A 72,089-nucleotide genomic window follows, 5' to 3' on the forward strand; every position below is an offset into this window, starting at 1 on the left:
GAAGCACACTCGTGTGTGTGTGTGAGTGCAAATGTGCATATGTGTGTGCATGTCCATGCATTCTCATTCACATGTGCATGTACGTAATAAAGACCAGTTCTTATAAAATGCTCATTGTAAAAGGCAAATTACAAACACATTCATTTTAAGTTAAAATTGCTCTCAGGTGGATTTTGCTCAGGTAATTGTCAAAGCCATTCAGAGTTCAGTCACCAACTATCTAGGTCCCATTGTCGAGAAAGCCAAAACTTTCTAAGGGATGATTCAATTTTTCCTGTTTGTCAAATGAAAGGAATAGGTTTAGACATGGGAAATCAAATCCATGCAGTACATAGAGGATGCTTATATCTTTTATCCTTCTCAATCAAGATTTTAAAAGTTGAGTATTGGCCTCCCGGGTGGCGCAGTGTTTGAGCACTGGGTTGCGAGGCTGCCCACAGCCTCTGCAGCGCCGGTTCGATCCCCACCCGCTGGGCGAGGGTCCCACATGGTGTGCAGACCTCTCCTGCCGCCCGCTGCTTCCCTCAGCAGTGTACTTTGTCGGTCTGCCTGTTCTATTCCCCACTCTGGCTCTGGTGATTTCTCTCACACTCCTGTGCTTCTGACTGTACCCAGTGCTTGTATAAATAAACAAACAAACAAACAAACAAATAAATAAATAAAAAGAAGGTGACATTCCTACCTTTCTTTAAAAAAAAAAGTTGAGTATTAAAAAAATCATACATTTTCAAAATTTTAACTTTGCATATAAATGCACGTTAACTTGTTAGTCTTTTGATGTCTTGGGGAGGGCAAAGAGGCACAAGTCAAGTAATCTCAACTAATGTGAACCATCTGTCCTTTGATAAGTCATATCAGCAATGCCATTTCTGTAATTGGCAGTTTCGATTTCCTTAGAGTGTAGTGAAAGGCTTTTCGAAACATTTGGAACATTATCTCAACGCAGAAACCTTCGATATTTTTAACAGTTTTTCATCCAAACCTAATTCGGTAGTAATTACTTCAAGCAATGCTGGTTTTTATAGATCCATTGATTCCCTACTCCATACAGTCATTATGTTTTTATAATTTATGTATAATTTACTAAAGTAAGTAATCACAATAATACCTTTCAGAAATGGAATAAACGTCATAATTTTCTCAATTCCTCTTTATAAGAGCAAATGTCAACCTTTAAGTTATATATAAGACAAAGAATAAAGGACCTTGAAAGATAAAGAAGGCAGATGGGTTCAAACCTTGGGATCCAAGTAACAGCACAGTGGTGACTCACCCAGGGTTGTCCTTTTTTCTTTTTGTTTGAAGATTTATTTATTTATGCATACAAGAACTCGGGTACAGGCCAGAGGTGTGAGGAGTGAGAGGATTCACCGGAGACACAGTGGGGAGCAGAACAGGCAGATGTACTGAAATACACTGCTGAGGGGAGCAGCGGGTGAGACAGAAGAGGTCTACTGCGCCATGTGGGTAGCTCCCTGGCCTGCAGGGGATTGAACTCATGCTGTAGTGGCTGTGGATAGCTTCACAGTGCTGTGTTTAACCCCTTGCGCCACCAGGGAAGCTCCGGGTTGTCCTTTTGTGTCATAAATCTCAGGTATGTGTCTGAAGAAGTTGATCACCCAGAAATTCTATTAAGTTCACATAGATAAATAGATGTAGATATATAAAGCCTTCTCTCTTTAGCCAGAGAATAAGAAAACATCCAGCCTAGTACTACGGAAAACATTCTGACAAAAAGTGCTCTACTCCAAACAATGCAGAAAATACAATTGTATCCTCCCTTCTCATGCCAGCAAAGGTCAAGGGAGAGTTTAGATTTCTCCTGTTATCAGTTTGTAACAGGGTTCGCCAATACCCCCAGTATCATGCCAGGGTGGTGTCAGAAAAGACTGAGGATGGTACTGTTACAAGTCAGGGAGAGGTGCACCCCAGATCCCCCCAAAATCTGCCTGCTCTAAATGGGTTCTGCCATCCGCCGCATCAACACAAAACATATGAGACTTTAATGGGAAGGAACTTTAATACAATTAAGAAACAATACAGGAAAAGCCAAGAATATAGTTTCTAAATCAAGCACCCAATGTTACCCGTCCCTTCGTGGGTAAAACTCCATCCAAATGGGATTGGCCCAGAGCAAGGCCCCAAAGCCTGCCATAAGTCCAAAGCATCTTCCAGTGGGACCCACAGAAAAGGGCCAGAAACAACCAGACAAGCCCGGAAGGAAAAGAGCAAAATCAACATCAAGATAAAAGCTGCCATGGTCACCTCTCCACGGGTCTCACCCACATCTGTGTCACCCAGTCCACGACCAAAAGACAAGCGCAGTTTCTTCACGTGTCTCCTGGCTCCATGCGCCTCCTCCAGGTCTCCTTCTGGCTCCATCCTGCTTCCTCCTTCCTGAGTCTCCTCTGCAGCTTCTACTCTCCCTGCTCGGCTCCACCCTCCCTTGGGTGGGGCAGGAAACCTGGAGCCTCCCCCTTTCCTGGGGACCACCCTGTTACAGTACCACCTCAACTAGCCTGGTGCTAATAAGACTTCCCTCTCTAGAAGATGACACAAGGAACATGGACCTCCAATTCCATCAGCAGTAATGAAGCACCTTATCCTGATATCAAATACAATGATATATAAAGAGTAAAGGAATGGAAAAAGAGAACTCATGTAAATATTAAAAGAGGGCCTCCCCGGTGGCGCAGCGGTTGAGCACTGGGTTGCGAAGCTGCCCGCAGCCTCTCCAGTGCCGGTTCGATCCCCGGCTGCTCCCCGGCCACCAGAGGAGGGTCCCACATGGCGCGCAGACCTCTCCTGCCGCCCGCTGCTCCCCTCAGCAGTGTACCTCCGTCCTTCTGCCTGCTCTGCTCCCCGCTCTGGCTCTGGTGAATTCTCTCACCCTCCCGCGCTTCTGACTGTACCCAGTGCTTGTATAAACAAAACAAACAAACAAATAAATAAATCATAAATAAAAATACATTATAAATAAATAAAAAATACATCATAAATAAAAATACATAAATAAAAAAACATTAAAAGAAAGCAGAAGTGGCTATATTAATATCAGCTAAAACAGATGTCCAAGCAACAAAAATTATCACACATTGAGCAGTATATTCTATAATGATAAAAAGATCAATTCACCAAGAAAACATAGTAATCCTAAATGTGTATGCATCAAAAAACAAAACAAACAAATAAACAAACAAAACCAGAGCCTCAAAATTTGTGATGGGAAAAATGATAGAATTGAACAGAGAAAGACAAATTTGCAATTATAATTAGAAAGTTGAACACCTTACTCTCAACCATTAAGAAAACTAGATAGAGCACCTCCCTGGTGGCACAAGGGGTTAATACGCAGCACTGTGAAGATATCCACAGCCACCAAAGCGCAGCACCAGTTGGATTTCACTGCCTACTTAGGGTAAATGATTTTCAGGCTTTTCTGCCCTCCCACCACTAGGATTGCCCTGCCTGATGGGGCACCTGCATTTTGTTACACTGTTATAAGTTATGTTTTTTACTTCTGTGAGCCATGGCTCAGTATTGAGAGATTGCCAAGAGAAGTAGAGGCAGGAGAGAGCAGGGGAGAAAGAAGGCCAAGGAAGCCCAGAGTGAAGAGTGAATGTAACAGGGTGGTTCCCAGGAAAGGGGGAGGTTCCAGGTTCCCTGCCCCACCCAATCCTCTGCAGCTTCTTCTCTTCCTGCTCAGCTCCACCCTCCTTTTGGGTGGGGCAGGGAACCTGGAACCCCTCCTTTCCTGGGGACCACCCTGTTACATGAAGACTTGGCATGGGCTTGGAGGCCTCTTGGCCTCCTGCCCCCCCACCCCAACCTGGTTGTTTAACTACAAACAAAGCTCAATAAAAGCCTGAGAAAGCCACCAAGGTCTCCAGGACTCTCCTTTACCCACCGGTCTGCTGGAATTCATAGAATCCTACTCTGGCCTTCCTGCCACTACACGTTCCAGCCAGGGAGCTGACCCACATGGCACAGCAGACCTCTCCTGACTTGCCCGTTGCTCCCCTAAGCAGTGTGTTTCAGACAGTCTGCCTGTTTTGTTCCCCACTCTGTCTCTGGTGAATCGTCTCACACCCCACACTTCTGGCCTGTACTCCAGTTCTTGTATGCAGAAATAAATAAACCTTTAAAAAAAGAAAAAGAAAACTAGATAGAAAACAGAAAATATAGAACTCAACACCACCAACAGCCACAGAACATAATCAACATTTATAGGACAGTTTAACCACCAGCAGAAAACATTCTTTTCATGTGCACGTAAAACATATTTCTTGATGGAGCATATCACATGCCATAAAACAAATCTCACAAAAGTTAAAAGAAATCAAATCATAATGTGCTTTCTGCCCAAATGGAACCACACTAGAAATTGATAACAAAAAGGGAACAAAATCACCCTAAACATGTGGAAACTGAACAATATACTTTTAAATAATTGATGAATCAAAGGAACTTTCAAGGTAAATAAAATATATACTTAAACGAGTGACAGCTTTTAAAAACATATCAAAGTGTGTGCACTGTAGCTAAAACAGCGCTGAAAGAGAAATTTATAGTTCTATATGCTGACACTAGAAAAGAAATATCTAAATAATTACGAGAGTTTTTAAAACTACCTATTAATTTAGATTAATTTATGTATTCATATAAACTTACCAGTTGGTACTTCATTTTATTACTACTAATTAACAAATGTATGTGACTGAAACAAAAAACAACATTACTTGTTGCCCAACTGACAACAAATATTAAAAAAAAAAGAATACAGAAGTTCTTACACTTCAGTTATAGAAGAATAAAATAACAACTGACATTAAATTGCTATCCTGTGGACCTTGAGGCTATTATGCTAAGTGAGGTTTGTCAGATGGAGAAAGATAAATACCATATTTCACTCATGTGGGAGACAAAATTGTGGTTACCACAAGGAAAGGGGAAGGTAAATCAGGTAGAAGGGGGCAATTGTATGATGGAAAGTAGAATTTAACTGTTGCTCATAATGTAGTATATACAGATGTCAAATTATAATGTCATACACCTGACGCCTATACGATGTTATAAACCAATGTTACTTGAATAAAAATTTTTTTAATTGCCACTATGGTTTTTGCTTGGTGTAATATCCATCATTTCTAAATTGCTGTTATTTTTTTCGATTGACTCTTTTTAATTGTTAGGGAAAAAAACAGTACAATTATGTGTGTGTGCCAAAATAGGAGTGTATTTTTTCCAACTAAGTTTAATATATATATTTAATATATTGCTATGATCGTTTGATTTATTCTAACTTTCTGGTTTCATAAGTTTTATTTATCATTTAATTTTTCTAGTGACAGAAAAATAAAACATTTTAGATTTATGTACTTTGCATACCTCACAATGGTGGCTATATATGAAATTAGTTTATGATTAGGAGATATGTTTATAAATACTGGGGATGTGAAGAAATCCTCAGTGGCCTCTCTGGTGGCTCAGGGATTAAAGACACTGTGCTGTCAAGCTATCGCCAGCCACTGCAGCAAGAGATCGATCCATAACCAGCCAGGGAGCAAGCCACATGGCGCAGCAAACCTCTCCTGTCTTTTTTTTTTTAGACCTCTCCTATCTGGCCCGCTGTTCCCCTCAGCAGTGTATTTCAGTAGATCTGCTGTTCTGCTCCCCACTCTGTGTCTGGTGAATCCTCTCACCCCTGCACCTCTGGCCTACATCTCAGCTCTTACATGCATAAATAAATAAATATTTTTTAAAAAGAGAAAAAGAGAACTTGAACATCTCCCTGGCATCCGAGCAGTGAATTCTTAGGCATTTTGTCTTTCAACCTAAATGTATTTTCAATGCCACTACTAGCTACGGTTAACATTTATTATACACTTATTAGAGATTTTCATGGATACTTTCATTTTTCCCCACATGAACTTCTAAGGTAAGATCTTAAAACTATTCCTACTTTCCAGGGAGAGAAAAATGAGGCTTAGCAATTTGCCCAAGACCACAGAGGTACTGAGAGGATGCCCAAAATAGTTGGTATGAGGTTAAAGTCTTCATTTTTATATTTGATATATTTTTACACTTGATCACAGAATACTTTGCTTAACTTGACTTATAAATATTAGGAATATAAACATATGGCAAGAAAAAAATGATGTCATCAAGTAGAGAAATTCTTTGGAATTCACAATTGTATTTTGCAAAGAGGGTATATTGCTGTTTTATTTTCTAGGTAAATTAAGACAAAAATCTAATTTTTAAAAAGCTACTTGTAAAAAGTCCAGAAAATCAATATCTACCTAGACAACATATTTGAAGCAGAATTTCCCAAGTTTCAGACTACGTAAGAACTGGGCATGTCTCCAGGTCTCACTACCATAAATACTAATGAAATAGGTCTGGGGTTTGGATGTGGAATCTGTATTTTTAAAAACAGCCAGATGATTGATAAAGACCACTCTGAGTCCACACTTTGAGGACTATTTAAGTTTCTTTTCACCTCTGATGCTTGGAACCACCTGGCTTTTCAAAACAAACAAGGAAGTTACTTCCCACATTGCTTCATTAGAAACCTGACAAATTTGGTGTGGACAAATAACAGGTGCTCTATGCAAGAGTTGAGTCAGGAACAAAATCAAAATAGATCTGGGTTCTTGGCTAAGCATAATATATAGAAAGACCCACCACCCACTAAGTTCTCAGATCCACACAAATCTGGGTTGAACTTTGAATCTTTAAAATGTTACAAAGAAAATGTGATGGCAGAAAACATTACCATAATTCAGGAAAATGTAATTCCTTTGAAAAGCATCCCAGTGGCTTGCTTCCATCCTGAGTTATCCTGCCATCCTTGGAGAGCAGGATGTGACTAATGGCATGCATACAGTCACACTTCCTAGAAGCATTATTAGGCCCAAGAGCCGCAGGGTGGCCCTCAGAGGCCATTGAAATGGTAATTCTGTTAATTGGGTCCTGGAGTTTACACCTCAGTTGGATAAAGGTAGGAAGTCTCACATTACTGAATCTGCTCAGGTTTTTTTCTTTCAAGGATTTCCGTCACCTGTATTTGGAATCAGCCTTCTTACTGGAAACCTGGAATAGAAGTTGACTTTTCTTATTCTCCTAAAATTAAGTCTGTGTGCCTCAAGAAAGGGAAATGTGATGGAGTCTTGACAAATCTTTTTTTTTTTTTTTTACAATGTCCTATCCCTTTTGGATATCTTTTTCCAAAATGCCTATGATGGTCTTAATTTGAGTTTCCTCCTCCCATGAATTGATGCAGTAAAAATAATTAGTGTGAATCATTGGTAAAAAATAGTTTCATTTTTTTTCTCTGTCTTCTTTTTAAACTTTTAAGTATATGGTGTTTTCTGTTTAATAGGAAGGATTAAGGTTTCACTGACTTTCTAGACTGCACAAGTACCCTTTTTTGGACAAGGGAAGTTTTAATCTGTAATCAGTTTTGGGGGAAAGCAATATTTGAACTCCTTGATAGCTATGGAAAATTTTGAATGTATAGTCATGTTTCTAGGAACAAAGTCATTGTATTTTTCAAATTATTGAAGGGAAATTGTATTATCTAAAAATAAAAGTAAACTGGACAACTGTAATTGTAACAGGGTGGTCCCCAGGAAAGGGGGAGGTTCCAGGTTCTCTGCCCCACCCAAGGAAGGGTGGAGCTGAGCAGGAAGAGGAGAAGCTGCAGAAGAGACTAAGGAAGGAAGCAGGATGGAGGCAGGAGACCTGGAGGAGGCGCGTGGAGCCTAGAGACACGTGAAGAAACTGCGCTTGTCTTTTGGTCGTGGACTGGGTGACACAGATGTGGGTGAGACCCGTGGGGAGGTGACAATGGCAGCTTTTATCTTGATGTTGATTTTGCTCTTTTCCTTCCGGGCTTGTCCAGTTGTTTGTGACCCTTTTCTGTGGGTCCCCACTGGAAGATGCTTTAGACTTGTGGCGGGCTTTGGGGCCTTGTTCTGGGCCGATCCCATATGGATGGACTTTTACCCACGAGGGGACGGGTAACTTTGGGTGCTTCATTTAGAAACTAGACTCTTTGCCTTTCCTGTATTGTTTCCTAGTTTTATTAAAGTTCCTTCCCATTAAAGTCTCATATGTTTTGTGTTGATGCGGCGGATGGCAGAACCCATTTAGAATAGGCAGGTTTGCGGGGCTTGGGCTACCCCTCTCCCTGTCCTATAACATAACAACTACCTCCTTAATAAATAGATGAATTAGTTTTTTGAAAGTAAAAAAAAAATTCCTTTTTAAGGCTTTAGAAAGTTGGAAACCTTATTAAATTTTTCAGGAGTAAGAAGAAATGACACATAAACTCCAAGGACGATTATTTTAATAATGTAATTACTTAATCTATTTCCACAGTCAGGGCTATTAATAATTGTTGGTGAATAATTGTTGGTGAATAAAGTCAAAATGAAGACAAATCCAAAATCTTCTCCTTAGTCATTAGAATGAAGACTATTAAAAGAACAAAAGAAAAAAAAAAAGAAAAAAAGACACATAGATTCCTTAGGTAGCATGATTGTGGAACCAAGCTTAGCCGAGGTTTCGCCATTTTGTATATCCTCCACCTTGATGTTAGTCCTTCTACAGCCACATTCTGGAGATAGTTTCAATAGTCACAACCCTCACTCTACTGGTGACGAAAAAGCAGACCATCCCAGCCGCCAATGCGGGCAGTCTTATCCATAAATAGGACAGCATCTCTAACCGTCCAATCAGTTTGAAACTATAACCGTGCATGCCAAAATGCCAATGAGTAATTGCCAGCTTCTTTCAAAATTCGTCACACTTGTGACCCTATAATAGACCCCTGCTTCCTCTGTTTGGGGCTCTCGACCTCTGCCGTTGCATCGGGGCGTGTCGAGGGCCCGGACTCGAGCCTGTAACAAACTCCTTTACGTTCTTGCATCGGCTGTCTGTGTTCTTGGGGGCTGCACTGGTCGACGTTGGGCACAACAATGGTAAGCTTTTATTGATTTGTTGTGTAAGAAATTCTTTTTCTCTTCTTCTGTAATGTGGGTTAGAGAAACACAGTGATAAAAATCTCTTTAGGTTAAGTAAAATAACCCCTGCTCTCCCTCCCCCGCCCGCCTCCCACCGTCCCTAACTGAAACTCTCTGGAATCTGGAGATAATTTCTGAAATTTAAATAATCCAATACTATGAAATCATAGCTCCGGTCTATTCAGTGATTTTAGGTAAAGTTGCAAAGTATATGGTCTTAATATAATCACCGAGATGATTTTATTTGGAGGTTTTATGGTCAATGAAATCATAAACACGAACCTCACATATTTCTTGAATATTTACCTTTTACGGCTTATTTTCAGTCCTATAATATTTCAAAGTTTGTTTCCTCATTTGCCAAAAGAGTGATGATATTTAAAATTTTGTTGCTTTCCTTTCATTTACCTAATCTTTAAATATCTGATAGTTTTTCCAGTCTAATTTGTAATGATCAGTGATTGGTGAATGACTACTTGATCCTCCCCTATCTATATCAGTGAATCAACAAGTATTTTGATCTCTTCCAATGTGTTCACTCTAATTTCCAAGGTGCTTGATAGGTGCTTCAATATTTCCTTCTATCTACACTTTCAAAATTAGCGATAAACATAGCCACACCCTCTTCAAAATTTTGTCTCTATTAATCCTAGAGTCTCAAGAGTTCAACCCTAAAGTATATACTAAAAATAAGTAATCCAGCCTCTATATGGCATTGAAAATCTCTTTGCATCATGCAAACTGGGAACTAGAAAGAAAAATTCCAGATTCATCTTTTTCCATTTTGTACATCTCCTAACAATTCTATCATTTATTGTAGGGAGACGATCAGGGTGAGTCCAGAGGCATCAGGGGAGAAGAATTCGCCAGAGACACAGAGGAAAACAGAATAGGTAGAATACTTGACATGCATTACTAAGAGAAGCAGTAGGCCAGACGGGAGAAGTCTGCTAGTTATCTGTTAGGATGTCTGGTCTCAGGCACAGGCCTTTGACACAGAAACACGTCCGGCATTTGCTTCTGCATTCTTGGAGCTGGGTTGGTTCTTCTGGTCCTGGTGGTTGGTTTTATGGACTTGTCCCCAAGGCAGCCTTATCTATTCAGCCTTCCAAACCTGCCTGCTGGGTCAGGAGTGGGACTTAGTTTTTAACCTTACTCTAATTTTACCCCGACACCATTCATGGAGCTAAAATATGTTGTTTTAACCCTCACTGCAGTTTAGTTCAGGGCATGCTTCCTATGACATGGAATACTGCTGCTATTCCTCTTCCTATTGCCCCATCTCTTCTTCTGAGCTCAGACATGATCCGGCATGTTCAGGGAGGTATGGCTATAGACTTGACCTCTTTTAATGTTCAACAGTTTGACTATGCTCTTCTTAAAGTAAAACACCCATGATTATACAGTGCTACTGTAACAGATTCCGAAGGGTCTTTGTATGGTTTTGATCAATAAATCCCCCACAAATGTTGAAAGACCCTACAGAATTCCCACAAGGAATATTTATTGTGGATCACACAACTGTAGAAGTACAGAAAGTGCCCTGAGCCACACTCGAGAGGTGAGAGCAGTGGAAGTTTTATGGGGTTGGTTACCGGGTTACAGCAGCAGAAAGCAGCAGGATAGAGATTTAGGCTGGGACATGCACAGACAGGTCCTGTCCTTCTTCATATGTCATATGTAAATGAATCCTAGGTTACTTCTCTAAATGAATCCTCTAAATGAATCTCTAAATGAATCCTAGGTTACTTCTAGATCAGTTCTTCTGCTATCTGCATCTGCCCAGCCATCAGCTTCCAGCCTTCCAGAAGGCAGGCAGCCTCAAGACAGTGGAGGGTCTGTTTCCACTGCTATTGGACTGAGTTTCTGTTAACTCAGGGGCTCAATAACAGGAAAGTTAGGCAAGCAAGGTGTAGGTCCAGGGTCCTGTATGCTACATCTGACATGCACAAAACAAGCATCCAAAGTGTGGTCTGTAGACCTGTGAGTCCCCCGAAACCTTTCCCGGGATCAGCAAGATCAATGCCATTTTTATAATACTAAAAGATAGTTGTATCTTTTATTTTCACTGTTGTGCAATACTGTATTATCAGTCTTTGCCTTCTGTACCCCATGCATTTACAGGGAGATAAAGAGTAGATAAATTAGATACAAGTTTCATTTAAGTAGACCCTTGATAAAGAGCTGAACTCTATTAATTTTTAAATAACCTGTACAAAGAAATGGAAGGTACACTGCCTTGGGTGTCTGGAGGACAAGTGCTCATGGGATAGAATCATGAGCTGAGTAGGTCATTTTTATCATGCAATATCATTTTCACTTGAAAAAGCAGCTGAACATTACTAATATTCAGATATGGGATTTTGGAAGACATTTTGCTTTATCGAAAAGTGAATGAATTTGTTCCTTCCTGGTGGCACAGGGGTTAAAGTCTCAGTGCTATCAAGCTGTCACCAGCCACTTGGACATGAATTCTTTCCCCAGCTAGGGAGCTACCCACATGGCATAGCAGGCCTCTCCTGTCTCGCCCTCTGCTCCCCTCAGCAGTGTATTTCAGTAGATCTGCCTGTTCTGCTCCCCACTCTGTCTCTGATGAATCCTCTCACCACCCCCCCAACCCCTGCACCTCTGGCCTACACCCCAGCTCTTGTATGCATAAATAAATAAAATAAATCTTAAAAAAAAGAGATTTACAAAAATGGAGAGGAGTCATCACAGATAGAATGGAGAGCAGAGCAGGCAGAATGACTGAAATACACTGCTGAAGGGAGCAGTGGGCGAGACTAGAGAGGTCTGCTGTGCTATATGGGTCAGCTCCTTGGCTGGGGATCGAACTCAGAGGCAGTGGCTGTGAATAGCTTCATATTGCTGAGACTTTACCCCTTGCGCCCCCCAGGGAGGCCTCAGTCACTTTTATTTCTAATGTGATATTGGTAGATACATATATAACCCACATAAACAAGTTTTTTGAAGTCCTCAATAATTTTTAAGAGTGTAGACAGGAACTTTGCACTGAAAAGTCCAAGAACCATTTATACAGAAAATTATAAAGGTATAATCCTTGTCCTGGATACTTGGTCTCTCAGACATAAGAACCCTTGTTTATTGGTGTGGGAGGGAGAAGATCAGAAACAGCATACTCCAAATTCATGTTGACTCAGGTTAAGCTAGTAATTGGCTCTGCTGTTTTTACAGTTGAAAACATAGGTATAGGATGGATAAGGTATAATGTGGGAACCGGAAACATTTGTCATCCTCTGATCCAAACATCTCATGCTTAAAATAGAAATCTAAAATTTAAATTAATTACTTAATGTTATTCAATTATTTGGTGCCAGAGTTTATTCATGAAATTAGAACTTGATTTTTCTAATTTGTTGCTATGGATCAGTGCTAGGTGACTGGTGCTCATAACTTAGATCTGGGGCTCAGAAAGAATTTGGGTTAAATGTAAAGGTTTGGGGTGTATCCATGAGTACATAGATTCAATTTATGAGAGTCAGGGAGGGGACAGTAGATGGTTTAGAAGTCAAATAAGAGAGCATAGAAATAAAATACCATGAGAAGGATACTAATGTTTTTTGAGTAGCCACAAAAGTTATATTAGGAACCATGGGTTATATTAGGAAGTTCCAGCTAAGTTTAAGGTGGAGGCTTCAGGCTCATCCATTGCTGTGTAAAACCTTACCATCAAAGCTGTGGGAAGCAGGTATTTTTTCCACTTACCTATTAGGAGACAAAAGTCTAGAAATGTGAAACACTTGCAGTGTCACATCAGCAGCAAAGGTGGGGTTTGAATTTAAGGTACTTTTTCTGCATCCCCTCCCAAAGAAAATCTCCTCTGGACATGTAAATGGATTTAATTAATTGTGCTGTCTCTACCCTATTCTCCTGGGTGGGGAGTGACAGGAACCCCTTGCTGTGTACTTAGCTTTCATATTCATCCATAGTCATGGTTTTAGGCCATGACTTACAAGACAAGGGGAGAGAATAACAAATGTGTTTCTGCTTAATCAAGTTTTACTCAATGCTCTCATGGCTTGAACTATTAACACAGGATCTGTTAAATGCTACTGCGCTATACTCAGCAATCCTGTGCTACCTAGAAAATTCAGGGAGTTTCGTGCTAAGGATAAGTATTCCAGAGCTGTGGGGCCCCACAGACACTATCATTTCCATCTTATCCCTCAGTAAATTTAATCCATATTGTATATCAGAGCACATAAGTTAGGTTCCATATTTAAAATTACAATTTTGCATTTAGGACTACCCTAACACTCACGATGCAGGAGTGTGATTAAGTAGGATGAATTTGTACTCTGAAACCCACACCAGTTCCTCAACAGCAGAGCCACCTAACGCAGAGTTCAAACAAAGGCTGAAGCCTGGAAGGTTTGCGAGGGAAGCTGGTAAGCCGGCTTCCCCAGAGCGGCATGAAGTTATCAGGTCAAGGTAATGCTTCCCAGGGGTGTGACCGTCCGTTGTGAGCTCAGGGAAGGGCGGCCAGAAACCCCAGCAGGCTGGCCCCTGGAGGCCGACTACCTGGTATAGCAATAAAATGCTCGGCCTGGTCACACCCCCGACACTACACGCTGTGAGGAGTTGTAAGCTTCTCTCCTCCTTGACTCGATTTTTCTGTTTTGACATGTTCATGATAGTCCCAAATAAGTGATAAGGAACTAGAACCCAGTTCCAAAGTCTAGTCGAATTTGAAAGAAATCCACACCTCAGAAAAACCTCGAAAGGAAAAAAAAAAAAAGAAAAGAAAAGAAAAAGAAAGCTTTCTGATCCTATGATAATTTCAGGGAATCCCCAAAGGCCAGGTTAGTGCAGTTGTAAAAGCTCATTTTTTCCTAAACAGTGCCACCTACCGTCCCTTCTGGACGGAACCAGCGGGAGCCTGGCCGGCCCAGACCACAGCGCACAAAGCAGGGGAAAGGCATCGCGCCCAGGAACTACTCCCGGCCGTGGGGCATGGACAGAAAGACGGGGAAAGGTCGTTTCGAAGCAAAATAAGTAAAAAGAAAGCACAATAATAAGCATTTTGACTTACAATTTTCGCGAGAGGCTCGCAAGAAGCCAAGACCATTAAACCACCCCCTCTCGAAATAACTATATTTTAAGCGCGCTATTTTCGAGTCCTCCGGAGGACGATATTCCTTTTATGATATTTCATTTAAAATGCACGCTGTTTGCGTATTCTTCCATGCGGGTAAAGGAAAAAAAAAATCCTATTTTCCTTTTTTTTCCTTTTTTCGGCCCACCCAAGGCGGGCTCGTGTGTACGGGAGGCTTGGGCACTAGACACCAGCTCAGAAACTTTGGAGCAGGCGGGAAGAAAGGGTTAAAAAGACCAGCTGCGGACCTCGGCGAGGGGCAGCCAGCCTTCAGGGGGTCCAGGTGTGTGTATATATATGCACACACACACATGCGCGCGCGCGCGCGCGCGCGCACACCTCTCCAAACTCTCCCCCCCAGGTCGGTTCTGGGCACCCTCGGCCTTAAAACACTTAAACACTTCGGGGAGTCGATGGCGAAGAGGGCATCCTTTACTCGGGGGGGAGCTCAGGATGCCCACCGAGCGAGGTCTCCCGGCTGCACCCCTGCAGGGGAGCGGGGAGCCAGGTGGTCACCAGCCAGTGCGCGCGGCTGCGCGCACACAAGTTAATTGAATTCATTGGCGTTCTGAAGCGGCGCCCAGCTCAGAGAAGGCTTTGAATGGCCAATTTCTCTCTCGCTCGCTCCCTCCCCGCCTCCCGCCCGCCCGCGTTCCCCAGTCCGCACCTCCCTTCTCCACCCCCCTCACCCAACTCCCTCCTCCGCCCTATTAAAACACCCACCGGCTCACTTGTTAAGACCCCCTGAAGTTGGAGCAGGCAGAAAGGCAACGCAGCGAGGACCGAGAAGTCGCGACGTCTGGAAAGAATTACCCGCGGCTGGCTCCTGGCAGCCCAGTGAACCAGGGACTCGAACCAGCCCAGCCAAAGACTTTCCCCAATTCTGCGCGTCCTGGCTTCTGCTGAACGGTCACCCCGCTTTTTGTGACACGAGAAAAAGGAGAGAGCGCGCGCCATCCGGGGAGGGGGACCGGAACAAAAATATATATGCATCTATTGTAATATTAATAAAGCTAATTTATTTTGAAAGCACAGACAAAATTTTCTTTTAAGAATCAGAAGACAGAAGTCCACGGAAGATTAAAAAGAGCAGTCCCCTTGCCTCTGAAGAGGGCGAGAAGCAAGCATTGAAGACTCCCCCGTCCTTTTTTAAATGTTGTTTTTAAATTTTTTATTTTTTTTGGCCGGTCGTCTCAAATTCATCTGATCTCTTATTACCTCAAGTTTGGAAACTGCCCGCCACCGACCCTCCGGGACCACACAGACAGGCCGAGGACAACTTTATGAGCAAGAGCCGGACAAGGTACGTGACACCGCGCGGGGGTGGACGTGGAGGGTCCTCGAAGGCGCAGGGCACGGGGCGAAGGGACCTCAGCCAGTTTTCGACAGAAAAGTTTGCGGTCTGACAATTTCCACCCGACGGAAAGTCTGGGAATATTTTAGGGAACTGTCAGGCTTCGCCACCTACCCGGGTCTTTCCCCAGCTCTGCGCTCGCCAGAAACCCGCTGCCCGGCCGCGAGCACAGGACGCATCCGCCTGGCATGGACTGCGCGCCCCGGGGGTACTTTTCCACCCCGCATCTCGGGGAGCCCCAGAGGGCTCCCGAGTTAGGGCACAAGAATTTCCACTGTGTAAGGAAAATACACTCCGCGTGGCCACCCCGTCTCTCCTCTCCTCCGCCCTCACATTCCAGGTGGGGAGGAGCCTCCACTACGTTTTTCTTCTGGGTGGAAACCCCGCCACTTACTCGGAATGCAAAGGGTTAAACCGATCCCGGCTGCGGACCCCGGAGAAGGAGGGTCCTCCGCCACCTTCTCGCAGCTACCGGCCTCCGAGGGCCACTCCCCCTCTCTCCCAGGTTTCCCCTCCGTTTCACTCCCTGCACCCCATTAAAGCGTCTGGCTGGGTTGGCCCGGCTGAGCCGGGCTCGGGGCGCCTCCCACCAGCCCGGGGCCGAGGATGCCGCAGCGACGCTCGGGGACCCCGGGGAGGAGCGCGCATCCCAGCTCCGCGCCCGGCTCCCCGCTGCTCCCCGGGCAGGGCGCGCGCGCCGGGCCCCGCGCTGCGCGCTGGCAGCTGCCGCGTCCCGGGAGCCAGTTCCGACGTGGCACCGAGCTCGCTGGCGCTTCTTTCTGCAGCTGCGGCGTGGGGCACTGCCGGGGGGTGGTGGTGATGGGTACTGGGGGGCCGATCCGAGCTTCCAGGCGGGGAGGGGGCCCGGGGGACGCCCCCGAGCCCGGGCGACGGTGGGAGGCTGAGATGGGTAACACCTAGGGCGGGATTCGTCACGCCAGTTCCCGCCCTGCAAGAACCAGGGCTCCGAAAGCGTCGCGGGGACCTGGAGGGCGGGTCTGAAAGGAGGGTCTGTGTGCGCGCGGGCGAGGGGAGGCAGGAGACGCTGGTTCCTCTAAGGAAACGCCTCCGAGGGGAAGCGGCTCTGAAAGGATAATTAAGGCTGGAAAGAGGGGCTGGGAGTGGAGAGGCCGTGCCTAGGAGGAGGGTTTACAAGACCTGGGTCCTATTACACAGCCTGCGGTGCCAGCTCTCCCCAGTGCTGCTCCCTCCATCCCCCCAAACGCCCGCGCCGAGCGCTTGGACCGTGCGCCCCGCGCGCCTCCGGGGCCGGCCGGCTGCTCCAGCTGCGCTCCCCGAGGTGCCTGCGGGAGCCCTGTCGGCCCCGCCCTGCTCGGTTCTCCACCCCAGGGAACCGTTGTTGGCGGGCGTCTCCCGGAACAGCTGCCCAGAAATGCTGCACAACCCAACCCACGTGGCTGGGATTGCCTTTGACGTCACACCCGAGGGAGGTGTGACGTAATAGATCGGGAAGCCCTGACTGGCGCTACGGAAGGGCTTTCCCCGAATTGGAGGCCTGAGTATACCTTAGACTTTCAGCTCTGTGGCAGAGTAAAGCTAAGGGAGTGGATGGTTGGTCTCTGCTGACAAGTGAAACGATTGTGCAGAGTCCTTTGTAGATTTTAAATTTGCCTCCCCCCATCACCTCATCAGGCCAGTTTTCATTGCTGCTGTGGCTCATCATGTAATTTGAGAAGTCTATGATTCTTTTTTTGTTACTTTAACAAAAAAATTAAGTATCAATACGTTCAAACATGCCAATGATGTTTTAAAATTAAAATGTGTGTTCCTGTGGAAATAACTGGAACATGTTTATGCCTATCGAACTATTTGTAGACAAAATGTTTCATTTTACAGACTGGGGTTGAAAAGAATGCTTAAATCCTAAGCGTTTCATTCCAATCATTATATTAGTTTTCACTGCATTTTCTGAGAGGCTTAATGAGATTAGTTATACAGTCGAGGTACTATTTTATGAATACCCATTACACCGGGAGACGGTTTTCATAGTATTTTGACTATACTTTCACATTTTCAATGAAGAAATTTATCTAATTAAGTGCCTATTGCATTATGTATGCATTTGCATTTTTGGCACAAAATTCACAATTCTAGGTAGCCATTTCTGGCTTCTACCATTGTAATTAAGATCTCACCATTCTTTTTCTAATTACATATTATCTGAGATGAGTGAGAAGGAAAACACATTGCAGATGTATTGACAAGCTTGCATTATCTAGAACTGAAACATTCCTTTATCAGAGAAAGTTATGCAGCTTATAAAAATTCAAGGTTTTAAGTCATTAAATGACATCACATTTGAATGTGACTTTCTATAGAGCAATGATGATATTTAGCAAGCTACTTTCCTGAAAAACAGGAATTGTGCAAGAAATGAAAAAAAAAACTGTTACTAGAAAGTAAGTCAGGTAGAACTGATTTTTTTTTGGGGGGGGGCAGGTTCTATAGGATATAGCCCCATAATATTTAAATCCTTTTTTTTTTAACACATAGTTTCCTTACCAGCTAAACTTTCTTTTAAAATATTTTTCTTGAAATTCTAAGTACATAGCTTTTCCAGATCCATTTATTTTCTATTATCAGCACTGTGGGAAAACCCTTAGCTATAGATCCATGTGGAGAGTCCCTTTGGCAAAGTTATATACACAGTTAGATTTGTAATCTAAGAACATGTAGTTTGTTACATTATCAACTTCCTGGCTTTTGACTAGATTGGAGTGATGAGTTAACGTAATTGGAGAATGGAGCTGTCCTTTTACATCCATGCACTCACAGGTTGTAGCACTAAGTGACCACAAGGACAGTTAGCAACAGCTGGTATGACAGCTGAATGGGGAGAGCAGTATCATCTAAAAGATGATACTGCTAGTTGGGTCGAAATAAATATAACTAGGTCGCAATTAATATTTTACTATTTAAATAACAAAATATTTATGAATGGATACCTCTTACATGCATATATCTATACTAAAGATTATTTAAAAAATGAATAAGATTCAGTTCACATCTTATTGAAATTCATCACATGAAAACTACACTTAGAAACATCTTTAAGTAACCACAGTATAAGGCAACATATGATCCAGCCCATAAGAAAAGTATAATAATAGCTATTGTTTTTCACATAGCTGGTATGTCTCTGGCTCTGAGTTAGACCCTTTACATATATCTAACCTTTCCCTCCTATTTCTCCCTCCCCACTGCAAAGAAAACTTTATAAAGGAAACTTGCTGCAGAAAGATTAAGCAATTCAATCAGAGCCACAGTGTGAGTAATAAGGAATGGGAAGGAATTTAATCCAAGAATTATAGACCATAATGCCCTTGAACCAGACTATGCTACAATTGGATTAGTCAAGTTTTATAGGAGCACAAACTGGGAAGAAATCATGTCCAATTGACAGAAAGATCATGGGGAGAATGGGCATTTGTGACACCTACGACTGCATAGGATTTTCCCTTACAGTGCCCAAGAGTCGACGGAGACACATGCAGACGTGCGATTCCATGCCAACAATTTTTGTAATTTTCCCCTTTGCCACACTGAGCTAAGTTTAGGATGGTGAAGTTCAGGAACCAAGAGGGGAGTTGGAAGAATTGGCATCTTAGAGGTAATTGATCAATATTGATTGTGCAAATGAAGAGAAATCTGAAACTTAAATAAAGCTCTAGCTCCAGAAACAGCTGGGTGACTAGGACTTTGAAAGACTCTTGCCAAACCCTACAAGGCCCCAGGGTCTCTGTTAGGATAACTGCAATGGGCTGGAGGAAAAAAAGCCAACTTTGAAGCCAGAGAGGGAGAGGCGGTCAGAAGGTGGATAGGGGAAGGTCATATGCTCTAGTTATTCTAGAGGGTAATGGACACTCTTGGATATTTCTATCAAGGATTTCTGGTTGAGATTGCAACAGAGGCAATAGGCCTGAGGGATGTGTAATGATGCAAATGATATCATGAAAGTTTTCTTAGATTTTAACCCAATGATTGCCAAACATTGTTGCAATTACAATTGTTTAAGGAGATTTTAAAACTCTTGATGCTCTGGTTACATCCCATTCTAATTAAGTTAGAGCATCGTGGTACCTACCACACAACAACTGATTTTTACTGATCCCTGTGATTTGGATGTATAACAAAATTGGGGAACTTGGCTTTTTATCACCATGCTGTCCTAATGCACTATTTGCAGGCAGTGACTACAGCCAGACTATGTCTTTTTACAAAGAAGCAGGTTTCCATACTCTTTGCTAATGTCATCTGCCTACATTCATATTTTTAATTCTAAATATTCCACATATGGTTTGAGGTCTAGTCCTCCCTCTTCTCATGAAACATGAGTTTAGAGGTAAAGAAAACTTATGTTCCAGAAGCAGTTCTGCTATTTATATTATCTTTTTCCCCCCAAAGATTTATTTTATTTATGCATTCAAGAGCTGGGGTACAGGCCAGAGGTGTGGGGGGTTAGAGGATTCACCAGAGACAGAGTGGGGAACAGAATAGGCAGCGTGACTGAAGTACACTGCTGAGAGGAGCAGCAGGCAAGTCAAGAGAGGTCTGCTGCGCCATGTGGGTTGCTCTCTGGCTGGCTGGGGGATTGAACTCCTGCTGCAGAGGCTGCGGACAGCTTCAGAGGTTGCGTCTTAACCCCTTGCGCCACCAGAGAGGCCCTATTTATATTATCTTGAACAATGCATTAATTAAACATTCTTTTAAATGACTCCTATTTCTTTGTGCCTCTGTGTCTTTAAACATTACTTCAAGATAAAAAGATATCATATCCCCTGGTCTTCAGTGGATTTTAAATTTTATTGAGGCAATACTGCTTTACAACAATGTGTATGTTGCAGAGGTATAGGATCGCACCTCTTCAGATGTATGTTACCACGCCACACCAAGGCACTCATAGTCCTCTGCCCTAGTCAACTGGGCATTTTCCACACTTTGATCTCCACTTTCCCCTCTCCCTCTGGTAGCCTCAATTCTGAAGTTGAAGTTTTAGGGTTTGTTATTGGTTTGCTTTTCTGAACCACCGTTTTGATTCTCTATATTCCACGTATAAGTAAAACCATCTGGTATTTGTCTTTCTCCTTCTGACTTATTTCATTTGGCATTTTCCCCTCCAGTTCCATCCATGTTGTTGCAAATGGCAAGAGGTAGTATTCCCTTGTATGTATGTATACCACATCCTCTTTATCCACCCATCTGTCCTGGCTTCTATAACTTGGCTGTTGTAAATAGTGCTGCAATGAATACAGGAGTGCATGTGTCCTTCAAATCAGTGTTTACGCATTTTTCAGGTAGGTATCTAGGAGTGGAATTGCTAGATCATATGGCAGATCTATTTTTAATATTTGGAGAAAATATTAAACCTCCATACTGTTTTCCATAGGGGTTAGAAGGTCTATATTCCTACCATCTGTGTATGAGGGTTCCATTTTCTCCACACCCTCTCAATCACTTGTTTCTGATACAAGTGTTTGATACAAACTGTTCTCACACCTATATACAAACTGTTCTCACACCTATGATGTGGTAGGTATCTCACTGTAGTTGTAATTTGCATTTCCCTCAATATAAGTGACAATGAGCATTTTTTCTTGTGCCTATTGGTCATGTATGTCTGCCTTGAAGAAGAGATTATTAGTGTCTTCTGCCCATGTTTTTGAATGGGCTATTTGTTTTCTTTTTGTTGACTTGTATGAGTTTTCTGTCGATCTTGGATATCAGTCTGTCGTCAGATGTATGATTTGCAAATATTTTCTCCCATTCAGTAGGGTATCTTTTTGTTTTAATGATAGTTTCTTTTGCTGTGCAGAAACTAGTTTGCCATAGTCCCATTTGTTCTTATTCTCTTTTGTTTCTCTTGCTTTTGGAGATTTATATACAAAGACATCAAAGCCAATGTCATGAAGTGGTTGGTCTATGTTTTCTATGTATTTGATACTTTTAGCTTTTACGTCCAAGTCTTTAATTTTTGTATATGGTGTGAGATAGTGATCTGGTTTCCTTCTTTTGCAAGTTGCTGTCCAGTTTTCTGAGTACCATTTATAAAACACCTTTCTTTCTTCAGCGTATACTTTTGGCTCCTTTGTTGTAGATTAATTGTCCACATAAGTGTGAGTTTATTTCTGGTTCTCAATTCTATTCCATTGGTCTGTGTGCCTATAATTAGTCCAGTATCATATTGTTTTGATTACTATAGCTTTGTAGTACAGTTCGATATGTGGGGATGTGATATAATTGTTCCTTTCTAGTCAGGATTGCTTTGGCTATTCAGGATCTTTGTGATTCTGCATGAATTTCAGTAATGTTTATTCTATTTCTTTGTAGAATGTCACCAAAACTTTGATAGAAGACTGCATTGCATTTATATATTCTTTTGGCCTAGAGGCCATTTTGATAATGTTAATTTTTTGAATCCATGAGTAGGGAATGTCTTTCCATTTCTTTGTGTCTTCTATTTATTTTAATATCTTACAGTTTTCATTGTGCAGGTCCTTTACCTCCTTTGTTAAGTTTACTTGCAGGTATTTAATTCTCTTTGATACAATTATAAATGGGATTGTTTTCCTGATTTCTTTGTCTTCTAGCATGTTGTTTGCATATAGGACTACAACTGACTTTTGTCACTTATTTTTGTCACCTTTTCCTTTACTGATTTTTTGTTACAATTAGCTTTTCAGTGGTATATATTCAGTGAATTTTAGATTATAATGAGGAAGAGAGAAAAACTTAATCTTTACAACACCGAATACCTCGATAATACTAACAACAACAATAATGAAAATAACAAGCAATTATTAAGTGCATATCATAATTCAATTGCTGTGATGGGTGAATGGATGGATAAATGGATGGGTGGATGGATGGATGGATTTTCCTAGTTATTGTAACTGCAAAAAGAAAGTTATTGACATTTGCAGATGAGCAAATGAACCTTTTAGAGTGGATTCCAAAAGGAATTTTCTCTCTGCACTTATTCTTCTTCAGGTGACTGTTGAAGAACTTGCCCATATTGCAACCTGCCTTCAGATTTCTTACAAGTACTCAGCTAAGTATAGCAACAATATTAAAATTTGTAAAGCCTGAATCTCAACTTTTGATTTCTGGATAATCTCTCCAGATCTTCAAGAACCATGTTGTCCAGTAACACATGGTTCATTCTTGTTTGTCTAAAGTCAGACAACATATGAGGCAGAATTTGAGCTTAAATCCATTTCCTCTCAATTCAGTTATTCATCCACTATTCTACTGTTATCCCTGATAACTGATAAACTGACTTGAAAGGAAGGAGAGTCAGGCTTATTAGGGAGTTACTGGCAGGGTAGGAATTAGTGGTGAGCTAACATTACAGAGCTTGTTGATAATTTATTCTTAGGTATTATGTAAGTGAGGTCCCTCTTTGGATCTCATATGTTTTTTTTTTTTTTTATAGATCTTTTTTTTTTTTTTTTTTAAACCTTTATTTATTTATTTATGCAAGCGCTGGTACAGTCAGAAGCACAGGAGGGTGAGAGAATTCACCAGAGCCAGAGCGGGGAGCAGAGCAGGCAGAAGGACTGAAGTACACTGCTGAAGCGGCGGCAGGAGAGGTCTGCGCGCCATGTGGACCCTCACACGGATTGAACCGGAGCTGCAGAGGCTGCTGCAGCTTCGCACCCAGTGCTCAACTGCTGCGCCACTTCATATGAAGTCAATATGAGCCTCCTTAATAGCTAAGGAAACTGAAGATGGAAGATATTATGTAACTTGCTCAAAGTTACTCTACCATTAAAAGAAAAATCCAGGAGTCTATTCAAACTCAGTCTCATTTCAGAAGCCAATGAATATGTTGGTCATTAATCCACTATAGATTAATGGACAATGGATATTGTGGAAACACTAGACTTTAACTTGATAAAAGATGATCTCATTATCCCTCATGTCCCAAATTCTTTTTTTTATAAATATTTTATTTTATATAATTCTTGCAACATTTTTCATTTTTGCACAATGTATGCATTTTCATTTTGGTTATATTCCCCATACAATTGCACCCCCTCCCTTATTTTGACCCTAGTCCTTCCTCTCCCCACACTTCCCCCCTGGTAGTGTGTCTCTGGTTTATAGTTGCTTGTTGATTTTGATTTTTACTTTGTATTAATTAGTCTTTTTCCTGGTCCCTTATTTAGGTTTTCTAAATTCCTGCTATGAGTGAGACCATCCGGTGTTTTTCTTTTTCTTTCTGGCTTATTTCGCTGAGCATGATCCCTTCTAGCTCCATCCATGTTGCTGCAAACTGCATGCGTTTATCTATTTTGATTGCTGAGTAATATTCCATGGTGTATATGTACCACATCTTCTGCATCCAGTCATCTATTTTTGGGCATTTGGATTGTTTCCATAGCTTAGTTATTGTAAATAGCGCTGCTATAAACATAGGGGTGCAGGTGCCCTTTGGAATGTCCCAAATTCTTGACCCTGAACTCAAAAGACTGCTCAGATTGCAATTCACAATTTAAGGAACTACTGTTGTGGACAATTTTCCTTTTCAAATTTTGTTATCTGAAGGTTTTACTGAGCTTTTTTGGTGTACTCCTCATCACCTTTGTAATTAGATAGCTGGACAAGAAATTATGCAACTGGTTTATAAAGAAATAAAGAGACAACTGCTGGATAACGGGTACCCATAAGGGGCACTCAGCACATATTCACTGTCTCTGCAGCAGATATAGGGAGGGACCTGTGCTCTGTCAGTCTGCATTGGCTGCCTGAGTCAAAATGGACTTATGCATTTATTCAGCATGTATTTATTGAGTACCTCCTACATGATACACTGTCTTTTTTGGTACAGAAATACATAGTTGATTGAGACACAGAAGTCTCTGTGACCAAGAGTGTGCATAGCTCTACCTAGAAAAATCCATCAAAGCCAGGTAGAGAGAGTAATAGGAAGTAAATAGAGGACAGGGTGACTTTAGTCGGCAGTGGTGAACCTCATAAAAGGTTTCTTTTGGTCTTACCCAGTTAAGATGCTACTGGACAAATTTGAATTCACTTCAGCTTCTCTAAGATCCAAACTGGAAGGGCCGCTTTATGAAAGTTCTGGGAACTCACGTCTCACCTAAAAGCAAGACATTTATGTACTTTATATGTGGAGCCAATGGAAATAGGAGTGCCTTCCTTATGGTAAAATTTGGTTGCTGACACTAAGAGCAGCAGAGCTGCTGTATAGATGGAATCACCAGCTTCCTTTGGGACCTCTCATTCCAGTTGCTTTAGGCTGTACCCACATACTATATGAACCCAGGTATCTTGTCTGAGTATTGGCAGCTTTTTTCTCTTCCTGAACAAGTGTCAATTACTTTTTCCATTACAGCAGGAAGACAGTGATCAAACAGTAATCTATCCCTGAATTTCCTTACACAATGCATTTTATTAGTTAGAAACAAAATGAGATACTTCTTATTTTATCAAAAGGGTTCAAATCTATTCAGTTAATATCTTCAAATAATCCTATTACCTGACATGCTTCCAGGAAGACCCTGCTCTGGGTTTTGTGACTTTGGACAAGTTGCTGAAATGCTCGAGTCCTGGTGTCCTCATCATATTGTATATGTTAGACATGACATGAAATTAACATTATAATCGCCACTTAGAGTTATGATGAAATAAGATCATGCTACTCAACAAAATAAGACAAACTTATCCTACTGCCATACCTGAATAAATGATGAATATGTGAAGCTGACATTAACCAATGTTGTTGAAGATGAGGTTGATGAAGTCATATCCGTTCATTCAGCAGTGCCAACCATCACTATAAAAAAATATATCTATGACTTTTTGGAGCTTCCATTATGATACATCCTGTCATTCTTTTACACTTGGTTTGTTCTTGAATTCTATGAAAAATAGTACTTAAGGAATAATTGCTATCTAGTCCAATAGAATTTACTTGGTTGTTAAGCAAAAAGAAAAGCAAACCCACCAAAACCCTAGTTTTAAATATTTAAAAGAATTATTTTAAAATATTATATTTTAAATTTATTTAGTTTAAAATATTTAAAAATATTTTAAATATTTGTAGGCTATATTCTTTTTTAAATTTTTTTTTTATTTTTATAATCCCCATACAATTCCCCCCTTATTTGTAGACTATAGATTCTTAAGTCATCTTTCTCTCTATCAGTAAGCTCTCATGAGCTGGGATTGAACTTGCCTCTTTTCCAATTAAACAATAATGAGTGTCTGGCCAGAAGAGTTTGCTTATGAAACAGTATTTGAATTGGGGATTGTCTCAGAAAGTCTCACACATATGGTGCCCATATCTATGAAGCTGCCCAGGGGAAATTATGAGGAAACACATCCTGTGTGTCACTCTGTGAGATCAATGTATTCCTCCAGGCAGGCTCTCAACTCTCCCTTTTGCCCTTCAGCCTGTTCTGAGATGCTGTGTGTGTCATCCCAGGGAGCAACGCGGGACCTCCAGAAATATAAAGGGTCAATTCTAGCCACGTTGCTGCAGTTAGCTCACAACTTTTCCCAGGCTTCAAAAGGACATGCTGTAGACGCCTATGATGTAAGAGGGTGTTCCCGCTTCAGCTGTGGCCAGCAGATGCTATGCGAACACTTGATGTCCACGTGTGCTGATAAAAGCTAGGAAAATATGAATAATGGAAAAGAATGGCAGGCAGTGCTTTTGCTGGCTATGGTGATTTTAAACACAAGAGAAACATACACTTAAGCTTCTCCCTGGCAGAGTATTTTAGTCCCCTTGAAATTTTTCACTCTTGTGAGAATGACTCACATCTTGGAAGTGACAAGTTCCAAGTCTGGTGTTCCCAGCACCTTTTTGGCGGTGGGTTGGGGTTCACTCCCTTTGGGAGTGTCAGCATCCCATCATCTATTTTAACTGAACAGAGATGCTGTGCTCCTTGCCTTTCTGTGGAAGCTCAGCTTTTCCCCTTCCCCCAGCAGTGGGATCTTTCTCCCTTTCAATGCTGATTTCCTTCATCAGGCTCACAGGTTACAGTACCTGTAATTGCGTCCCAGCTCAGTTGTAGAACTGGAACACACATTTGTATTTTGTTTTCCTGGTTAGTCATTTTTTTTAAGTTGCATTTTGTTTCTGTTTATGTAAAACACTTTCACATACACTTTGATTTTGCCCCTGACCACGACCCTGTGAAAAGTCTTTGACAGATAACAGTCATCTTCATTTAACAAAGGAATGGCCACAGGCTAGCATCCGGGCCCCAGGAGGCTTTGCATTACCCAGGCTGTGTTATTAGCTAGTGTGAAGGAAACCAAAATTCACTCAGCAATTATTTCATGCTCACAGAAGATCACAAGGCAGGTATTCGTGGTGGGTGTCTGCCTCCCTCCATATGGCAGTTCAAGGACAAGCTCCCTTTGTTTTGAGATTCTGCAACCCCCCCTAGGATTTTGTGGACATGTGCATCGAGCCTGTGGAAGGAAAGGACAGATGGCAGGAGGCCCACCTTCCTGTTTAAAGCCCCTATTAGAAGTGACCCATCTCAGTTTTCCAGAGACAAACACGTGATCACATCATACAGTCGATACTCAAAAAGGAGAAGAAAAATTTGGTGAGCAGCCACACTAAAGTCTCCCAAAAGGATAATGTATATCTACTCAGGACCCTCAGTGAGTGACAGCAAGGGGTGGGATGTAAGTGGACCCTCTCTTGAGTTGAACGATGCTATAGCCACCCAACTAGTAACAGTCAAGGTAATAGTAGTTGCTACAGGATATTCATTTTTTGAGTCTTAGTGTGCAATAGAAATACATAGATAGTATAGTAAGCAAGAGAATTTGCAGTTGATTGCTTAGCCCAACTTATTTAACTTTTAAGAAATTAGTTGAATTAAAGAAATGATTGAATTAAGAACATTTTACATGTAAATATGACCAATTACCTGAAGTTGGTGTGAATGATTGAAGATGGGGACACAACATTTGTATCAATTATGCCTCTTAGTGTAGTTAATTCTTGGAAATGAAGAAAATTAAAAGCAAAATAAAATGGCCTACCAGGCACCTCTTTTATGCTTAGCATTGGCGGTGTTTTGGGGTATACAGAAACGTGGTGCTTCTTTACCCTGTTTATTCAAGGACTTATTCAGGAGAGATACAGAGCTTGGGGGGCGGGGAACAAAATTGGCAATTATTAAGGTGTGACATGTCTTATGGGTCTAATGTATTATAGTCTTGAAGATGATAAACATTAAGCATGATACTATTTCCTCTTTATTTTCTTACATATTTTTTTACAAACATTTGTTGTGTGCTTACTGTGTTCTAGTGAGTTTGCTTATCCCCACAATCCAACCATTTGGTGTTAGTGAAGGTGGATATATGAGACAGCCATTCGACCAGAGCAATACAAGGAAATTTGATAGGTATCTGTGCCTGATTTCTAGACAAAATAAATTTTTAATGGCAATAATGATGTTGGAAATAATTGACTCTAAACTCCCTCATTTAACAAATAAAAAAAAATTGAGGTCCAGAGAGATAATGTGACTCACCCAAGGTCACACAGCTAGCTGGTGGAAGAGTTTGTTGTAGTAGAATCCAGGCATCCTGAGTTCCTACTTCTGCCAGCTGGAGGGGAAGGGTGTTAACTGAGGGCTCTGCATTAGAAATGAGATGACATTACACATGAGAAACTTGGCAAAATCTCCTGTTGTTTTTCCCCAGTCAGTTAATGGGTGAGGGGCAACATGGTAGAGGAAGAAAGACTGATGTAGTCTTAGGGAATTTAGGTTCTCTGCCCAGCTGTGACCATATACATCAAGTTCATCCGTAGGCAAATGTTCTAACTTCCTGAAGGTAATGCATCCGTGTATTTGTTGAACACATTATGGTTTCAGTAGTACCATGCACTGTCCTCTTATTTGATTCTCGAAACAGCCCTCTGAAGTGTGCCAGAAGGGTTCCCTTATTCCTGTTTTGCAGATGACCAAACTGAGGCTCAGAAAGTTGCATAGCTAGTAAAGTAAGAAACTCAGGGTTAGAAGTTTTGAATGCTGCTTGTCCAGTGCTCTGCCCATGATACCCTGTATATGACAAGTAGGGGACAAGAGTGGTTAACTGAGAGTATCATTTTATTATATTACAGATGCATTGTGAGAGATTTCTATGCATCCTGAGAATAATTGGAACCACACTTTTTGGAGTCTCTCTTCTCCTTGGAATCACAGCTGCTTATATTGTTGGCTACCAATTTATCCAAACAGATAATTACTATTTCTCTTTTGGACTGTATGGTGCCTTTTTAGCATCACATCTCATCATCCAAAGCCTGTTTGCCTTTCTGGAGCACCGGAAAATGAAAAAATCCTTAGAAACCCCCATTAAGTTGAATAAAACAGTTGCTCTTTGTATCGCTGCATATCAAGAGGATCCAGACTACTTAAGAAAATGCTTGCAATCTGTGAAGAGACTAAGCTACCCTGGAATTAAGGTGGTCATGGTCATAGACGGGAACTCAGAAGATGACCTTTACATGATGGACATCTTCAGTGAAGTGATGGGCAGGGACAAATCAGCCACTTACATCTGGAAGAACAACTTCCACGAAAAGGGGCCTGGCGAGACAGACGAGTCACATAAAGAAAGCTCACAGCATGTCACCCAATTGGTCTTGTCCAACAAAAGTATTTGCATCATGCAAAAATGGGGTGGAAAAAGAGAAGTCATGTACACGGCCTTCAGAGCCCTGGGACGAAGTGTGGATTATGTACAGGTAGGTTTCCGAATTCCTGCCAGGGCAAACATACATTGAAATAAAGCAGCTTTTGTATCTCTCCAGTCCTATGCTATGCCCATCCTTGTCCCTTCTGAACACAGGAGTCCTTTCAGTTCATTTGAAAACAGCCTGCCTGCTGAAAGCACATTTTGAACGAGAGAGAAAAAAAAATCTTGTAAAACTGTTAAGACTATCTATGAAAATGCTTAACTTGTGCAGCGTAATTAGTGGGAAATCAAGATTATTTTCAACAGGAGACCCTTCCTTCCCTTCCCGCCCCCTCCCTTACCTTTTCTGCCCCCTTGGTTCTGCCAAGTCAAATCCAACGTCATTTTCCACACTCTTAAAATCTGCAGCCTTGTAAGAAAATAGTGTCTGCCTGAGCAGAAGGGTCCTGAGAAAAATCTGGAGACCCAAGGGAAGGCTGTAAATGTTTTTCACAGAGACCTGGTGAAATGGGGATGGTGGGAACAATTTTAATTTAAAAGGGTAAGGAATTCAAAATTGAGGCCCAGAAAGAAAAAGAAAAAGAAAGAAAAGAGAACCTTCTCAGGGCAAAACCAAAGTAATGTTTGTTTCACTCCCCAAACAGCATTACCTCACTCACTGCAACTTGACCTTTGAAAGCATTTGTGATGGTGTTTGCCTGCCTGATAGTTAGACCGACTGTGTCTGTCATTAATTTCTTGACTGCTCACTCTCCTAATTTTCATGGAAGCTTTCTTTAAAAACATTTGTAGAATCCCTGTGATTTTTCTAGTTGGAGTTTTCAACAGATGCTTTAGGTAGGTTTTGGTCATGATGACATCACGAAGTGGGGAATATTCCTGATTTAAAAAATCCACTTGGACATTTTCTGCTTCTCTCAAAATTGAAATCCTACTGTTCCGAAGAGCTACCGTACTCTTTAGGGAACTTCATTTCTGCAAAGTCTCACACAGGGGGCTTTCGATGTAATAGAATAGAAATGGACACTGATTTCACAGTCAAATGACAGGTATTACCAGTTAGATGACCTTGAGCAAGACCAAGCTTTTCTGGAAAGAATAAGCCAATCAAATAAAGGATTTGAAATCATGATTTCAAATAATATATCCAACAGGGCTTAGCAAGTTATTAATGATGGCATTGTTAATAATTATTACTATTTTGTATCATCTTCCTGGAAAATTACAGTACCTGCCAATTGCCACCACAGGGTTAATTTGGGTTGATAAATGAAGAGTTTTGAGGCATTTCTTCAGCTAATACCAATATGCATGTTAATCTCTTTTCTACCCCCAGATAGAGTTCTACCCCCAAGTTTCTTTTACTTTCTAGAACCTTTGCAAGGTAGTTTTATTAATTGGCATGTTTTAGAGTCAATTTAATGTCCAGATGAGAACTGAACAGAAGGTATGGCTGGGAAAACTACAGAGGATTTGAAGAATAAAACTCCACTTAGCGAGAAAACATCTGTTTTGACATTTTGCCTCTAATTCTAGTGAAAACAATTGTTATGTTTGTCATTTTTAATCAAGACGTCATTGTGTGGGTTTTCTTTTTCTTTTTTTTAACCTACTCCTCCCAAACCTCCTTCTCCCATCATTCTTGTTTTGAATTTTGCTTGTATCCTTGGCAACTTGATAACTGTGCTTGTTCAGGAAAAATAATACAAAATAAGAAATGTTAGAGTAGGTTTCCTGCTAGCAGCCTACTCCAGTTTAAGAATATCTGATGTTAGCTGACCCTGCATCTCTCTGGACACCCAGCCCCTTCAAAACACTCAAACAAGGGTAAAAAGAGACAATTGAGTATTATAAAACCTGTTAATTTCATCCTGCCATCCCTCATTAAATCCCCCAATATTCAGCTCTCCATTCCCTCTGAAAATGGAAAATTTTTCTCCCATTCTGATTGACTTCAGGACAGAGAGGTGCAAAGCAAAAGTCACAGAAAGACAAAGAGAAAGAGGGTAGATTTTGGCTACTACGCATTACCTGTGATTGAACCAGTGTAGGTTGTTTAGAGGAGGAAGGAAGCAAAGTTTTGATGCTGACAACAAAGAAGGAGGGCTGGAGTGAAGAAATTGACCATCTGTTCGTATGCTTGCTAACCTGGCTGAAGAACATGGTTTAACTGTGCAGAAAGGTAGCCAAAATGATTCCTTTCCAGCGGCAGCTGGTCCTCGGCACTGGTCGGCACACTTTACACTTGCTCTTGAGTAGATGTTTTACTTATTGTTCTCATGACCTCTTATTTCATACCTTCACCAATCTCCCACGGCTCTACCCAAACCCCTCCCAGTTTAACTACTACCAGATGACCTTGCCTCCTGCGAAAGAGAAAATCAAAGTATTGGTTCTGAGTCCTGTCAAGTTCTTTACACTCTCCTGCATACAGTTGCAAGGGCACCCAGCCTTACTTCCTATCTTAAGGTTAACCTTTCTACCTATATTCCTCCACTCTCTGGATGACTTCCTTTGGTCTCTTCCAGAAGAGGGCTTTTTTCCCTCTCTCTCTCTCTCTCAGTTTTTATCTCTGATCTTCTCTGACAACTACTGTCTCAGCCTTACAGCTATTCAAATAGTGACGACAGATTTGAAACATGGAAGGGAGCTTTATCTAGGGAAAAGCCATGTGGTAGAAATGTAGAGACTGCTTTCAAAGATAGCAAGAAGATAGAAAAACAGAATAAAAATAGCAAAGTGAGTGAAGAAGAAATAAAAGAGAATAAGAAAGGTTTTCTTAATTTTGAAGTATTTTCTGGAGAACCATTTTTCCTCCCAAAGAAGTACAGATTTTCACCTGTCTGGATAGGACTTCCGGTAGGGCAAAAGTCTTCTTTAAGTAGCATTTATAGTCTTTTCTTCAGTTACTAGAACAATGAACGTTTATGACAATGTACTTAAAAATATAGAAAAGCAGCACTATGAGCAAAATTAAAATTATTTTCAGCAAATACATGATTGACAAATGTAATACTTTCCAGCACACACAGTTCTATTTTTCCCTAATTTTAAAAACGATTTTGAGATTATTTTATATTTACTTTTTGCATCTGTTCTTAACTGTATCAGTAGATTTAAATATTCATCAATAACTAGATTACATCGTTCATTCATTATATTTTTACCAAACATGGGTATTATAATGTCAGTGGTTACTGGTCTATGTAAAGGGTTTCCCAGGTAGAAAATACATTCCCAGGTAGAAAAGTATATACAATTCCTAAAAGGAAAGATGGTAGGAGGCAATTTTATATTTCATTTAATGTGGTAGCATCTAAGGTATGCAAGATCTTTATGTAGGGAAAAGAATCACTCAAAATAGTATAGTTGACCCTCATTATTGGTAGATTCTATACTTGTAAATTACTCTACTCAACTGAAAGTATTTCCCACAAGTATTTTGCAGTCCCACGGTGCTTTGGTGATCAGTTGCAGACATGTATAGCCTGGCAAGAAATTTGAATCAACTTTCCTGTATGTTTTCCAAGAGTTGGAACAAGATTAAGTTTTGCTTTGTTTCAACTTCTATTCTCTAAAAAAGTAACTCAAAATATTTTTTTTTTCAGTTAATTTGAAATGATTCTTCACAGTAAATTCAAGCTTGGCCAATTTGAAAAAATGTCAAAGTGTGTCTCTTTCAGTTGTGAATGCTTTATGCAAAAAGTTAGTGCCCACACCCACAGAGCCTAATACTATCTCCCAAAAGGTCATAAAGTCCATGTACACAGATTTATTTTTCCCAGGTGATTAAACACTGAAAGTCTTGTTGTTTTCATGGCTTATAGTACATAAATGTTATATAAATTTATGTTATAAAAATAAATTTATGTTTATGTTAAAAAAAACAAGTAACATAGTCTACTTAGTTTCACAGCTTTTGCTTTTGTGTTTTTTGTTGGTGGTATAGCTTTTTCAAATGACCCCCCAAGTGTAGTGTGGAAATGCTGTCTAGCATTTCTAAGAAGAAAGCTGTGATTGCCTTATGGAGAAAATATATTTGTTAGATGGGCTTCCTTCAAGCATGAGTTAGAGTGCTGCTGGACATCAATTCAATGTTAACCAGTCAACTGTAATATTTAGTAAACAAAAGTTTATGTAGTTTATGATCGGTATTTTAAAATGTTCTAACCAGAAGCTAAGAGAAACTTGCACCTGTATATCTGCTAGGAGCAGTTTTGTGGGACTCGCCCATTCAGTGTTCACAGAAACTTTTGTAGGACTTAACTACCATGACTAGTGAGAATCACTTCTGTGCCATTTGGTTGATTCCTGTTCTGTATAGGAAACCTAAACAACTGAAATAAGTGTCAGTGTTGAGAACGTTCTGTGTTTCTTTATGTCCTTTATTTTAAAGCATCAACTTAAAAGAAAATCCAAGGAAATCCGAATGCTAGACTCAACTGCATTTTTTATTTCAATGTCATTCCAAACCTCAATGAATAAATGATTTCTGAGATCTCTCCAAGATCAAGACCCTAACTCAGTATCATTTTAATTTCTCTGATTTTTAAATTTATTTACACCAACATATCTAGGTGGCAAGAGTGGAGCCAAAATTTTGCCTCCGGAAAGAGTATGTGTGTGGGGAGGGTATCAGAACTTTCTTTTGATTTATCAGTTACTATCATGTTTCTTACTTTCATTTTTTAATCTGCCTTTTTCCTTAATATTGTTTTCTTGAATATAAACCCTGAGTTAAGAGGCACCATATGGGATTTCCTGATTACATTACATTTCTTAGAAATGGTCATTCCAACCATTTGGAATAAGGGTGTTTCGTGACTAACCTCTTAGAGGTGACAACATTTGGTTTCCCACTTTCCAGCTGGCTTGTCACCCTTCTACTACTTCACTCATGTTTATGTGTTTCTGCAAAAGAAAGGAGAATAAGTAAATGACTCCTTAATGTTTCGAAAAGATTCTGTATTGACCAAAGGCAAAAATTATTTTATTACAATGTGGGTAATTAATTCATCCTATTAACAAAGACGTGCGTCTTCTGAATTCCTTTTTTAGAAGAGTAGGAAAGAAGTGCCAGGTTAGGTATTGGTTTTCCTGTGCGCCAACTGAGTGAAACAGTACTTATTTACAGCAGTGATGAGGGCCCTACGCATTGGATTAGTGTCCTGGGTTTTTACCTCTGGTTTTAATTCATCTTTCTTAGTAGATATGACTTCCAGTTACTGACTTTTTACTATGAACTAACCATCATTAAGTGCTTTACATACACTACTTAATCAGCATTAAAACCAACTTGTAAGGTAGACATGATTGTCCATATTTTTCACCTTGGGGATGAATGCTTAGGAAGGTAAGGTTAGGATCCAAAGGTCAAGAAGGGGGATCCAAGTTTATACAACTGGTAAATGTTGAGTTGGGAGCCAGAACTGCTTGAGGCAAGAAGATCCAAGTTTATATAACTGGTAAATGGTGAGTTGGGAGACAGAACTGCTTATGCAAGAATGCTTAGAGTTTCATTTCCTTGGAGTGTTTATTCCAGTCTTGTGCTATTAGGAGTTCAAAGAGCCAGGCCATCTGTGTTTGATAGTAAATAACTAATGTGAAGATTTTTTAATATCATTTCTCCCTTTACACTGGAGTAAGACCCCAGGGGAGGGCAGAGTGAGGGAGACCTTCACATTTACTTCATGACTAAGTTGTAGCCAGGAAGCTTGGTAGCAGAGGCATGACCAATAGTAAATTGCACACACTGGAGCAACAAATAGTCTCATTGGGTCAAGGTTAAGATGAAGGGTCAAGGTTAAGAAAGGGTTGCGTCTCAGAAACAGGAAAAGGGTGAAGGCAGTAGCAACAGAAAAAGTCTTGATTTATTTTAACCTGTTTCTTCATCAAAGGCAACCAGAGTAATTACGATTTCCTCTTGCTGTGTAGCTCTCAGTGCCCTTTGAAGTCAGTCTGGAAGGAAACACCTTTAAGAAAAGTGAAAAATGGAGACTTGGCACTTTAGATTTGGATCTTAGAATTTGAACGGCTTTTGGTAGAATGTGTAGTAAAATTCCTAAAGGACATTTTAATTTAAATGTTGTGAGGCAGATGAAAATCAGTGAGATGAGCTGAACTAAACTTGTAGTCAAACAGTTTATATACTAGGCCTTTAGCAGCCTATAAGGACCATAGTATCAGCAGACAGAATGAGGGGCACTCAGGACCCCCAAGTCTTCCTGCTCTAAAAGGGTTCTGCCATCTGCCACATAGAGATGACATACAAGTACATAAGTTGCTTAATGGAAAAGAACTTTGAAACAATTAGTGTGTAATAGAGAGACAAGAGGAGAAAGAATATAGTTAAAATAGTTTACAATTAAACACCGAGTATTATCCATCCCCTCATGGGTAGCCAAACAGGGCCATTAAGGCCCAAAATCCTGCCACGAATCTAACACACCTTCTGGTGGGGGCCCTAGAAAAGGGACAAAATATGCCAGGCAAGTCTGTAAGCAAAACAGCAAAATCAAAATGCAAGTCAAGATAAAGGTTGTTATCGTCAGCCTCCCCACCCGGGCTCTCATCCACATCTGTTTCAAGTGTCTCCTTCCATGTCCCTTGTGACAGGGGGTGCAAGTCCGAGACTAAGAAGCAAACACAGCTGCTTTTTCACATGTTTCTGTCCCACCTGCCTCCTCCAAGTCTTCTCCCAGTCCTCTTCTTTCCTGCCTTTCCTTCCTTCCAAGTCCTTTCCCCAGTCTTTTCCAGCTTCTTCTTACTCTCAGCTCCACCCTTGGGTGGGGCAGGGAACCTGGAACCTCCCCTCACTATGGTTGTCACCACTGTTATGTTCTCCTTGGTCACTTTAGACATATTTGAATTTGTTGAGATCAGGCATCTCAATATTTACTCAATTCCTGGATTCCTTTTAGTGACCCTCACCCCGAGCCAACCTATTTGTAGTAGTAATTGTCATGATCATTTAGGTATGGGTTTGCTTATGGAGTATAGAATTTAAAAATTATCACCTTATCTTAATGGCATCTGGTTCGTTGTAGCTCTATGTACCACGAAGTGCTTTCATATGTAATATCTTGCCATGGTGTTGGGTTCAGAGAACAGGGTCCTTGGGTTACCTTGAGAAAAGTTTCACCAGAGCTCCCAAAGAGGCAGAGACTTAGTTATATCTAAAGAGGCAGGTTTGTTGTAATATAATCTTTCCGTGGGGAGGGGGTTCATTTCTTTGTGGAATTGTTAACTATTAGATTAATTACTTCTTTTTTTATTTTTTAATTTATTTTTTAAAGATTTATTTATTTATTTATATGAGCACTGGATACAGTCAGAAGCGCGGGAGGGTGAGAGAATCCACCAGAGCCAGAGCGGGGAGCAGAGCAGGTAGAAGGACCAAAGTACACTGCTGAAGGGAGCAGCGGGCGGCAGGAGAGGTCTGCGCACCATGTGGGACCCTCCTCCAGTGGCCGGGAAGCAGCCGGGAATCGAACTGGTGCTGCAGAGGCTACGGGCAGCTTCGCAACCCAGCGCTCAACCACTGTGCCACCGGGAAGGCCCTTCTTTTTTTTTTCAAAAAGATTTATTTATGCATACAAGAGCTGGGGTACAGGCCAGAGATGCGGGGGGTGAGAGGATCCACCAGAGACAGAGTGGGGAACAGAACAGGCAGACTGACTGAAATACACTGCTGAGGGGAGCAGTGGGTGAGACAGGAGAGGCCTGCCTCGCCATGTGGGTTTCTCCCTGGCCGGATGGGGATCGAACTTGCGCTGCAGAGGCTGTGGATTGCGTCATAATGCAATGCCTTAACACCCTGAACCACCAGGGAGGCCCAGATTAATTACTTCTAAAGTGTGACCAGGTAGATTTGAAAGGGCCAGTTATTTTCTATAATGACCCTCAATTTACATTTCCCCATCTCTGGTTCATGCTTATGAGTGTTTTTTCTATAGCAGGTTTTTGTAGTGGCTACACGCTCCATATGCAGTTTTCATCTCTATAGTTATTTCTATGCTGATGTTAATCATCTTTACCCACCCTCCTCTAGTTTCTGGTCTTGAGACACCAGTTTCTGGTTTTGTGATGCCTCCTTCCCAGATTTTCTACTCTAATCCTCCATCTGTATGGTGATGATTATAAGTGACTTCTTCAAGGTCACAGAAGATAGAGGATTCATTATGTAATTGAGGCTTGATTCTGAGAGTACTCGTTCGTAAAATAGGCAAATCATAACTAAAGAAAAAAAATCTAGTTTATAAAATTTTATACTTTTTACACAGCAACTTATTTATAACACACAGACATGGAGGTAACCTTTAAAAACTTTCTAGAATTAAAATTGGGGTTTAAAATATATTCAATCACAACTTTTTCTTTTAATTTAATGAAAGAGACCCCTCTCCCTTACAACCAATTAATTTAGATCCATTTGGCAAAATTACCAAACTGCTCATTTAAAAGGGTTGGCAGGGAATAACCATTAGGATTTGTGGGCCATATGGCCTCTGATTTTGTCTGTTCAGTTTTGCTGTGTCAGTGTGAAAGCAGCCATAGGTAATGGGAAAGTGAATGAGCACTGCAGGATTTTTGGACACTGAACTTTGAATTTCCGATCATTTCCATGTGACACAAAATCTTTTCTTTTTTTTTTTTTATTTCTTCAACTATTAAAAAACATTAAAATCACCTTTAGCACACCAAGACAAATCAGGTGGCAGGCAGGGCTTGCCCACTGCACAGTCGTTGCCAGCCTCCCTGTTTGACAGGAAGGAAAGCGGGAGGTCAGTAACTCTTGACTGGACGGTGAAAGGAGAAGAGTTACAGTCATAGACATTCTAGTTGATTCTGTGGTTAAGGCTGAGGTTGCTGATTCCTCCCAATCAGGCCCTTTTCTCTCCATTTCCATTCATTGTAATTGAAAGTTGGTGACTTTCATTATTTCCATGTCTCCTAGTGAGCAATTGAATCTAGTGGTCATGTAGTTTAAACAAATCACAGTGGTACCTTCTGTGTGGCCAAAAAGACATTTGGATTTGTTCCCTAATTGTTTCCTGTGTACAAATCATGCCCTGTAGTTTTTTTCTCCAGCTGAGGTTAAGCTCTGTGTGAACTGGCATATGTGCCCTGCAAATTCTAACCCAGAGCTGACTAAATAGCCAGTATAGATGTACTTGATCTTTTTTTTAAAATAAAGATTGATTTATTTATGCATACAAGAACTGGGATGTAGGACAGAGGTATGGGGGGGTGGGAGTGAGAGGATTCACCAGAGACAGAGTGGGGAACAGAACAGGCAGATCTACTGAAATACACTGCTGAGGGGAGCAGCAGGTGAGATGAGAGGTCTGCTGTGCCGTGTGGGTAGCTCCCTGGCCAGGGATTGAACTTGTGCTACAGTGGCTGTGGATGGCTTCATAGTGCTAATGATTAACCCCTTGGGCCACCATGGAGGCCCCTAGATGTACTTGTTCTTTTTTTTTTTTTTTTAAAGATTTGTTTGTTTGTTTATACAAGCACTGGGTACAGTCAGAAGTGCCGGAGGGTGAGAGAATCCACCAGAGCCAGAGCGGGGAGCAGAACAGGCAGAAGGACCGAAGTACACTGCTGAGGGGAGCAGCGGGCAGCAGGATAGGTCTGCGTGCCATATGGGACCCTTGCCAGCAGTAGGGGGATTGAGGCTGTGGGCAGCTTCAAAACCCAGCACTCAACCGCTGCTCCACCAGGGAGGCCCTAGATGTACTTGTTCTTAATGGATGAAAAGTCACCTAAAAATCCTGTTGCTATTATGTCAATTTTAAAGAAGGGGTAATTTACAGTCTTTACATTCTAAGGAATAATAATTCTATTAACTCCCAAATACACATGCTTTCACAGACTGTCCTGCGGGCCTTCCTGGTTGGCATTCTATCACCAGACAACTTCCGGAATTTCAATTCCTTTAAAGCTTCTTATTCCCACTATAACAAACCCCTACCAGGAGGCTTCTGAGCACTTTCCCCTTCTGACACAGTTAAACTCACCAGGCGAACAAGCTCTCTCAGAGAACTTCTGGCACAAGACTGCTGGAACTGGGAGGGGCAGAGACCAATTTAAATATGCACAACCTCAGAAGTTTGGTTCAAATTTAGTCATTTCAAAGGGGCAGCTTCCCTGGCCTGCTTATGCTCACAAGCTGACGGAGTTATTTGAACATGGATTCTGGATCACCCCCTTCCTGTTGTTTTTATTCTTATTTTAGCTTCCTGGTTTTACCTTCTCCTTGTTGAGTCATTAGAGGTGGCTGTGGTCATAAACTCTGAAGAGGCTACATTCTAAAGGTGGTTGAACTTCTTCAACCTTCTTTACCCTCTGTCCAAGGGCCCTGCCTTCTGTGAGACATAAACTCTGGCAGACAAGGGTTGGGAGACCCAAAACATTGCTTTTGGAGGAGTCTTTTCTCTTTTTTTTCTTGGAGTTCAATATTTTTCAATAATTTCCGATATGGCTATACTTACTTTACTGTAAGTTTTGCCTGGGCCAGAGGTAACTGTTTAAATCTACAGAAATGGCAAAGCAATTGCCTTTCTTAAAACATTAGTACCAGTACCCCATATCTTGTATGCATAAATAAATAAATCTTTTTTTAAAAAAAAACCATTGGTACCAGATCTCTGAATTGGTATTTTCTCTTGTTACCCATTTTATTTGTTGACTGGATGTATAAAGATGTTTACAGACTTCAGTTGGCTTTTGGGGTAATTTGCATGACTTTTTAAATGGCTGGGGTTCCATTTGACTGTTTGCTTTGAGGTTGTGATGTGTGCAGGTTTTTTTTTTTTTTTTTTTTGTGGCATCTTGTTGACATCAAATCTGACTTTGATAATAAATACCAATTCCCCAATAAAAAAAGGAGATTTGACTGGGAAGCCTTGTATGATTCTAGGTAGCAGCTGTGTTACTGGCCCTTGCGCTGGCTTGGGGCAGACCACAATGACCGAACTGAACACGCTGGCCAGGCTGCAGTCCACCTGTGTCCCTCCCATGGGGGCCAGGGCAGGTTTGGGGCTGTTCCCTCTGCCTCACCCCACTCTGCCCCATGCCAGGATTGTGCAGGGGCCCTGTGGTTGAGGTTGAGTGGGATGGTGGAAGGAAGCAGCATGGGTTTGAAAGATGATGTAGTTCATGCTGTGACGAGTATTTTCTGGCTTCTGAGGCTGGGGAGTCTGGGGTACAGCACAGACATTAGTCAAATCCTATTTGGTATAATGAACAACTATTTTCTCTTTTCTGCCTAAATTTTTTCCCACTAAAATAAGTGAGATTGTATTGGATGAAAATAGACTGCCCCAAAAAGTAAATAAATAGCTTTTTTTTTTAGAAAATGGAGGTTTCTAAATAAGCAAAATAAAATAAAAAAATAATTCAAAAGGTAACCCTCAAATTACTATAGTTAGTTAAATCCAAAATTCACATATTTTAATACATGCCTTATGGACTCATCAAGCTGTAAGTTCCCCTAATGCCCTTAAATTCTTTTAAATTGCTAGCATTCTTCATGAATATATAATCTTTCCCAAATAGATAATAAGCTATTTGTAGAATTATAATAGATAACTTTTTTAAAATATACTGTTTATTATATATTTTACATCATTATTCATTTTTGTACAATGTTTGCTTTTTCCTCTCAGCTAGTCCCCATAGAATTGATACTTTTTTTTGGATTATAGCTTTGTTTTTTTTTTTTTTTTAAGATTTATTTATTTATTTATACAAGCACTGGGTACAGTCAGAAGCGCGGGAGGGCGAAAGAATTCACCAGAGTCAGAGCGGAGAGCAGAGCAGACACACTGAGGAAGTACACTGCTGAGGGGAGCAGCGGGCGGCAGGAGAGGTCTGCGCCCCCCAGCAACCGGGGATTGGACCCTCGCCCAGCAACCGGGGATTGAACCGGCGCTGCAGAGGCTGTGAGCAGCTTCGCAACCCAGCACTCAACCGCTGAGCCATCGAGGAGGCCCAGTACCTTTTTTTTTAATGTTAGGATTCCTTAGCTAATTACATGACAGGCTCATACTACGTTTATCTAAATTCCCCTTCAACTCTGAAGGTTTATGCATCTACACATTGCTTTCTTAGTTTCTGCTTTTGTTTTCATTCAAAACTGCAATATAAAATCTATTCTGTTTTTATAGTTATAAAGTAGTTTGGAGAACTGTTACGATAATTACTTCTGATAGAAACAAATCGGTCAAATCTTGAGTAAGAGCGGTGAACCAGAATTATTGGCAAAATAAAGAGAGTTGCATATAACACCCCAGTATCTGCCAATCATGCCATATTTTTGGGTGGGTGGTGAAACTTAATTCATCCCATGTCAACTCTGGTCAACTTATATCTGCTACAACCTTGCTGCATTCTCTAGAAAAGAATACCAGGTTTTATTAGCATTAATGTGTTAGCATTAATTTATTAGTGTTAATTAATTGGGGAGACAGAGGTGGCAGCACTTTTCTCACTGTTGGTTTCTTGTGCCCCTGTGGAAGGTGGCCAGGTCGAAGCCACCTTTGACAAAGCTAGAGCCTTTCCCAGCTGTCTCGAGAAAAGTGACTAAATTGGATTGGTGAGGAAGGAAGGAGGAAGAAGTGGGTAGTCTGGCTCCTCTTCCCCTATTCTTTCAGGAGTGTACTTCTAGCAAAGAGCTGGGACTTGTCTTATCTTCCTTTTTTTTTAATATTTTATTTTATATAATTCTTACATCATTTTTCATCCTTGCACAATGTATGCATTTTCATTTTGGTTATATTCCCCATACAATTGCACCCCCCCCCCTTATTTTGACTCTAGTTCTTCCTCTCCCCACCCTTCCCCAGTGTGTCTCTGGTTTATAGTTGCTTGTTGATTTTGATTATTACTTTGTATTGATTAGTCTTTTTCCTGGTCTCTTATTTAGATTTTCTAAATTCCTGCTCTGAGTGAGACCATCTTGTCAAAGGGCTTTGCACTGTATTTGTTGGAGGAGGCTGATTGGAACTCACTGTGTACTACTGGGGAACATAATTATGAAGCCCACTATTCCATAGATATACCTTTATTTCCCACAACAGTTTATGAGGATAGGAAGTGAAATTTTGGTGTCTCATCTGCCTTATTCTCCTGTTTCATTTTCCAATTGGTTCAGAAATCAGACTGGAAATGAATGTGCTATTTATATTTATGATTCTGTCCCTCAGGCATCCAAGAGAAATACATGTTGGGTTCACAGGTATAGACTAAGCCCAATTAATTTCTTAAAGTAGTAGTTGTTCTGATTTCTGAATTGCTTTTTTTATTTTACACATTAAAGAGTGTTTAAGAATAATAGCATTTCTAGAATGGCATAAGATAATCTACCACTGCTTTTATAGCCATGAAGGCAGAGCAATACTTAATCCTCTAAAGTCATATGGACATCTTTCTTCAGAATTATACAACCTGCCACAGGGAACTTGCTTTCTTGTGTTTTATATGTCATATTAAAATGGGGAAAATTACTCTTAAACTGCCTGCATCTCAATACTATCATAGAATTGTCATCATTCAGACCAGAGGAACAGGTTTCCTAAAAGTCTTCTTCAAGGCAACCGGAGGAAAAAAAAGCCAGGGTGACCAAAGTTAGATCCTGGGTTCCTGGGAAACTAGGATGTTGCCTGGAACATTATTTATTATTTTTTTAAATATTTTATTTTATATAATTCTTATATCATTTTTCATTTTTGCACAATGTATGCATTTTCATTTTGGTTATATTCCCCATACAATCGCACCCCCCCCTTATTTTGACCCTAATCCTGCCTCTTCTGCCTCCACCCACCACCCACCCCCACCCCCACCCCGCCGCTTGGAACATTATTAGCATTAATCGGAAACATACATGGAAAACCAGGACAGGCTAACTACCCTCCAGGACATAACCTAGCACCTCGTCAATGCACGTCAGCTCTTCTCTCCAGTAATATTATCAAGGAAAATATTGAGTTTGCTGAAAAACAAGCTCTTTGTATTGGCCATGATATAACAAGCTCTGTAATCCCTATGATATTTGCTTATTGAAAGCCTTGTGATAATAAGGCTGAAGTTAAAATGCATATGCCCTATTAGACTGTATGGAGTACATACATAGTTCTCAATTTTCTTTAACTCATTTTCTACTTTCTTTGCAGGTTTGTGATTCTGATACCATGCTTGATCCTGCCTCATCTGTGGAGATGGTAAAAGTTTTAGAAGAAGACCCCATGGTTGGAGGTGTCGGGGGAGATGTCCAGGTGTGTATGGCTTCACTTTTTGGCATGGGTCACTTTTTTTTAAGATTTATTTATTTATGCATACAAGAGCTGGGATACAGGCCAGAGGTGAGAAGATTCACCAGAGACAGAGTAGGGAGCAGAACAGGCAGACTGACTGAAATACACTGCTGAGGGGAATAGCGGGCGAGACAGGAGAGGCCTCCTATGCCATGTGGGTAGCTCCCTGGCTGGCTGGAGATTGAACTCATGCTGCAGTGGCTGAGGATAGCTTCATAGTGCTGAGACTTAACCCCCTGTGCCACCAGGGAGGCCCCTTGTCATGGGTCACTTTTAGCAGGATGAGTTGTCAATTAGCCAGAAGATGAGAGAAAAATACTACAAAACCTTCAAACCTCAAATGGTTGAGAAGGATGTCTGCAAGAAGAATGTAGGGACTGAGAAGTAAAGGGTCTGCAAAAAAAGTCAGTATTATAACACAACAAGAATTAAAACAAAGACAAAGTAGAAAGAGTACAGGGAGTGATGAAGTAGAAAAGGAATTTTAATCAAAGAATTAAAACAAAGGCACTCAACTTATTTAATGGATCCAGTTATATAGAATCCGTGAAAACGAAATATCCTGTCAAAAAGAGGAAGGAAGCAAAAAAGGGAGATATTAACAAGCCTCACTCTAAACAGTAGCCTCAGGGTGGTGTAAACTCTGTTGGCATTTTCAGCTAAGGCTTACCTTTTATTTATGCATCTCTTCCTCCTCACAGATTTTAAACAAATATGACTCCTGGATCTCCTTCCTCAGCAGTGTGAGATACTGGATGGCGTTTAACATAGAAAGGGCCTGCCAGTCTTATTTTGGGTGTGTCCAGTGTATTAGTGGACCTCTGGGAATGTACAGAAACTCTTTGCTGCATGAATTTGTGGAAGACTGGTACAATCAGGAATTTATGGGCAGCCAGTGTAGTTTTGGCGATGATCGGCATCTCACAAACCGGGTGCTCAGTCTGGGCTATGCAACAAAATACACAGCTCGCTCCAAGTGCCTCACAGAGACCCCTATAGAATATCTCAGATGGTTAAACCAGCAGACTCGTTGGAGCAAGTCCTACTTCCGAGAGTGGCTGTACAATGCAATGTGGTTTCATAAACACCATTTGTGGATGACCTACGAAGCCGTTATCACTGGATTCTTCCCTTTCTTTCTCATTGCCACCGTCATTCAACTCTTCTACAGGGGTAAGATTTGGAACATCCTCCTCTTCCTGTTGACTGTGCAGTTAGTAGGTCTCATAAAATCATCTTTTGCCAGCTGCCTAAGAGGGAATATCGTTATGGTCTTTATGTCCCTCTACTCGGTGTTATATATGTCAAGTTTACTTCCAGCCAAGATGTTTGCAATTGCCACAATCAACAAAGCTGGGTGGGGCACATCTGGAAGGAAAACCATTGTAGTTAATTTCATAGGACTCATTCCTGTGTCGGTTTGGTTTACAATCCTCCTGGGAGGTGTGATTTTCACCATTTACAAGGAATCTAAAAAGCCATTTTCAGAATCCAAACAGACAGTGCTGATCGTCGGAACATTGCTCTATGCATGCTATTGGGTCATGCTCTTGACGCTGTATATGGTTCTCATCAACAAATGTGGCAGGCGGAAGAAGGGACAACAGTATGACATGGTGCTTGATGTATGATCTTACGTTGTTGGACGATTGCAGTCACACATGCAGACACACACAAAACCTTAGTTCCTCTAGGGACTGTACAATGTTGTGGCATCACAGGCCACCAAAGGAGACATATCAGTGCTGCTGGGACTTGAACAAAGACATTTCTATGGGTTTATTTTGATTCTGCCAAAGTAAAATGATACATCAACAAGAAGAAACTCAGATTTAACCTGTTATTTCTATGAAAATGGGAAGAATTCTTTGTTTATGCACTTTTTCCTTACTGTACATCCGCCTAACAGTGTTTTGCCCTATATACCTCACTAGTCATGCTTTATGTGGGTTATCATGGAAGAAAAGGATTTCGGAAACTCAAGGAAAAGTTCGTTCAACGTATACAACCTAACTTATGGACTGTGTTGATAGCTAATTTTTTTTTTTTTAGAAAGGATTTTCTGTTTAACTCTACCAAATGAAATGCCAAAGGAAATTTTAAAGACCGTTGGCTGTGCTGTATTTTTATATAATTGTACTGTGTTTTAAAATTTTGTATGCCAATTTTTAAAACAGATTTTGCATATTTTATATTTTACTTCTCTGCCAAAATACACCTGTTCTTCCCTTTTTTAAAAAAATAAAATAGGTTCTGAAAAAAATTCCTACTTAAAGAAACCTACCCAAAATGTGAAGCTTGGTTGACTGATGTTGTTCATGATAGAAAGAATAAAATGTTGCTCTCTCTCTCGACCTTTTAAAATTGAATAGATTATTTCTGTGAAAAAGCATTTCAACTTTCAATATTTTCACTTTTTTCCCATTTCTTTTAGAAAAGGCCCATATGCCTGTCAAGAAAGTCATTGAAAATCAAGGCCAAAGGGGTAGAAAAGTGCAATTTTTTTTCATAAAATTAAAAAAAGGAATGCTAACCCTGGTAAGAAAACCCTAGGCATCCAGCACTGGACAAAACATGAGCATCACAGATAAATTCATCTTTGAAGATTCTGGCACTGTTTTCCCAGGCTAAGTAAAGTGGAAAGTGGAAAAAAATCATCTTGTGTAATTCTGGCAAATACAATGCAGTTCATTTTGTTCTGTGCCTGAATTCTCCAGATTCCGGTTTTTTTTTTTTTTTTTTTTTGTAGCTTACATAGTAGTATGAGGTTTATAGAGATGATTAGATAAATTACAATCAATATAAATCATATAACTCAAAATTGACAAATTCAAACTTTCTAGAATGCAATGTTCCTGAATTATACAGATGCTTGCCACACCTCTCCCATTCTTGGCCTCCATAAATATGTTTACATAGTAGAAATGATATCAAGGTTTAATAAACATGTCAAGATTTGGCATATAAAAACTTGAAGCAGGTACTCTAAGCCAGCTATTTTAGCTACTCCAGGGCTTTGACTATCTAGATTGACTTTTGACAGACCCATCTGGCCTTGTAGCTGGTGCTGTGTAGACCTGTGTCAAAAAGACAACCGAATGAACACATGAACAGTTGTATAGAAAGTATAGTGAGGCAGCAGCTGTGTGGGGAAGTGTCCTGCTTTTCCGCTTCCTTCACATCTATGTTCCATCCACCCTGGCTAAGAAAAAGCTTCACATTCTGCCTTTGGAGTACAAAGTGGTACATTACATTCTGCAATCAGACTCACAGATTGGAGGGCCCATAGGAAACTGACACACCCTGCCGATAAATGGGATAAAAACTTGAGTTTTCCTTTGTGACTATTTATGTTCTAAGTTAAGCTTTGATAACATTCAAGTGTCAAATTCTCTCATTCTTATAAAAGATTGAATTAATTGCCTGTATTTATTTTAGCAATTATTCAATGTATTTCCAGTATAGGATGTATAGTATAATTGATTTCTTTGTAAATAAAATATTTTTGATAAGATTATTGCCTTTTTTTCTAAGGGAAAGGGGAATTTAAAATGGCAAAACATCATTTTCCTGATTGTAATGGTATGGCTTTAAGAATGGAGTAACTAGAAAAATAAACAAGCATGGTTGATTAGAAGTCACTTAATGATGCAAATCATAAGTAGAAGTTCCCAAAACTAGTGTAGTTTGAAAATCTGGAAAACAGAGACACACAGAGAGAGAGAGAGAGAGAGAGAGAGAGAGAGAGCGCCAATATAATTCTCATCTCTAATCTTCTAATTTCCTTGAAAGTAACACAACTTAGAGAAAAGCTATTACGAGAATTTTTCACAGTAAGAAAAAACAGATTTTCTGCAAGTTTGGTACTTACAAATAATAAAACCTTGACAATAGCATAATGTAATGAGGACAGTAATTAAATGAAAACTATGGCATCTCCAAACAATGGAATACATTAGCCATTGAGCAGAATGTTCTCAGAGAATACGAAGATGTTGGGGAAATGTTACATTAGAAAGATATATAACCATTTTGTACAGGTAACATCCCAATTTTGTAAAACAAAAATGTTTAAACATTACCTCTATTACTGAGAATATAACCAATTTATATTCTGTATACATTTTTGTATTTTCCAAATTATAATCATGTATTGCTTTTATAATCAGAAAAAAGGACAATAAATATTGCTTTTTTAAAAAAAGTGGGTTGGGGCATCTAATAGCATTTCCTGGTTTGAAAAGCTCTGATAATTATTCCATTTTATAACACCTTCCTCAAATTCACCTTATTCCCCAATTCTTTATTACTCAGCTCCTTTGTTACCTTGGTACAGCTACAGTTATATTATAAAAAGGAATAGTCACTGAATATTCCCACCTTAGACGCCAGACATAGTAATAGTTCTAGTCTAACAATTCACTGTTGACATCGTTTGGTGCTCCTCTAACAGAAAGAGAGGACCCTACGTGTCCCAGGCTGGCCATAGGGTCTTCATACGACAGTTCAGCTCTGCTGTTGTAGTGCAAAAGCATTCAATGGCAACATGTAAATGAATGTGCATGGCTATGCTCCAATAGCAGTTTGTTTATAGACCTTGAAATTGGAATGTTGTGTATTTTTCACATGTTACAAATCTTTTGATAGTTTTTAATCACTTAAAAAATTAAAAACTAATTTTAGTTCACCAGCATTAGCAAAACAGGTGATGGGTCAGATTGAACCTGACTATGCCTTAATGACACCTGTCCTTTAGTAGACATATTGTACCCTTTGATTCTCATGGTGACATCTAATATCTTAGTCTGTGCTCTGGGTAAGGTGCTAACAGCACCACATTTTATACATCAGTATCTAGCTCTCATATTAGTCCTGAGGGGTTCCATTATCACCATTTCACAGGTGAGAGATCTGAAGAGATTTGGCACCTTGAGATCACACAGCTAGTCAGTTGTGGGGATGGAACTTAAGGGCAGACATTCTGTGTCAACTGACCCTTGAAACTACCACTATTTAGAGCAGTGTCCAGTGTTCAGAAGCATCAATATTACCTGGGAATTTGCTGTATATGCAAGTTCATGGCTCGTTCCAGACATTCAGAATCAAAATCTCTGGGACAAGACCACAGAATCTGTGTTAAATAAGACCCTACCCGGCTTATACATGTATTAGAGTTTGAGAAGCATTGTCCTAATCTGCTTTCCTTCTGACACTTCCTATGATATTGGCAAATTCAAATTCAATACAAATATTTGTATTTTCTATTGAACTTTTCTATTTATTAATCATACGAGGATGTTAGGAGCAAACAATCAAAAGGTGTATATTTTCTCTGTTCAAAGAAGTATGTAAGTACATGGCATTTTGATGCAAAATGAATAATAAGGGTATACAGAGTGGCATAGGGCTAGCAAAAGAAGGAATTAACAAATATGATAACTGTAAACACCCTTCAAGATAGCGTGGTGACGTTTCCTACACACACTTTACACGAGTGTGGTGTTACCTTCTCATGGCTGTCATTTGCCATATAAAACTCTCCTCAGATATCGCCCTCTACAGAAGTCCCTAACACCCAGGTCACCCGAACCCCACAGCACCTCTCACCCACCCTCTGTTACCGCTATTCCACATTGTGTTACTATCCTCTTTCTCTAGATTCTGAAGACACAGTGTGAAACACAGATGGGGTCTCCAGCACAGCAGGTGCTCAGCAAGCATGGGGAGGGGTATGTTAAATGCGTTCAATGAGAAAAAGTGATTTATAGTGTGTCTGCATGGAAATATATATACTCTCACTTTGTGTAATTTTATTTATCCATGAGCTTATTTGATTTTCAGCAAGTAGTTAGGTGTCTCCTATATACCAGGCTTTGTGCTCAGAAGGAAAAACTGTTAATATGGTAAGTGCTTGTGCTTTCTGAGCCCTGAGATGTTGAAAGATCACCCATGAAATAGAAATCTTGGATTCTCAGGTGTATTCAGGAAAGAGTGAGTAATTAGTTTTTTTCCACAGCAGCAGAAATTCGCACAAACCCTTAATGTGAGCTTTATGAATCTGCAAAAGAGGCCCACCCCATATAGAAATTCTTACACTTAGATGACGATGCTGTCCTTCCCACGGAGATGTCAGCATCTGGATTAACAGGAGGACCCTGCACTGCGTAGTGTAGGCAAGGCTGCTGTATAATTCCTGACACCATGAGTTGTATTTGTTTTCACTCAAGATCTATAACAACATTCAGAGCTTAACCTCCTTATTACTTGAGTAATCAGCTCCAGGTGTGGAGACCACAGGGCTCAGAGGGAGGAGCCTTTGGGCTCACTTGGCTCATTCCTCAAGCTACAGAAACCGGCTCTTTAAAAGACTTCAGTAACACACTTGCTGGTAGAAAGCTCTACATACCATAATTTAGTTAAACTTAAATGACTTGCAGCTCTGCTCTTCAGGGCAAAGACTTACCCTGCTGTATTGGCAGAATGTACAATGAGTGGGTTAGCACCATCTCTAACACAACTTTGGCAATACATGATTCTCTATTTTGGAATGAGTTGATGGTTGGGTCACAAAATCAACTGTGATCATTTTTTAACCAGGTCAGGAAAGAATCACAGTACACAGGTTCACAATCAAGGTGAGCATAAGTACATATCCCACCTCTCCCACAACACGTGATAAACCCTTTCAATTAAAAACCAACATATGCAGATGAATGTTTTAAGGAATTAAGAGTCCTGGAAGAAGGAACTTTGGGAATCACAGTTGAATGGCTGTTTTCATGAAGTTATTAGAATCACTGTAGAAAGGAAAACTTAAGGAATTTTCGTTCAAACCAACACAGCTGCCTCAAGTGTTTATTGGAATGAGGCAAGGGATAAGAGAAGAAAATCCAGGCTCCCTATCTCAAGTGCAGGCCAGGTGGTTTTAGTGCCTTGCTCAAGGCTTCACAGCTGACAACAAACCCTGGGGCTAACTAACATCTAAGTCTCTTGTACCCAGATGTTTTGGGCCTGTTTTATAATTCAGAAAACCTCAAATTTGCAGTTCCAGGGCAGCTACTTTACTTTTAAATTGGACATATTGAGACTCTGCTTACCTCCATTCCCCTGGCAAGGAGCTGTAAATAAACTCTCAGGCTTATGGGTCTTTGATATTCGGATTTTAAGCAGAAAGCTACCCCAGGTAGTCCACCAGTTCATGAAACTGTCAGCCCCATTGAGACATGTCAAAATAGGTCAACAAAGGGGATGCTGGGTCTCCTCTGGTGGTGCAGGTGGTTGAACACAGCCCTGTGAAGCTGTCCACAGCCTCTGAAGCGCCAGTTTGATTCCGGCCGGCCAGCGAGATAGCCACATGGCTCAGCAGACCTCTCCTGACTCGCCCGCTGCTCCCCTCAGCAGTGTATTTCGTCAGTTTGCTTGTTCTGTTCCCCGCTCTGTCTCTGGTGAATCCTCTCACCCTCCTGCACATCTCACCTGTACCCCAGTTCTTGCATGATGAATAAATAAATCTTTAAAAAAAAAAAAACAACAATGGGGATGCTGAAGTCCTTGCCTCTCCCTAAAATTGTTACCATCTACCCACTGAAAAGGGGGTCAGGCCAGAGCAAATTGGCCCGCCCATCACTGCGTATATGGACTTTGGTTGCAGGGCTGACTTGTATTCAAATGAGGCTCTGCTACTTGTTATCTGTGCAAACTAGAGAAAATTACTCCACTTGTTTGAGCCTTATTTTCCTTATTTAAGTAACAATGATAATTGAATGACACTCCCCTTTCAGAGTTATTGTATCATCAAGTCAGCACTTAAAAAGTGCCTGGGAAGAATACAAAATAGGAGCATAATAAGGATTTCTTCCTCCCTGCTTCACAATTAAGTTCATTAGTGTTCCTTCTTTTGTTCCTTAATTCTTTCTCCCCCGCCCCCATTTATTTCTATCTCCAAAGTCTATTCAGAAAACCACTGGACTAAAAGGCTGGGATATTTTATTCAAATAATAAGACATTTTATTCTCAAAAATGAATTTTAATTCACCCATTTGTTAGCCTCTGCACAGCCTTGCGATTTTCTCTGGAAATATATGGAGTCCCTCTCCTATTAGACAGGGAACAGTAAAGCTGTCATAATTTGCCTGCTATGTCCTGACTTCTAGAAGAACACTTAACACAGGCAGTTTTGTGTCTGATAAAATAAATGCTTTGGAATATCTGGAATGTGGTCGATGGGCCAGTGGGCAGAGCAGGCCATTGACATCTGATCAATTTGTGTCCTGGCTCTACTATTCTAGTTAATCTTTAGTGGAAACTTCATTTTCTTTATTTGTAATAGATTAAGAAGGATTTATTGGGATCAACTAAAATAATTTGAGGGAAAGGTGATAGGAAATTCAGATTTGAGTTCCTGTTATTAGTTCTGAGCATCAGAGGAAGAAAGATTTTTACCATAGCTCAGGTTGTATCTGCTCTAAGAACCAATGGAGACTTCTCTTCCTCCTATTGCTACCACTCTAGCCCACAGGCCATCTTCTTGGACCCCTGTGGAGGATCCCTGTCTACTACTCCCTTTTTTATGTACTTCTTGAACAGGGTGACCTCCTGTCACTTGCCTGCTTAGAAGCCTTCAGATGTTTTCTCTTAGGTAACCAAGTTCCACAAAGGCACATAGAATCCTCCTCGTGTCTCTTTCCACAACTACTCATTGAATTTCTTTCTTCCTTGTTACACTACATGCCAGCATTCCTTCTGTTCTCCAGCCAAAACAAGCTTGTTCCCACATCAAGCTCATTACCTATTACTATTTATTTTGCCTAAGGCACACTGCTCCAACAATTCAGCATGGCTGTTTCCTTCTTGTCATGTAGGTCACTTCCTCTGAGACCCATTTCTGGTCACACTATTTTTTTTAAAGAGTTATTTATTTATACATACAAGAACTGGGGTACAGGCCAGAGTTGTGGGGGGGTGAGAGGATTCACCAGAGACAGAGTGGGGAACAGAACAAGCAAATCGACAGAAATACACTGCTGAGGAAAGCAGCGGGCGAGTCAGGAGAGGTCTGCTGCGCCATGTGGGTTGCTCCCTGGCCAGCCGGGGGATTGAACTTGTGCTGCAGTGGCTGCGGTGAGCTTCATAGGTTGCGTTTTAACCCCTTACGCCACCAGGGAGGCCCCTAGTCACACTATCTAAAGGGACATCTGTAGTGTGGTAATATTCACTCGAATGCTGTGATCCTATACCTTTAGATCATATACAGAGTTGTAAACCAATGTTATATCAATAAAAAGAAACTTTAAAAAGTTACATTACATCCCTGTCCCCTAGACACTTTTAATCACACTATCCTTCAATTTTTTCTTAGAGTGTGTATCATTAGTGGAAATTAGTTAGTGGACCAATTAATTAGTGAACTATGTTTACTTTGATTGTGGTCTCCCTCAGCACCTAGAATTTAGACATCTAAAGAGCAGGACATACTCTGTATCTCAGTCCAGCCTAGTGATTGGCATGAATACACACATGTGTATGGTGTTAAAGGATCAATTTCTATCAATCTTATGCCTGCTTACCCCAAATTAAAGCATAGGACAGGCAACAGAGGACCTCAAGAGTTTACATAATGGCTTATTTGTATCCCCCCGCTTCTGCTATGCTTTTCCACAAATCAAGAAGTTACTCCTCTAAGTTAGACCCAAGCAAATACTTTAAAATGGATGGATTTGTTATATAGAGAGAGTGTAGAACTAGAATTGTTTTTTGCTTTTATCAGTGTTCCATAAATGTGTATCTAAACATAAAAAGGTTTTTAAGTTTTTACTTTCTTTGCTATTTGATATTTTTTAAAATCTCTGAATATCAGGAAAGGTCAATAGACTAATTCTGTATGTACTGATGATCAGGGCAATTGTTTGTCCAATTTTCAGCTGTAATCAGGAGACATTCCACCCAGTAAAGCTAAGAATCTAGGCACTGGATGGTGATTTGGGGCCAGTAATATCTTTCCCAAGTCGATTTTTGGCAGAAGCATAGCTAGAGATTAGAGGGTGAAAGAGGGGCTGACGGCTTCCAGAGACCTTCCAGGACCTTGAGGCAGCTTATGTTGCTGTGACCCCATTAGATGGCCACCTTCCAATTTTTTAGAACATTACTTCTGGGTATATAGAACTGATATCTTACTGCATGATGGAAGCCCAGCCTGGACAAAGTCCAATTTAGAAAGCATCTCCATGGGGATGATTTTATCTGGCAAGAGACAAATCCAATGATGCCATAGGTGTAATCTTCATTTTCCATGCTTGAGTTTCTTTATAGACCAGATAATAGGCCATCTACAGAACAATGACTGGGGGGAGATTCTGTGTCTAACATTAAAATATTTCTTCAGAGTTGGTCCAATTCAGCTGAACTTCTGGAACTGGAAAAACAGAGACCCTCGAGACAAAAGTCTCATCTCCTCTTCTCTTCTACCATTGTGAATAAGAACATATGAATCAATTTTTAACCAAAACTTGCTATTTTTTTTCCTGTTTAAACTAACTTGACATATTTGAATGGTACTTTCAATAGAGGATTAGATTTAGAGTAAAAATTAGTAGATAATCATTCTAGTTCCTCTTTGTTTGCTTGGTTAGTTACTTTATTTGCTTGGTTAGTTACTTATTCAGCTTGTGGCATCATCCTACAATGTGCAGGTGAAATAACATCCTCCTTGGAGAAGCTTTTTGGTAGTCATTAAATAAATAACTCCATCTTTTACTTCCAAATGGCACTTGCGTTTTCCAGTAATAATGCACTTGATACATTATATCTACCTACTTTAAAATTTCTCTCTCCCTCTCTCTTATAGACTAGGATCTACACAAGGAAGAGAACTATATCTTATCTTTGTATGAACATGTATATGTAACAACATGAATTGTTTGTTGACTGAGAACTGAGCTGATTAAATCAGTGAAAATTTGATCTTATTTTTTACTATAATTTAGTAAAACATACAAAACCTTTAAGTCAGTTATAAGTAAATATTGGTTGGGTACCTACCAAATGACAAGGATTTTTGCATAAATTATTCCATTTAATACCAAATGAGCTTATACTTTCAGTACTAATAACCCAATTTTATCAATGAGGGGTTTGGGATTCAGAAGTATGAAAAATATTTTTCTGAAGTTCATTAACACATAAAGGCAGAATTCAAACAGAAAAGAATTTAAAATTCTTTTCAAATGTGATGCTTTTTCCAACCTCTCATAATAGCTTTACAATAGTTTTCTAATGGCATTAAATTAAATCATATCTCTATAAACATATTTTCCTAGGGTGTTAAGATAATGGGGTCCACTTATGTAACTCTGAGTACAAACAACATAGATATCTGTGTATCTAGCACTCTGTAGAAAATCTTAAAGATGATTGTATCTAGGATTAGTGTGGTTAAAACCATAGGTTTTGGGCTAAAGACGTGAATTAGAATGCCAATTCTGCCATTCTAAGATGGGTGACCTTGGAGAGGTTACATAGAATCAGTGAAACTAAGTCTCCTCATTTTAAAATAATCCTTTCTTGACTGTAACAGAACAAGACTGGTTAATTAAAGCAAAGAAGGAATGTATTAGGGTTACTCACGAGATAAAATAAGAGAATTAGACAAAGGAAAAAACAAGGACATAGTAAACTCTGGATAATTAAAGAATTGTGCTTAAGATCTGCTCACACACTCGAGTGACTATTAGATTGAGACTCAATGTTGACTTCATTAGGATCTAAAAATATATTTCAAATCTGAAAAAATCTGAAGAATTAGTGTTTACAATCACTCATTTGGATCATAAAAGAACTTCAGTAATGACGCTTGTTGAAAGTTTGAGTTGCATTCTACTGAATGAGAATGACAAATCTGGAAAATATACACCCCTTAGTAAACAAATAAAGTTGGTCTGGCTGGGATCATTTAGTAAAGTCCATTTATCATATTTTCCAATTATGATTATTTTCAGTGTTAGAGATCTTGCCATTCTGATGGACTATAATTAGCTCATAAATTTAGTCTTGTTTGAATGCCTGGCATACAACATGACTATGAACATTATGTTCCTTTTAGATCCCTAACCCAATATATTATCAGAACTCCTTGGGTTTTGTGTTAAAGGAAACAAAGTAGAACTAATTTAGCTAATAAAGAAAATTTAAAGACATTGAAAAAGAAATTGTGGTTAGCTCATCTCAGCTCAATAATTCCCTTCATCGAAGTAGATGAAGCCGTGTTACCCTCTTGCTCTGGTGATCATGGAGAGCAGAATCCAGAAGATGAAAGAGGATGAGCAGACAATTTCATATGTCAGTCAGACACTGTCCCAAAATCTGCGGGAAACAGTCGATTGTAGCCAAGAGCTTCTTGGTAAATCCTTGTGAATGTAAGTGCTGGAATACTACCTCCCTCTCTCTTCACTAACTCTATTCTAACAGTCCTCATCATCCTTGCAGTGCCTGCCACACTCCTTCCTTCCAGGAGATGGGATGCATCTGTGAATGCTGGACCCTCGCCTTGGACATCCTCTAAGACTGTACTCTTGCTCTGTCGCAGCTGCCATCTTAACATCACTTTAGCGGCTTTGCTCTGGCAAATGCCCCTATCATCACCATTTCCACGGTCACTTGCACAGTGAGCATGCTCCTTATAGGGGCCCTTTCTACTTGATCTTCTCCTGCTCCCTTTCAATGACCTACAAGTGTAGCTAACAAACCAAGAAGATCAAAGTAAATTTTATGTCACACTCCAGGACTGAATTCTTTTGTATTTGACTTTTTCTAAAGTTTAGAGCAAAACACCTTGAACAACACTCAGTATTTATAGTGGGCCTTACACCTAGATCCCAGGAAGAAGATCTTGAAATTAATAGTTTTTTTTTTTTTTTCAGATGATTTATTGGTGGATGCTTACTAGGGGAATGCCTGAAGATAGTGAAGGAAGCAGGAATAGACAAAGGAAAAAGTCAAACTAAGATGCAGCTTCAACTATCCCTCAGGGATTCTAGAAATGGACTATCTTTCCAGAGTTGTCCACAATGTAGACAAGGAGGCCATGTTTCTCTTTTCCTCTCTTCTAACACACCCCCACGCCCTCCCCCATATCAAGCAGAAACAGAATGAAGTCTATCCTGGACTAAGCGGCAGAGAAAAAGATTCAGCCTTGGGCACGGCAGCCCACTTCAGCCCGGGCAGTGACTCCACCACCATCATTCAACACTACTGAAGACTGTAGCTGGGGAAATGGGTATCTCTGCCCTAAAGCAGGGACATAATCCCTAATGCTGCCATATTGTACTTATGGAAAGTACAGATTCCCAGGTATTTAGAGATTCTTAATCAACAGATTCCAGGTGCGCACCTTACATTAGCCCAAGTGATTCTCATATAGTTTACATATTTGTCTCTGTTTTGGTAAAAATTACTCCAATAATGAAATAAAGTTTTCTCCTGAAAGAGCACTTCTTTTACTCATCCTCTTGCTCATTCTTAGTCAGAATTTTCCTCTGTTCATTAACAGACCTTCTTCGTATAAGATTCCCCAGATGGCTTTATAGATTTAGGACTTCTCTTACAATTGAAAGTTCATGAGTACAAGGTCCATTCAATTTTTCCTTAAATTGATTCTCAACCATCATTTTCTCTACTTTTTTTTTCTCGAGAGCTTGTATTATGATACCAATGTCCGCAAAAGGCAATAAGCTGGGCTCTGCCAAGACTGCAGTGAAATATCACATTTTATAGCCAGGACTTGGATCAAAATCTCAGGGCCTCCTGGAGTTAATTCATTAGTCCTCTAGGATATTCCTTAATGGAAAGAATGTCCCCAACCCTGCTTTGTAAAAATGTGCACCATTACTCAAAAATAAAGTACCATGTCCCTAGCTTTTTTGGCAAGCCAAAATGTGGAGGAGCATATGTGCAGATAAAGAACACTTGTCCAGGAGTGGAATCCAGAGTTACAGCCTTTAGATGGAGGTGAGATCAGAAAGCTTGTTTAGTTATTGCCAACCTTTATTCCACATTGTTTTGTATTTCAGAAGTATAGATTAAAGATCCTAAGGATTATTGATTTTCATAAGCATGCAAAAAGCAAGTTAGTGCCAGGGCCTGCATCCAAATTCAAGGTTCTTGAATAGAAACCCAAGAACCCTTTGCACCAACAGTGACAGGCATAAACAAAGATAACTCAGCAGTGCAACAGTCCAAACCTGGGTGACATCCCTCCTTAAGGGGCAGGAAAATCCTTTGTGGGGCAAGACAGCTTAATCAATTCCCATTGCTTCAGAAAAAAGACATCCCTTTACCAGATAAGAAAAATCCTTTTTCTAAAGAGGAGTTGATAAAAAGTCAATAAAATTCTGACTAAAATGACCACTACCTGTTACAAAACATTTCTTTTCTTTTCTTTTCTTTTCTTTTCTTTTCTTTTCTTTTCTTTTCTTTTCTTTTCTTTTCTTTTCTTTTCTTTTCTTTTCTTTTCTTTTCTTTTCTTTTCTTTTCTTTTCTTTTCTTTTCTTTTCAAGATTTATTTATTTATGCATACAAGAGCTGGTATACAGGCCAGAGATGCGGGGGGTGAGAGGATTCACCAGAGACAGAGTGGGGAGCAGAACAGGCAGACTGACTGAAATATACTGCTGAGGGGAGCAGCGGGTGAGACAGGAGAGGTCTGCTGTGCCATGTGGGTTGCTCTCTGGCCGGGAATCGAACTTGTGCTGCAGAGGCTTCGGATTGCTTCATAGTGTGGTGCTTGACCCCTTGTGCCACCAGGGAGGCCCCGTTATAAAGCATTTCTTTCAGGAAACAATATTTTTTAACATGAAACTTTCAATTGAAAGATAATTCTAGATTCTCATGTTATGGTAGGGGAACGCAAAGAGAGGCACTGTACACTTTACCCCCGATTTCCTCATTGCTCTAATGTTACAAACTGCTACACAATAGTATGATATCAAAATCAGAAAATTGACATTGGTACAATTCATGAACCTTATTCAGATCTCCCCAGTTTTGCCTCTACTTGTGTGTGTGTTTCTGTGTGTAGTTATTTCCATGGGATGTTGTCGCGTATGTGAGTTCATGTGTCCACACCCTAGCCAAGACACTGAACAGTCCTATCATCACAAGGATCCCTTGTGTCACCCTTTCATAACCACATTCATTTACTTCCCACACGCATCACTTTCCAGAATCCTGGTAATCACCCTGCCCACTGCAGAGAATAGATTGCAAAAGGGCAAGAAAGGAAATAGGAGGATAAGTTAGGACACTGTTGTAGCAACCTCACTGACAATTAACAATGGCCACGTGACGGGAACTGTCCAGGGCAGCTGATAGGAGCTGGGTGGGGAACACTTCTCTGATCCTTGTGGCCATGCTTTCCAGCTTCTTAATCCTCTCTGCACCCCCCTTCAATCTGGGGATGGGGTGTCGGTGGGCACAGTTGAGCAATGGAAACTGGAATGACCTCACAGCTGGTGAGGGGATGCTCTAGAACTCTCCTCTCCCCAACACTGGGCCAGGTGCCAGGTGCCCACTAGCACTCCATGGAAGAGTGTGGAGCTTTTCTGCCCCTGACATCTTGAGTAAAGGCTGCTGAGAATTGGGGTGCGCTGCTACAGTGAAGACTTAAAAAATGATGGAGCATGCTCTCTCTCTCTCTCTCTCTCTCTCTCTCTCTCTCTCTCTCTCTCTCTCCTCTTTCTGCATTCCCTTTTGTCACTCCCTGTGTAAATAAGTCCTGCTATTGTTCTTTTTGCTTTTAGGTCACGTCCTGCATTCTTTAGCATTGGGCAATGACCCAACAACTGGGTCATCCTCTTTCCCCCAGATTTGCTTCATTTCACGTTAGAGTGGCAGAAACTAGATTTCAAATCAACTTTGAAGACAGACTCCATGGTACCTATTCACATATTTGGATGAGGATTATGAGAGAGAGAGAACTCAAGGATTATCCCAAGTCTTCGTTTTGAATAGTTAAAAGGATGGAGTGAGTGGCTACCAGTGGAGATGGGGGAGCTTGTGGGTAGATTCCACTTTGTAAAGAAGATCATATATGTTGATTTTGTAATTTTTGTTAGACATCCAGGTAGAGATATTAAGTGGGCAGCTGGGACTTAGAAACAATGCAAAGTAAGGACATAAACTGGTGAGTTAGCAGCATGTGAATTGTACAGCAGGCCTTAGAGTGACATCATTTTGTCCAATGTTGTTTTGGGATGATGTTGGTAAGGGAAAAAAATTCCAGGAGACACTGAATGAACTATATTACTGGAGGACATACTTTCATTTTAGGCTGGTTTGCAGTTTCCAGAAGTCAATCAATGATGTTCAGTAAGGTTTGACTCTCTTGAAACCTTTCATTCTAGATGAGGTCACCAAAGCATTGAGGGGGAATAGAGAATAGATTAAGTTCTGGCTCCAAAAGCACCGCAGTGCTAACAGGTTAGAAAATAAAGAGTGAGGGCCTCCCTGGTGGCGCAGTGGTTGAGCGCTGGGTTGCGAAGCTGCCCGCAGCCTCTGCAGCGCCAGTTCGATTCCCGGCTGCTCCCCGGCCACCGGAGGAGGGTCCCACATGGCGCGCAGACCTCTCCTGCCGCCCGCTGCTCCCCTCAGTAGTGTACATTGGTCCTTCTGCCTGCTCTGCTCCCTGCTCTGGCTCTGGTGAATTCTCTCACCATCCCGCGCTTCTGACTGTACCCAGTGCTTGTATAAACAAACAAACAAACAAACAAACAAACAAACAAACAAACAAACAAACAAACAAACAAACAAACAAACAAACAAACAAACAAACAAATAAATAAATAAATCTTTTTTAAAAAAGAAAGAAAATAAAGAGTGAGAGGTGTGAGGTTTATTTCTGTTCCTTGGTTATACATTCAGTTCTCTATGCAATTACCTATGTATTGACATACTTCCTAGTTTCTTCACATGTTTTTCTTGCATCCTATAGAAGTCTGAAATTTATTTAAGAAAAACACTACGGTTCTTTGTTTGTCTTTGCCAGAGTTTAAGTATATAAGTCTGGGTCCAATCAGGAAAGAGAAGCCACTCGGTTATTTGGACAGGGTAAGCTTAATGTAAAAAGTTATTAACTGGGCCTCCCAGGTGGCGTAGTGGTTAAAGTCTCAGCACTATCAAGCTATCACCAGCCACTGCAGCACGAGTTTGATCCCTGGCCAGGCAGGTGGCCCACATGGCGCAGCAGACCTCTCCTGCCTCACCCACTGCTCTCCTCAGCAGTGTATTTCAGTAGATCTGCCATTTCTGCTCCCCACTCTGTCTCTAGTGAATCCTCTCACCTCCTCCACCACATCTCTGGCCTGCACCCTAGTTCTTGTATGCATAAATAAATAAATAAATATTAAAACAAAAGAAATAATGAGGGAGAGATGAATAAGATTAAAGAAACTGTAAAGCATGTAGCAAAGAAAGTGAGCAGCCCCAACTTCTAAAGCCGACACAGTGCCCAAGAAAGACCACATCCCTCTTTACCCTTGTGGCTGAGATCCTGATTTGCTAGAGAGGACACAGCTGTATCTTCACTAAATGGCGGAGAAGTCACTATGACACCTGCTGTATCATCTGCTGGAAGTCATTCTTCTAGAACTTGACAGAAACCTGTCCCTTAGGGGGCACTGAAAGCTATTTAGAGGGAACTATCTCACCAAAGCCTCTCCACTATGAAGCCACGCAGAGGGTAGGTTGAGATCATGGGTGTTGCTGGGCAACATGAAGGAGCCAGGCACTGGACATGTTCTCTGACTGTGAGGTGGGTGCCAGAGACACCACATGCATGTAGCAGCCAAGGAGAGAGTCCTTGTGTTGCAGTAAGAAGATGCTTACTGGAGATTTCTAACATGGAAGAGGTTCTATCCAGGACACAATTTCCTTTCCTCCTGGAATTACTTTCCTGAGTCACAGTACCATCTACCCACGATGCTTAAACTTCATACCAATTGGTAAAGGAAAAATATTTCGAGGACCTAGATCCACTTTCACAGAGCAGGAAAAAAATGTGAAAATTTGGAGCTAACACAGTGTGTTATTCAGGCTCAGGGCTAAGCATATCAGGATTTACCAATAGGTCGTTGATGCTGTTTGAAATGAACACTGGGGACTGGAGAGGGGTAGGGAGGGGAGCAGAGGGGGGAAAAATAAGCAAGGGCTGGGAAGGAGGGTAAGAGATGGGAAGAGACCCTTTGTCACCACCCAGGAGATCATTCACCGCTATTAATGCGCACAATTCATGACCAAATTCTAAATATGCTTTCCTGTTCTTAAATAGTACCATTACTCATTTGTAGTCATATTTTTCTCATTAATTGCCCTGACATTTCAGAATTTTAAGAAGTCTCAAGAGATTGGCCACTAATTGGGAATCAGGAAAGATTGTAAGAGCCTTGTTTGCCTCCAGGGTCCCCCGGCTGGTAATGCTTCTTCCGGGAGGTTCAGGAGGCGCCTTGACAGGAAGAAGACACTGAAATAACAATCACAGAAACATGATTCCAGGATCAAAAGAAATATAAGGGAGTCAAATAGCCACATTAAGAAGAAAAAAACCCTGAAGCTCAGGCAAGAAAAGGGAGTAGCAGAGGCCATTTGGGCTTATAGGTCTTTATTAATCATGTGGAAAACTTGGGTATAACATAGCCAATAAATGTGGTTACCTATAAAGTCCCTTCTTATATGCATGTGATTCCTAACGTCAGTGTGCGCTGGGGTGTTTTACCCTGGCATGTGCACCCTGAAGATGTATTAGGGGCCAGAACTCTCGGAGGAGGGTTCAAAGAGCAGCACAAAGCCAGGTCTCTGCTTCACAGGCTGGTCTCTATCCAGAAGTTGTGAGAAGCAAACAAGACATGGCTAAGGGAGGGACTCGTGCTGACCTTACCCCACAAACGGCAGTTGAATTTGTTCAGAGTTCACAGAACGAGGAGGGTTCCTTTTTTTTTTTTTTTTAATTGTGCTACTTTTGGTTGAGGTAACACACTGTTTTACAACACTCTATGTCATTTAGGGGTACAGGTTTATACCACCTCAAATGCATTTACCATGCCATACCCACCACCAAAGCACCCATAATCCATTGTGCTCCCTCCCAAAGGGGGTTTCTTTTTTTTTTTTTAAGATTTATTTATTTATACATACAAGAACTGGGGTGTAGGCCAGAGGTGTGGGGGGTTGGGAGGATTCCCCAGAGACAGAGTAGGAAACAGAACAGGCGGATTGACTGAAATACACTGCTGCAGGGAGCAGCAGGTGAGACAGGAGAGGTCTGCAATGTGGGTAGCTCCCTGGCTGGGGATCGAACTCAAGCTGCAGTGGCTGTTGATAGCTTCATAACGCTGAGACTTAACCCCTTGCGCCACCAGGGAGACCCACCAAAAGGGATTTCTTAAAGATGCCTATCCCCCATCTTCATTTTTGGAGAAAAACAAAGCCCTGGATCAAAACACAAGGAGTTATATGTTGATGCACAGCTTTTTGAAGTCTTTAAAGCAACATGGTGTTCCTGGATGCCTAATTTAGTACCCTGAGCTGCATATTACAAGGAGGAGGGTCCCTGCAACCCGGCCCCATGACAAAGCTTGTGCTCTAACTTTAGGCTCCCCCAGAGCTGGTCGTGATGGTTTTCATTTAGGTCTGGTTGGGCCCCCCAAGTAGAAGCCTTAGAGATGGCTTCTGAATCAACTCTGTCATGCAATACTTGGGGTGCCAGATTGAGCAAAAAAGCAAAACAAGAAACCGTCTTGAAGTCCAGTAAGGTTTGGCTCAAGCCTGCGCACGTAAAAACAACAGAGGGGAAAAAGTGTGTGTTTGTTCTTATAAAATGTAGGATCAGTGCTTTAATTAATCATCAAACTTCAGTGTCAAACTTCAGTCACAGCTGTTGCTAAGTGCATCTGAGAAAGAGCGGGAGGTGAGAGCTTAGGTTGGAATTCTGTGAGTTGCTTCTCCACAAAGCTGTCAATTTTGATGCCCACAGTAATTACCCAGGCCAGGGAGCCTGAACACTAGCCATCTCCAACACAGCCTCAGGTCCACTTTCAGCTTAGTAACTTAAACCACCCTGGGTGTCCAGCCTCTTCTCTCAACCCAAACTCAGAACAGGCTGTCCTCAGGCTTAGTCTACTGAACCCAAGAGGAAAGAGAAGGCGAAGAGGAATTTTTTTCTGCCCTTTAAAACTCCAGCTGAGCACAGGCTTCAAAAGGCAAATCAGAGATTCCCACATCCCAGCTCTTGACCTTTTCTGCAATTCAACCTCCAGGATTTGAAGGGTTTTAAGTTAGTGTGTCTCCACCCTGTTTGGAGAGTGTCATGGAAATCTACAAAGTTGTATTTCTCTTTCACTCCAGCCTGTGGGGGATATCGTGAGTTCTTATCATTAGTGCCAGTGCCAGCCTCTTGGGTTTAAATGGCATTGCACCAGCTTTCAGACGGTTGGTGGGTTTTGTGATTAATTTATATGTCGAGTGAAGAGGTTTTGAATGCGAGCTGGAGAGTCAGATTTCCTATGGCCAAGTCCCAGTGCCACTGTTTAAAAGTTGCAAAAGCTCAGTCTAGTCAGCTAAATCCTGAGTCTACTCCCCCATCTGCAATACAGAGATAAGAAAAATAGCAAACATTTGCTGAATTTTTATTCTATGAAATACAGTCAAGGCACTATATGCTTTCAACTTATGTAATCAAAATAGTCTTATGAAGCATATTATCTTATGAAGATAATATTATCATATTACATATTATGAAGATAATATTCTTATCATAATCATCAGCCCCATTTTATTGAGAATAATAGAGCACAGAGTGATTAAATAACCAGTCCCAGGACAATGACTGGGCAAGGATTTAGTTAGCAAGTTGAGCTCTAGTGACTAAGTTCCTAATTACCGTGCTATATTTTGATAGAAGAATCCCTAACTGAAAGGATTATGTTGATGTTCCAATGTGCTCTACCTGCACAGGTTGCAGGCCATCGTAAACACTGAATAAGTGCTGTGCTGTCTGTGACAGTGAAGACCATGTGATGGTTATGGGCACAGGATAATGTAATCAGGATGAAGTTTGAGAACATTTTCATTTCACCTTCTGAAACAAGTGCCACTTTCTAGAAAACAGGAGTCCAGCATGGTGGGTTCCTTCATTCCCTGCCACAGATGGAAATGAAGGCCTAGTTAGGGCTCCACCATCTCCTTTTGGCTGTGTGACAGGAAAAGAGTGAAGGGGAAAAGGTAAAAGAGTCAAAGGGTGGAATCTCTCCACCTTCCCTCCTCAAATTTTGCCTGTACCTCAGTTCTTCTACAAGGGGATTCCTGCAATTTACCGGGTTGGAAGGTTGGTAACATTTTGTAATTTTCTTTTCTTTCTTTTTTTTTTTTTAAATAATTTTCAGACTTTAAAAAAAAATTATTTTATTTATTTATACAAGCACTGGGTACAGTCAGAAGCGCAGGAGGGCGAGAGAATTCACCAGAGTCAGAGCGGGGAGCAGAGCAGGCAGAAGGACCGAAGTACACTGCTGAGGGGAGCAGCGGGCGGCAGGAGAGGTCTGCGCGCCATGTGGGACCCTAACCTAGTGGCCAGGGATCGAACTGGCATTGCAGAAGCTGAGGGCAGCTTCGCAACACAGCGCTCAACCACTGCGCCACCGGGGAGGCCCACATTTTGTAATTTTCTAATTAAAAAATTTTAGCATTAAAGAGGCTTTTAACTTACTAAAATAGCACCATCAGAGATTCTGTGAGCAGGGGTTTAATCCATGCCTGTTTAATAAGTGAACTGCACAGAGGCCCAAGGGAGGAATCGGCCATGCTTCCTGGCAGCATTCTCTCATTGGACAAGCATTTATCGAGCGTCTAGGCCTGGACTGAGTGGCAGCTGCCACAGGCCCTGCATAGCAGGCATTCAGGACGTGTCTGGTCAGCAGAAAGCAGCTGTCCTGGAGGATACAAAATGAAGACATGGGCTTGTAATTCCAACAGTTGGGAACCTGTTGTTTTAAATATTTCCATTCTTCTTTAGTTCTCTAGAGGTAAAAATAGCTCAGTTGCTGTGGGTCTGCTAATCCTAAATGGCCTTTTCAGCCACCATTTTGTTACCTGCAGCTCTGCATTCCTATCCAAGGTCAGAACTGCCCAGTCAGTCAGTCATAGGGAGCCAAACCTTACAAGGTGCCTTTCAAATCAACCAAGAGCTTAAAGCTTGATCACTCTGGGAAGGCAGTGCATCATGAGGTATGACCGGGAATGCTCAGGGGGCTGAGGATTGATGTATGACAAAGGACCCCAGAAGCTGATCAGTGGAAAGCCTTGTTGATAAGATTGAAACCATGGCAGGGGATCTAGAGCTTGATCTCAATTACAATACCGAGTCATCAAGCAGGTGAGAAGTGCCTGGAGGGCAGACTCACCCCTGATACCGTAGATGACACAGCACAGTTTCTAGTTTCATCCGTCCCTTTTCTCTTTGTCCTCATTCCCCTCACAACTAATGCTGTATAATTCTATCAGTTAAAAGGCCAGGATCTTGCTCTTCAGCAGCATCCTGCATTATGTAGCCTGCTCCACGACTTCTGTTTCTTTATCAGTGTGGCATTGCCGATGCAACAAGTTGCCAAGAAACTGATGAGCAGTGATAAGTTCTCAAGTTTATATTATAGTTAAATGAAATTTTAAAAGATTGTTCTTTATAATTACCTGAAAAATACAAAAACACTAATTCAAAGAGATATGTCTATCGCAGCATGACTTATAAACAGTCAAGGGCAGGAAATAACCTAAATGTCTACCAACAGACAAATGGATAAAGATTTGGTACATACATGCACTGGAATAGTACATAGCTTTAAAAAAGATGAAACCATGCCACTTGCAGCAACATGGATAAACCTAGAGGGTGCCATATGCTATGTGAAATAAGTCAGACAGAAAAAGACAAATGAATGATTTCACTCATACACGGTGAAGGGAAGGAGTTTACTAACAAGATGTATGCTTTGTGCATACAAGGACAGACCCAGCATAATTGAGTAACTCTCCACAGTGCCCTCAGACACTATTTTAAATAGCTTAGCTAAGATAGAAAAACATTGAGAGGGGAGGAAGAAAAGGTCAGGTAGGGAAGTTACGATGGAAGGCATAGTGGACAAAGGTGTGCAGACCTAAGTTGTGCTTTGTCCACTGAAAAGAGATCAGGGGAGTAGGCCTTCCCATCCCTGCCTGCACAGCTCATCTGCAATTTTTGCTTTAATTGAGGTAACATTGGTCTACAAAGCTGTTTGTGATTTAGATGTATAGGATGTCCCTGCCCTCTTAAGGTGTTATTACTGGACCACACCCACTACCAAACACCCACAGTCCTGCACCATAGACCACTGCACTCCCTCCCCACTAGATCCCCCTCCCTCCCCCTAGTAGCCTCCGTTCTATAGTCAGATTGCTGTGATTTGTGCCAATGAGAGGCAGAGGCAGAGGCAGAGACTGTGATCTGTAAAACAAATAACTTCTAGAAGACCAGCAACTACAAGAAGCTAGGAAGAGATAAGAAGCATTCTCCTCAGGCCATGAGAGTGAACCTGGTGCTGCCAACACATTAATCTCAGACTTCTAGCTTCCAGAACTGCGGCAAAATTAATTTCTGTTGATTTTCGGATGTTGCTCCTCTGTTACAGTGTCCCGACCCGCGGGATTCGGAGGCACGAAAAGAGAGGGGCTGAGGATTGAAATGAGGGGCTTGACAACTTGACGCTAGCGTTTGCTTCTTTATTTTTCCTTTTCCTTCTCTTTTCCTTTTCCCTGTCTTTCTTACTTCCCTGGCCTTCTCTCTGCTCCTCTCGCAGCACTCTCGTGGTTCTTCTCTTAGGTCTCTTTTCTTCTTCCCCTCTCTCTCCCGCGTTCTCCTCTTATACCCTCGTAGCTCCTCCCCCCCCCCCCCACCTCCCAGTCTCATGTGCTTTACAGGAAAAACCTGTGGTTCTCCGAAGGCTAAACGGTAAAGCGAACTCATGGCACGCATATGCAACATGGCACATACTCCGGACGGCTCCGGACATTACAGCACATCTAGGAAGTGAGTACACAGATCATCCTGATAATAAAGTCTTACTCAACGTGAAAGAAAAACTTTCTTATGAACTTATTTATCTTTCATCCCCAGTGTTTAATAAGCACTCAGTGAATGAATGAATGAATGCAATTTTTCCATCTGCAAGCTTTTCCTCCCCTGCCTCCCACTCTCCTTGCCTGAGTAACCCTTCCTGATTGTTCCTACCACGCTTTGTAACTGTTTCAGGACATAACTTGGTCTCCTTGAGAGGAGGAAATATTTTAGTAAACTTTAAATTGCCCAAAAACAATTAATGGTGCGTTGTATGATTAGATTGCTCAGTAGATAGTCATGACACTGAACTAGTCAAACTATCTTTGTTATCTCTCTGTTCATTTTCTAAACCTGTCCCAAGCTCTGCTTCATAATTTACCATGTTACTGTCAATTTTACCCTACACTTTGAAGACTAAGGTGATTAAGACCACTTTTAAATATATGACCGGGATATTGATTTTCTGAGTGTTATGAGAATAAGACACTTCAACAAATACTAACTAGTATTAACTAGCTCCCTGGCCGGGGATCAAACTTGTGCTGCAGTGGCTGCTGACAGCTTCATAGTACTGAGACTTAACCCCTTGCACCACCAGGGAGGCCCATCCTTGGGAAGTCTTAAAAGGATACCTTCTTATTTTTCCAGTGAAAATTCCTTCCTTTGGTTGATTTTTGGATGTGCTGCTATATTTGCCATCTTCTTTATGTAGTGGCAGCATAACAACTTCCTGCTATCCTAGAGGGATGCCAAGCCCACATCAGAAAACCAACTAGAAACCATAAAAGTTTTAAAAGCAATTTTGTATTTGCTATCTTCTTTGCTTCTCCTAAAAACAACACTGTAAGTGTGCTTAAGAAGTTTTTAGCTCCATTTCATAATTAAGAAAATGGAAGAACAAAGTGCCCAAATCTCTTAACCTTTTAGCTCTGTATGTTTGGCATTTCCAAATTAGTTCATTTCTGTTGCAGAGACACAGCTAGCTATTCACCAAAACCATTGCCTCTTCTTTCTAGATAACATTTCCCACTTTCCCCTACAGTTAATCATGATCATGGATTTGAGTTCTGATGGATGAACTGTGAGTTGAAATGTGTTGAATATCGCTTCTAGAACTGGTTCTAAAGAAATTCTAGTAAGATCCTCCATGCATTATAAACTTTAGTGTTTGTTGTGCAATTACAATTACCCTAATTTACAATCATTTCCTATTGTGCTACAATTTCTCCTTTTCCCCACACATTCTATATGATGCTGTTCTCCCATTGCATGCACTAACCTACCTTTCCTTCAATATGTTCCATGAAACCTTCCCCAAATTCCCTTCAAACACATTATCCATTTTGCTAAATTGGAGAACGTAGATTACAGATATTGGGGTTCACCCAAAACAGACTGTCTTTGTTTAACACACATTCCCTGATACCCCATGAGGTATGGAACATACAGCAAAGACGGTAAATTTCTCTTGAAAAATTGACAGCTCCTGGTTTGATAGGCAGAGTTGAAAATATGTGAAAATTTTCTAGGTATTTGTCAATTTTCCATGACATTTGAATACCTACTATAAGCTCTAGAAATCAGAACCCAAGTAAATATACCAGCTCATTTATCTGCCCTTCCTACTCGGAAATGTCCCTTCACTTTGTACAATCTACAGTTTTTCTCCTAGAATTGTCTGATTTCTAAGCATTGGTGAGGCATAGCTATGAGATTTGTTAAATAAGACAAGATCACAAGTTGAGAAATTTGGGCATCAAGACTTGGCTTCCACATTAATTTTCTGTGTAGCTTACAACAACATCCTTATTATCCCTGTACCACCCTTCTACCACTATAAAACAGAGTGGTCTATATCTTACAGGGCTGGCATGAGAGTGAAATCAATAGCATCTATAAATAAAAAGCCCAAACCTAAATAAACGTAGCAGATGCTCAGAAAATGTCAGCTCCCTCCTTGTGTGGTCTGTCATTTTAGGAGAAGAGGGTATCTTTTCCAGAGGAACTTATAGAAATTTGGAATTAAGTTTTTTTTAAAAAAAGATTTATTTATTTATGCATACAAGAACTGGGGTATATGGCCTACCCGGTGGTGCAGCAGTTGAGCGCTGGGTTGCAAAGCTGCCCGCAGCCTCTGCAGCACCAGTTCGATCCCCAGCTGCTCCCCGGCCACCAGAGGAGGGTCCCACATGGCACACAGACCTCTCCTGCCGCCGCCCGCTGCTCCCCTCAGCAGTGTACTTCGGTCCTTCTGCCTGCTCTGCTCCCAGCTCTGGCTCTGGTGAATTCTCTCACCATCCCGCGCTTATGACTGTACCCAGTGCTTGTACAAATAAATAAATAAAACAAATCTTTAAAAAAAAAAAAAAGAACTGGGGTATAGGCCAGAGGTATGGGGAGGGTTGGGGAGAGAATTCACCAGAGACAGAATGGGAAGCAGAACAGGCCAATTAACTGAAATACACTGCTGAGGGGAGCAGGAGGTGAGACAGGAGAGGTCTGCTGTGCCATGTGGGTAGCTCCTTGGCAGGCTGAGGATAGCTTCATAGTGCTGTGCTTAACCCCTTGAACCATGAGGGAGGCCCTGGAATTGAGTTTTAAATGGTGTAGGTGACCAGCCAAGAGAGTCTAGTACCTCTCTGCCTTGTATTTAAGAACTCCTGAAAGTTCCTCCACTGGGCAGAGAAAATATGGATGCAGAGAATTTATTTAGTCATTTTACACAGGAGGGCAGGAGAAAACTGTTGATTTATTAGATGTAAGCATTTGGGGGAAACTTATTTTATTCCTGATTTTTTTGCATCTTTTTCTAATTTACTTTGTTCTTTAGCCTCAAAGAACAAATTAGTAAGTTTAAGTTTGTTTCATCTTTATGTCATGATGATTATGCAGTGAGTGAAATTTCCACAGTCGTAAATGAGATGATTTTAGGGAATATGAAAACAGAGCATTCAGCTCCGAGGAGCATTGCGCCAGGCAAGGATGGGGGAGATGTAGCTAAACAGCTGCACGTGTGAGAGGGATTAGCAATTTCAGTTGACTGCCAGCCCAACATGAGTCACCAGTGCGTCTGGACTGCCAAGAGGATAATTTGATCTGGGGCTGAATTAACAGGACTGCAGTGTCCAGACCAAGGGAGTGATACTCCTGCTGTCTCGGCATGAATCAGACCACACCTAATGTACTGCAGCTCTTGTTTACCCCAAACACCTCGTTTCTTGAGAGGAAACTGTATAAAGAGAAGCTGACTGTATTATAGAACTTCCCTGCTTTACTCTAGCATTGTTACACAAGTTGTGTTGTTATTTTATATGTGCATGTTTGCACCTTTGAGGGCTAGAAACATGTCTTGCTCTTTTGTGTATCTGGTAGTATACATGAGGCAGAGAAGTTTCTGTTTCTACCTTTCCCAGACAAATGGATCAGCCTCTGGATACAGCATCTATGGTATTGCACTTGGACATGATAGTGAAACAGCCCTGAATTCAAATCCTGTTTAAACCATTATGAACAGGAAAAATTAGGCATTTGTTCCTCTAATGCCCAGTCCTATATTTTGGGGTTAGAGTGATACAACATACTTATTGGCAGTCCTAATCTAACAAACACAAGCCCATATGAATACGCCATCCTTACCTTCCTTTTCTACAAAGCAACAAACATTGAATCCTGGGAGTTACATGTCCATAATAAAACAATTTGTAAAGTTAGCTAAGTAGAGAATAGGGCAATGCAGAGATGGGAAGATCCCAGGTTTCCGATAAGATAGCATAGTAGGGATGTTAGGCATATTGATAAAGAATCAGGCACCAAGGATTAAAGAGAATCCCATTTCAAGTCAGCAGAGCTAAAGCAGATGAATTCATGCCTGGAATGGGTTCATATATAAAACCTATCAAATGATTCCACTGTTAATCTGAAACCACCCCAGCTCCACCCCCATTATTAATCTGAACATAAGATTGAGCTAACAACCAAATGAGTGTTAAGTGAAGCCAAGTGCAATTCCACAGAGATTTGTTGGCAAATAATGTCTGGATAGATCTCTCCTTCTTTCAAAATTAGTAGAAAACAAAACCAAACCCAAAACCAGTCCCAACCTCAGAAACCATTGGGTCAATAAACACATGGAAAGAGAAAACATGTATTATTCTGAAGATTCAGAAGGGCCTACCTCTAAAATGTATTTTGTATAGGAAAGAAAAGGAAAACAAAATCCTAGAACAGAATGTGAGACATTGTTCATGAAATGGAAACAAAAATTCTACAGACAGGATATCTGAGATTTCTAAAGAATCGTTTGAAGGAGAATAAAAGACTCCTCACTTTGATAATAAAGGAACAAAGTGAAATACCCATGGAAATGACAGAGAGTAAAATAAACTTTGGGCAATTTTATTTTTCAGAGAGGTTCTGACCA

General features: G+C 40.9%; 1 protein-coding gene across 1 annotated transcript; it reads left to right on the top strand.

Annotated features, from left to right (window-relative positions):
• The first annotated feature begins 14,820 nt into the window (after window positions 1–14,820).
• HAS2 (hyaluronan synthase 2) lies at window positions 14,821–47,709 on the top strand. The gene is made up of 4 exons (XM_037502176.2): window positions 14,821–15,448; window positions 28,641–29,267; window positions 43,399–43,500; window positions 44,241–47,709. The coding sequence occupies exons 2-4, from the start codon at window positions 28,641–28,643 to the stop codon at window positions 45,168–45,170; spliced, it is 1,659 nt and encodes a 552-aa protein (XP_037358073.1). The 5' UTR covers window positions 14,821–15,448; the 3' UTR covers window positions 45,171–47,709.
• The last annotated feature ends 24,380 nt before the right edge of the window (window positions 47,710–72,089 follow it).

This window comes from Talpa occidentalis, unplaced genomic scaffold (genome assembly GCF_014898055.3).
Source record: "Talpa occidentalis isolate TD23 unplaced genomic scaffold, MPIMG_talOcc4v2.1, whole genome shotgun sequence".
Classification (NCBI taxonomy): domain Eukaryota; kingdom Metazoa; phylum Chordata; class Mammalia; order Eulipotyphla; family Talpidae; genus Talpa; species Talpa occidentalis.

What these genes read in the sequence shown, in the direction of transcription:
- HAS2 (XM_037502176.2), top strand. Translation starts at nt 28,641, where the DNA reads ATGCATTGTGAGAGATTTCTATGCATCCTGAGAATAATTGGAACCACA. An exon ending in GAAGTGTGGATTATGTACAG is followed by an intron (nt 29,268 to 43,398) that starts GTAGGTTTCCGA and finishes CTTTCTTTGCAG; the next exon opens with GTTTGTGATTCTGATACCAT. An exon ending in GTGTCGGGGGAGATGTCCAG is followed by an intron (nt 43,501 to 44,240) that starts GTGTGTATGGCT and finishes TCCTCCTCACAG; the next exon opens with ATTTTAAACAAATATGACTC.